At 33.9% G+C, this 72,089-nt stretch overlaps 1 protein-coding gene and 2 pseudogenes across 1 annotated transcript; 1 reads left to right on the top strand and 2 right to left on the bottom strand.

Moving 5' to 3' along the window:
• Positions 1-23,654: 23,654 nt before the first annotated feature.
• Positions 23,655-25,435, bottom strand: LOC125868398 (uncharacterized; annotated as a pseudogene).
• A 19,563-nt stretch (positions 25,436-44,998) lies between these two features.
• LOC125868397 (1-aminocyclopropane-1-carboxylate synthase 4-like) lies at positions 44,999-49,499 on the top strand. Its single transcript, XM_049549057.1, has 3 exons — positions 44,999-45,334; positions 47,910-48,070; positions 48,172-49,499. Exons 1-3 carry the CDS (start codon positions 44,999-45,001, stop codon positions 49,070-49,072), a joined length of 1,398 nt encoding a protein of 465 aa, XP_049405014.1. The 3' UTR covers positions 49,073-49,499.
• Positions 49,500-69,229: 19,730 nt separating this feature from the next.
• The window catches only part of LOC125867067 (uncharacterized), a 5,354-nt pseudogene continuing 2,494 nt past the window's right edge, over positions 69,230-72,089 (bottom strand).

Below are 72,089 nucleotides of genomic sequence, written 5' to 3'. Positions count from 1 at the left end.
CAAGTTTTAATTTAATATATTCTTTAATAATTATAAAAATAATATATCGAGTTTAGTGGGATAACCACAAATTTCGATTACATAAATTCGCGTGTGGAGAAGGGAAGAAAAACAAAGAAGAGTCGCATGATCGTAAAGGAAAATTTGAAAGGCGGCTTCAGGTAATCACTCACCACGCCTAATCCATGTATTGATTTATATCATATTTAATTAATATTACAATATGTTGGTTTGTGAAAGAACTGAGTTTCAATTTGATTGGACCGTTGATTTTACAATTGATGATCGAATAGCTTTCTGTTGAAAATTATTAAAGTATAATAGTGGGTGCCTAAATTGCATTCTTTTGGCATAATAGTGGTCATTTTAGTATGAGCATAGGTAGTGCTGCAAATTGAGTTTCGCAGCGAGTAATTGGATTCGCAAGACAGTGAGTTTCAACTTTTAAATTATTTAATTATCTTATTATAAATCAAGTTTTGATATATTGAGATAGGTAATTAAATATTATGTGTATTATATTATATGAATTACATTAAATTAAAGTTATGTTAATGGGAAGAATTAAGACTTACCCTTAGGTTTGAACTTTAGGAAATGGATTATAGAATTATGTTAGTTTTTGGGTCTGGGCTAGGCATAGAGTAATATGAGTGTCTATAGACTCGTTAGCTTACAAATTATGCATATATACTTGATAGATTGGAAACATTCAGAGCCATTGAGGAAAGGAAAAGCATTGGAGAAGTAGTTTGCTTGACTTCGGTTCTTCGGTGGAGGTAGGTTATGGTGATTGATATGCATTGAGTGATATTGCGAAGTTCTTTATGTACATGATTGTGTGGTTGTGTGGCTTGATTGTGTGGTTTGTGATTGGTCTGAAATCTTGAGACCGTGAAATTTATAATCTTGAACACTTTCTATCGAAGTGATGCCTTGAATAAAAAAAGGCGTGATGAACTATTGTTAATGAAGTGAAAAGTAGTGATAATAAATGATAAATTAACGGTATTATTGGATCGAGGTGTCATGTTCTGACACGGTATTATTGGATCGGGGTGTCACGTTCCGACAAGGTATTATTGGATCGGGGTGTCACGTTCCGACATGGTATTATTGGATCGGGGTGTCACGTTCCGACACAATATTATTGGATCGGGGTGTCACATTCCAACACGGTATTATTGGATCGAGGTGTCACGTTCCGACACAGTATTATTGGACCGAGGTGTCATGTTCCGACACGATATTATTGGATCGGGGTGTCACGTTTCGACACGGTATTATTGGATCGGGGTGTCACGTTCTGACACGGTATTATTGGATCGGAGTGTCACGTTCCGACACGGTAACATTAAGAGAAAAACATATTGAATTAACTGAATGTACTCAATTTCAAAGAACTCATTTCCCAAACGAGCGTGGTGTGGAGGCATGAGTCCTCGTGTGTGTGCTTGATTACATACTTGCTTCTTGTCACTTGTTCATGTTGTTTGTTGTTTATCACCTCCTAAGTGCTATAGTTGATTTTATACTATTACTTTATGCATATTAGTTACTATTTTGAGTCGGCCGATGATATCTACTCAATACATGTTGCCCTGTACTGAGCCCTACCTGTGCTTTTCTTTGTTTTTCTTTTGTAGAGTGCAACGAGTGTACCAATGACTTCAACTTGCCCTCAACTCTAGCCAGTCTCCAGCATATCAGGTTCCAGGGTGAGCTATTCATTCAAGCTCATGTTGGATTCTCTTGGTCATGACATGATGTCCTTAGTTTTTGGACATAAACTATTTTATTCATTTATTTTGGTGTTGTTAATACTCTTAGACTTAGTATTTGAAGATTAGATGTCCTTGATGTGATGACTTTCAGGTTTTGGGAATGACTTATAGTAGACTTTAATGGATTTGTGTTTCTTACACTAATAAGATTTAAGCTTCCGTATTATGGTTAGTATTTTGTAAATTGAATGATAAGTATAAGTTGGGGTTGAATTCATTGATTCGCCCACCTAAGAGGTAAAGTGTGGGTGCCACTCATGACTCGGTTTGGGTCGTGACATAAAGTCATAACTTCCAGAAAATAATATATTGTACGTGTAGTTAAGATACAATTTCTAAGATTTTTACGAAGGAGAAATTATCTAATTAAACTAATATTTCTATCATATTTATTAGTATAACTTACAGAAATCTCATACATTTTGACGCTAATTACAACCTATTCCGAAAGTTTCTCCAACTACAAATTTCAGATTTTTCATGCTATCGGATACATTTCTTGATTACCAGATACATTGCAAATGATACATTGCTTAATGAGAATTATATATCCTAAAGGGAATAGCGATATATCCGAGAGGGGTTAGGGATATATCCAAGGGGAGATTTTTGTAATTTTTTTTAGAATGATATAAAATTTCAGAGATTGTGATATCTTAAGTTGTGTATTTAGATAAAAAAAAAATATTTACTAATTCTCTCTCATTAGTAAAATAGTATATAATTGTTAAAAATTATAGATAAAATATAATTTATTCAAATATAAAAAGAATTAGTAAATATAATAAAAATATTTATGTAATTAAATAGTTTTTCGTTAATAAAAGGGTTTATCAACCAAAAACCTTATATTAAAAAAAAAATAAGAAGAAGAAAAAGTATCTTGTGCATGTTAGTAATTTTTGGAATATATATAATTAACATACAAAAAAGTCAAAATGTAATTATATTATTTAGTAATAAATATATCTCGTGTTTTTTCAAAGCTTATAAGAGGTGACAATGCCATAAATGAGGAGCCTAGTTGAGAGAAAAGACGGTGAGAAAATCCCTAGAGATAGAGAAAGGACATTATGAAAGTGGCTATTGCCAATTAAAAGTATAGAATTTCCACTAGCAATAGATACTAGTTTAATTCGATTGAATTATTATGCAGGTGATCATGCGATTTCATTTCATGATATGAAAATTATGGGAAAAAATCAGCGTTTGGACATGTGATTTCACATTGATTTTATATTTGGAATTTTAAATTCTCTAAAAGTCATGATTTGAGAATTTCAAATTATGATATGGTTTTTTTAAATACAAAAATTAACCCACAAGTTTATATTTTATTAAAAGTAACTCACATATAATTTATATACTAGAGGGGCATGGCCCGTGCTCAACATTTAATATTTTAAAGTAATAGTTGTTTTGCAGTCATTTGATGTAAAAAATGGGGAAGTTGTCGAAAAGAAAACATAAAGCCACTACGCTAATGTAAAAGTAGGTCGCATAAGTACTTAATTACACTGGAGAATGCCTTCTCAAGTAATATAGGCATTGCACATATCCAAAACAAAACTACACCAATAATGACTTATAAAACTGAACATAGACAATCAAGTTCCACAGAAACACTACATTGTTTCATCTCTTTACACAAAAGAAAAAAAAGCATCAAATGAAAGCAGCACCGTGGAGTCAAATTCACCTTCTACCCGCATAAATCAACTTTTGATCTAGTAACAAACCATTAAGAAACTCTTGCAAAAGCAAGTTAGGACAAACAATCAACATAAATTACAAAATCATAAAAGATCACATAGCATGTATCATACTGTTAACTTTTGTTTTCATCTTCATCTCGTAACCATTTATGTGCTATTAGTTCTTTCTCAATCATGACATAGACCTGTACAATTTCACAATGTCAAAGTAGGAGACTGACAATCTCATACAAACAAAGCACCTACACCCAAAATGACCAAACAAACTATACTACTTCAGAGTTGTAGCTCTTACTATTCGGTCCTATGACATATAAACTACACAAACATAATAAACTTTGTATGTTCTATAAAAAAACAAATTAAGCAACAAATAAAACAAAAACAAGTTAAAACAGTCTTCTCATAGTAGAAGTACACTCATGTCTAAATCTCTTAGGGCCCTTTAGAGGAGCTCAATTAACACATAAAATCAGTTAGCAGTCATTATTAATATACAAACTACAATTCGACAACTCTTTTTTCACAGAAAATCTATTATAGGGACACAAAATTTAAAGGGTGCGAAAAATAATTTGAAATGTACTTAAAGGGCTTAGAAATAGAACTCACATTTATTCTTGAATAATAATTGTCTCTTCTCCAACAGACAACATGAAAATTAAGTGACGTTGTGCAGTCAAAGTCTCATTCAGAAAAGTTGGAAATTTTACTGAGCTTATTCCTTCTTCTTCAGCACAGTAAAGCTATGCATTTTTTTCTATATCCTGGTTAGTTGGTCAACTGTAGATTTATGCATATCTTCTCATCATGAAATATTTCACATAAAAATAAATCAACTGAAGAAGGAAGATTAATGAACATTACAACCTCATCTTCAAGACAAACTCTGTATAAAGAAGGTACCACCAAGTCAAGCAGGGATATATTTTGTTTTCATAAATTAAAATCCAATCTACTGTAATGTGTCAGCCAAAAAAAATCTTGAAATGTCAACACATGGATGACACGAGCATAGTTGTTCAGTTTCTTCAACTGTGCATGTATATCTTCTTTATTCATCAACCTCATATATTCTAGGAGTGCTTCATAATAGCCTCTTCCTTGGACTTGCTCCCGTTCCTGTAGAACCTCTTCAACTCTTCATTGACATGTCGAGCTCAATTAAAATTGAGTCAACGAGACCAAGAAGTGTCATAACATATCCAACTACCACCATTGAAGGTGTTCCAATTATATTGATCGTCTCACATGTTTTTCTCTTGTGGAGTCTTCCAATTCAGCACATAATATATCAAGATCAATATTTAACATCAATATGGTAGTATTATGGGAATCTTCATTAACTTTTATTTATGATGGGTAAAATTTATGTTGCTCGGACTCTTTAAAAATGTCATCGGGTGTGTGTCGGATCCTTCAAAAGTAGTGCGTTTTTGGAGGATCCAACAAAGATGCAACAACATTTTTGGAGAGTCCAAACAACGTAGGATAAAACAATACTTTGTAATTAAGAAACATGATATGTATTTATATCTACATTCAGGTTCATAGCCACCAGCTACCTTTGAATAGGTACTTAATTACTAATACGAAGCAACACACACAAAGAGAATTCTTATAGAATCACACATCAGAATATAAAAGAACATCACACAACGGAACTGCAAATTTTACAGAATACTACAAGATGTAAAGTCAAAACTGCATAGTACATGATGGGATAATTCTTGTAGTATCCTATGAAATAGGTAAAAATATTAACATTGCATCTTAAAAGATATTTAACAATCTACGTAATTTAATACTACAGTCTTTTCAAGCTTAAGTTGTTGTTTAGCATTCTAACTCGCATCCTCGTACTGATGCCAGTTGGCTTGCATCGTCTTTTGATGCAGACACAGGTAACTAGGATCGGAATTCCAACGCATCGTTGATCCAGTGAGCAGTTCAGAGTCTGTTGGTGAGCCTCCTTGCTTTCCGGAGGATCCATTTCATTGCTTTCTAGTTTAGTTTATTAGGATGTTGTGGGGTCTGTCCCAACATCCATCTAAGTTGTTGTTAGAGGCTTCATAGACAGTCAGATGTTAATTCTTTAGTCTTATTCATTTCATTTGTATCGTTTAAGACTTGAGTTTGCCTTAATGGCCAGCTGAATGTTCCTTTATAACATTCTAGTTACTTCATAAATGTGTATGTGATGAGTTAAGTCTTCCGCTGAGTTAAGTAAGCCAGGCCAAGGGTTCGCTTGAGGCCAACAATGGTCTTCGAGTGTCAGCCACGTCCAGGGTGTAGGCTCGGGGCGTGACAATAACGATTATTCTCTTCAATATAACATTATTTTTACTTCAAATTAATTCTTAATTTACCATTTATATTCGCTAAATTCATTATTTCTGATCAAATTTATTACTAGTACTTCATTCAAATCAATGTTTAGTAATAAAAAAAATTCTATTGAGTGGACAAGACTAATCACCGTGACATTAATTACAAAAATAATTTCCTTATCTACTAACAACTTGAACACTATAACTTATGTTCAATTTTATTTTTTTATTGAATTAAGGTTTGAGCAATACATGCAGTATTTTCTAAAATAGTTTTTTGATAATGTATAATGTGATTTTATAAACTTTTGTTTATTTGGTAAGATTGTATAAACAATTGGAACAATTTTGATAGTTTTACAACTTGTGGAGTTTTTACGTTAATGAGAAAACATACAACATAAAAAGTCCAAATCGTATGTCCAAACAAAACTTCAACTCCATCTCTCCATCTCATAATTTCATATTGTATGGTCTAACGATCCTAAATCTCTTACACCATCTAGTAATCTCAAAAGGTAATCAAGCGCGATATAACCGCCATCTAGTGATAATATTGTAATATTAATTCTACCTTTATTCATTTTGTGTAATGCAAATAACACAAAGTAAAACATGTCACAAAGAGAATAATTTTTCCATTTCAAAACAAAAGAAGAGTTTCTTTAGAATGTGATGTAATGGTCTTTAATGCCATTAACATTCACAATGCGTTATAAAAATTAACTCTTGAGTCTACAATAATTCATATTGAAAATATCCTATATAAGTAGTGTCTTTTGTAAAAACTACACAGCCAACAAAATGAAGAGAAAAACCTTTTTCTCCTTTTTTTAAGATTATTCTTAGAATATTTTTTGGGCAATTGGTTTTGTGCAACCTCCAAATTTTTAGCCACGAGTGTACGTGTTTGAGAGCAACTGTGGACCTTGGGGAGCGATCAACTACAACGATATACACTGGAATCGAGCCGAAATCGCTTTCAAAACAGTAATTTGCCATGACATAGTGTTTGTAATAGGTTATTTACTACTTTATAATTTCAGTGTAATATCAATATTGTAGTATTTTTCCCAACAAATACTTGTGACCTTGTAAAATATATATTTGTAGTTAAAAAAAGCATTAAAGGTAAGTAAAATCCTATTTATACTCTAACTAAAATTATTCCGAATTCTTACTTTGTTTACTGCTAATAGTTTCATGTCAGATTTTCAACATTATAGTATGAATTACTATGAAGGTTTTGACTTATTTATTGATCATGAAAATATAATTAGTGTTCTAGAAACTTCTTGTTTATTGGCCCTTAGAATTTGAAGATCCTTTTAATTTAATCTAATTCAAAAAGCTTTATAGTTATTAATCATACAAATTGAATATATAGAGAATTTGAAGAAAAGGAACAACTTAAATCACATTATTATATCATGTAATTCTATTCGATCTTTACTGGATAATTATCAAATAACAATCGAAACATATCAAGATTATTTTAGGTGAACATTGTACACATGGTGCATATGAAGGCAAATAACATAAGTAGATGATTTAATCTTTCTAATTTGAGAGACCTAGGAAGATGGAGTCATGCATTGAGATTTTGAAGGGATTACGTGTTGGGAAAAGTACTACAATATTGATATTGGATTGAAATTGCAAAATAGTAAACAACTTATTACAAACACTGTGTCGTGGGAAGCCACTGTCTTGTAAGCGATTTTGGCTCGACTCCGGTGCAAATTGTTATGGCCGGTCACTCCCCAAGGTTCCACAGTTACTCTCAAACACGTGCACTCGTGGTTGAAACTTTGGAGGTTGCCCAAAATCAATTGCCCAAAATATATTCTAAGAATAAGATAAGAAGAAAAGAGAAAAAAGTTTTTCTCTTCTTTTTGTTTGTGTTGGTGTCTTCTCTTCTTGTTCACAAAAGGCCATGCTTATATAAGATTTGCAAAGAGGAGTTTCAAAGTGAAGAGTTAAATTTGTATAACGTTTTGTGAATGTTAATGACGTTAAAGACCATTTTACCACATTCTACAGAAACTCTCCTTTTTGTTTTGTAACGGAAGTGTTATTCTCTTTGTAACGTATTTTACAAAGAACGGAAATATTGTTCTTTGCATTGTATTATTAAAAGAGAAAACGAGTTTTAAGAGTCGCCACTTAATTTTTAACGAAAAATAAAGAAAACTTATTTTTCAAAAGATTAAAAACAAAAAATCTAATGAAAATATTAAACGGGGTTCGGGGTTCATATTAATGTTCTAGGAAGGGTTTTAAAGCACCCAGAAGATCCGCTAACATGCGGTTATCCGATAATTAACGATTTTGAGAAAATACGCATACTTGAATAAATAGAGAAAGTAAACAACTTTTGAACTCACTTTTTCTTAGGGAAAAGGGAATAAGGATGTTATTTAAGTAGAAAATACTAGATGTTTTAAAGTCAAATAAAATATACTTATTTGATTTTAACGATTATGGTTAAATCATCTTTTGGGAAATTGAATTAGGAAAAAACCTTAGAATTACCTAACAAATCAGCAATTAAACAAATACGATAACGGATAAAATAAAGAGAGAGAGGGCTTGGGCCCAAGTCTTGTTTTCTGTTTGCCTAAATCAGCACTTGGGCCTAATTTTGTTTTGGGTCTTTGGCCCATTTAAATCACTGGTACTTGTCCTAATCTAACATAAATGAATTATTTTTCTTTTGGGCCTTATGCCCAATTCTTTCACCCGTCTTAAGAACTAACAAGTGATAATAATAATTGCAAATGAAGGGCTTAGGCCCAAAAGTAACAAAATATAATTTGAAATTAAAGGGGTGGGCCTTTGGGCCCAAATCTGCCATGTATACAACATATACACGAAGTGTATATTGTTGTATAGTCGTACATCAGCTCCAACTCCATCCATCAATCTTTCGGGGGACACGTTCTTCGATTTTTACGGCTGGCTGACTCGATAAAGGTGAAATTTGAGCCTTTACGGCGCTCTCGAAATGCAAAGGAGGAGGATGAGATCGTGAGGACTCGGAGACAGATTTCACCGGTTGGAGAGCAACGAAGCAGGGGCAACAACGAGCAGGGGAGCAACAATTTCACACCAATTACGACTTCTATCACGACCCAAATTCACAAGTCGTGATGACACATATATTCCCAACCAATAGGTAAGTCAACCCAATATATTTTACCAATTTTAACTAATTAATGAGGTAAAAAGATAAACAACGAGTAAAAATCTCCAGTACTAAGTTCTTTATAAATATGAAATGCGGAAAGCTAAAATACCACCCAAGAATTGGTGTCATAAATATAAGTAAAAGAGCTTCTAAATATGATGCAAGTCTAAAACTAAATGACAAATCCAAATCTAAGGGATATCATGTCTGAATACTAAAACAACAAAATAAATAAAAGATAGAGGGAGGCGTGAGCCACGGAACAGCCAAGCAGCTCACCACAACTCCAAGATACTCCAGGCTCGGACTCAATAAGCTCCACGAGATGTGCTTGTACTCGGAATCAAATTTGCACCACCAAGAGTGCAACAAGTATAGTATGAGTACGAAACCACGTGTACCCAGTATATCTTAAAAATCGATAACGAAGAAGTAGTGACGGGAGTTCATATAAGAAAATCACAATTACCAGTCGAGTTTCATCAAATAGAGGAGATCAATATCAAGTAATTCCAAACACCAATAAAACACATAATCATTTAGAATGAATGATGTCATGAGATGCAATGCAACATGACACCATGAAATGATATGCCTCAGAATACCAAGTACTCTCTCAACTGTATATACATGATACTCCTCGGAAATACATCAAGAGTTCATGACCCATGGGAGACTCGCGAAGTCCATATACCGACATAGACTATCTCTATGTGTCTATGCAAACGATCTCAACGCACTATCATAAAATCAAACAATTTCCGCACGGACGATCTCCACGTGCCCAAATTATAATCTTAACATCTCACCATCCCCAAAACGGACGATCTCCACGTGCCCAACTTATACTGAATTTCATGTCAATGCATATGCACAATGTGATTTCTAATAAAGAGAATGATGGTGCATCTCAGTCAATCAAATATCAACATAATATATAACCACCTCAATTATCACAATTATACGGGTTCAATAAAGACACACAATCACACAAAGAGTTCAAGTCAATAATACATCAGCTAATGCCCATAAGCTTTGGCATTCTCGGATTAAAATCCACATTTTATAGTAATAAACTTTCCCTTTATAACGCCAATACTCGTACCAATGCCCGTCACGCCATTGGTATGAGACCCCCATCTTTCGCCTTACCCATTGTCTATTTCGTTTTTAATCTTTAATTAGGAAAATGTCCTTCAACGAAGTCTAAAAGTCTTAACATACCTTCAATGTCGAACACGTGCCATGAATCCTTAAGATTTTTCCTTCCTTTTTCGCAAAGCTTCAGAACGTTCCCAATCTACCAATTATGCAATATTCGTAAGTAAGCGAGTTCATAGACACTCATATTACTACACTTCTAACCTAAACCAAAAACTCATCAAATTCTATAATCAAGCTCCTAATTGTGGTGCCAACTAATATGTCACGGCTTATATTTCCAAAAAATCAAGCCTAGGGTTAAGTCTCACCCCTCCAAATATCATAAATCTACGGAATACAATACAACCCAAAACTTAATTTTCTATATCCATATATATTAAACTTCAACTATAAAGTAATAATTATTAGGAAATTTCAAAATTAAAACCAAATCATTCGCCGCCTGTAACCCTAACGAAAATAGAAGTACCCATAATTCAAATAACACTAACTTTGTTTTGCCAAGAATTAATTCCCTATAGCTAACAATTTTTTATCCCCACATCAGCAACCATCATGTGTACAGTTACACTAAATTTCAAAAATTGATTTCATTTACCTATTTTTTCCCAACCGAAAACTATACCATTGGTCAATAGTCATTAATGGTTAATTATCTACCCCATATGCCTACCCCATAAACCAAATATAATATCTAATTATTCAATACATACATAAATGACAATATTAAGTTTTACTCCCTTTGTTTAAAAAAGAATGACCTCATTTCCTTTGTAGTCTGTTTAAAAAAGAATGACCACTTTCTTTTTTTGGTACCATTTTAATTTCATCTTTCCACGTGACATGTTTAAGGCCATAAGATTAAAAGGAAATTTTGTACATTTGACATAACTTTAATTTAGGACCACAAGATTCAAAAATCTTTTTTACTTTCTTAAACTCCGTGCCAAGTCAAACCAAGTCATTCTTTGTGAAACGGAAGGAGTAGCTATTTTTTTTCTTTACCTAGAGACTTCCATTCTTGTTCTAGTAATGCGATAGTTCTCTTCGTCGTGTGTAGATAAAAGTTAAGGTGGATTGTGGTATGACAAAAAAAATATAAACCCTCAATTAATCTTAATTCATAACTTTATATGGGCCAAATTACTTGGATATTAAAATAAATTATGGACTTAGCTCATTAACTAACAACTAATTTACTTTATTTTATAAATACCCGCTAATTAAATAATCGTAGTTATCGAATAGTTCAAAATTTCCATTTAACTTTTTTACGGAAAGAGTCAAAATAGTCCTAGTTCTCAAAACGACCGACCAAGTCGTTACATCACCTACCACTTAAACAATTGTTTGTCCTCGAACGGTAAAAGAATAGAACACACCTAAACGCTCAAAAAGTTGAGGATATTTACACCTCATGTCTGACTCGGTCACCCATGTAGCCTCCTCCACCGGACGATGCTTCCATTGAACCTTTACTGAAGCAATCTCTTTCTATTTCGAATTTGCCTATCCAAAATGGTTATTGGCTTCTCCTCAAAAGTCAAATTATGATCAAGTAACACTAAATCCCATTGAATCACATGAGCACCACCCAGATGATACTTTTTCAACATCGAAATATGAAATACGGGATGAACACCCGACAAACCAGGTGGCAAAGCCAACTGATATGCCACCTCACCAATACACTCCACAATCTCTAAAGGACCAATATACCTTGGGCTCAACTTGCCCTTCTTTCCAAATCTCATCACACTCTTTATGGACGAAACCTTCAATAGAACCCGCTCTTCCATCATGAACTTCAAATCACGAACCTTCCGATCTGCATAACTCTTTTGCCTACTTTGAGCCATGAGAAGTCTATCTTGGATCAACTTAACCTTGTTCAAGGACTCCCTCAGCAGATCTGTACCCCACGGTCTAACCTCAAATGCATCAAACCAACCAATTGGAGATCGACATCTCTTACTATACAAAGCCTCAAAAGGTGTCATCTCAATGCTCGAATGGTAGCTATTATTGTAAGCAAACTCTGCTAATGGAAAGAACTGATCCCAGTGACCACCAACGTCAATCACACACGCCAGCAACAGGTCCTCAAGAACCTAAATAGTTCGTTCAGACTGACCGTCAGTCTGAGGGTGAAAGGTTGTACTAAGATCTACCCAAGTGCCCAACTTTTTCTACATAGTGATTAACGTTACAAGCATACCTCATCCAATTCTAGGTGTTCAACGATCGTAAATCAATATAAAATCCAACTAAATGAGTTGGGGTCGAATCCCACAAGGAGCGATACGTGTTTGAGAGTCAAGTGAGAAGTATGAACATGGTTAAATTAGTCATAGGAATAAAAATGATTGAATAAAAACATCATTCAAATCGAGGGGTGACACGAATGTCAAATGAGGGGTTTTAGTTTAAAAATTATCAACTACAAACAGTGGTAAACAATAGGAAATAACAATAATGAGACGGGTTCTTGGGATGTGATTCGATTATAGGCTAATATAGACAAATGGGTAATTGCAACTATTAGAGAATTGCTAGATATTAGTGAGTAAGCTAGGCTATAGAGGAGGTAAACTTTCTCTCGAACAATTTACCCCGAATAAAGTTGATTTCTCTCGAACATCAACAAGCACGCAAAATAAGAACAACCCACACCTTAGTCCATTCACTCTCTTAAGCTAAATGTGTGGGATTGGGTTTATGATTCACTCTCTCGAGCTGAACCATGTCAACCCAATACCCACTGACCATTAATAAAAAAAACTTAGTTTTAAAACTTCTTTCTCGACCAAGCCAAAAACACAAGGGTAAAACTGCATTTGCAACTACCATTCTTAAATTATACCACAATTAATGATTGAACTCACTTCTAAAGAGCATTTAAACTAACAATTAATAATACCCATAAACTAAATCAGCCCATAATCACATAATCACACCCCAAGAATTAGGGTTTTAGCTAGACATTATAAAAAGATAAAAATCGTTACCAAATTGAGTTTCCATCAACTGGGTAAGATTTATGTCGTCTTTACAATATTCCAAGTTGAAGAATCTCAAAGACCCACTTCCAATTTCTCAAAAGTGAAAAAAATTCAATTCTTCAAACCTTAGGAAAAACTAGAGAAAACTTGTCTCTCAGTTCAAAACTCTCCAATTCATTCAAAAGATAAAAATTTCATCCTAAACTAAATGTTCAAAAATGTATTTATAGTCTCCAAAAATGTACTGCGAAGAGTCACTCAGCAAAGTAAGTCGAGCTCATCGACCCACTCGGCATATCCGCCCTTTGGTCATTTTCATCGCCCTTCTGCCTTGACCTTCGACATCCTCAAGGTCTGTAACTTTGGGCGATCTAACACTGCATCGCAGAACTACTCGGCGATATGTCGACTTCTCCTTTCTCTCGCCAACTTGGTTCTTTCCTTCAGGGCTTGGCGCACTAGATCTTTAGGCGGTCAAGTAGCCATTCGGCGACTCGCCAAGTGGACTTGGCGATCACCAATCTTGCATTTCTTCGTTCTTTCAGCTCACTTTGTTCCTTTTTGTAAATTAGTGTCCTTGCTTTGTTCCTCGATCCATATACCTGGAAATCAAGGGTTTGATATCAGGTATTGGCATAAAATAAGCATTTAAGGACACTAAATCATTGTAAATAAAGCCCTACATAAGTCCAAATCTCGGACTCATCAACACACCCAACTTAAACTTTTGTTTGTCCTCAAGTAAAATTCAAGTTCAGTAGTTATAAAAGGATGTCTCAAACAGTTCTACAAAAGACTCAATCATGAATGCACATAATAAAATTCAACTTACTTATGCAAGGATCAATTTTGCACTCAAAGATTCAAGTTGTGACTCACCATCATCAAAGATTCTCAAGTTCACAGTACTTACTTCAAATGCAAGTTCAAGCTCAACAAAGATACTCAAATGACCTCACACAAGAATGATTCCATATTCACACACAATTCTATAACAATTTATAGCTCCGGAATCCCAACTTAGGCTTTTGGCCTAATTTGACTATTCAAACAAACCACACTTCATGAGGAGTATGGGTGAATGGATAAAGAGGGATTAGAATTTCATTAAGTTTCTTCTAAGAAAAGGATAAAGCTCAAAGGGTGTTCAAGCAAAGTTCACACACTCACAAGGTAGGCCACAAAAGAGGTATAATGTTAAATTGTTTCACTCTTCAAAATTGTTGCCTAAAATCATTTCAAGAGCTTGCATCACTTAGTCAACCGGATCAATGGGGAAAATTCTAGATGTCATCACACAAGGTCCATGGTAGGCTCATCACACAAGACATTGACACCAATATCAAACAAGACTCCACACTTTCGCTAATGTGCAATGTTCATCACAAGAGACTACATTTGATAACCAGCTAGTCACAACGACATGTAAAAAGTTCACATATTGTCTATGCAACTTCATTTGGCCCTCATCGTAGCTGCACATTCATTTTTGTTCGATTAAGAGACCTATTCAAGTCATCGATATTGATAATAACCGACACTCAAATTTGCACAAGAAGAGCCACAATCAAACACAACAAGAGGTGGCAAGATTTTTTAGAAGGGTCAAAAACCATTTGCATTCAAAATATGGAGCCACAAGCTCAAACAACCACAACACAATATCAAACACAAAATACCAATATATACAAAAAATATAATCCCAAGAGGTAGGTATGGAAATACCTCACCACACCACAAATAAAAAATAGTTGTCCTCAAAAGCAACAAAAACTAAAATGTCAATAAAAGTGGCAGAGAAGGAGGTAAAGAAAAGTCATGTCTACATTGTCGGGGCATTAGTGCCCGGTGCAACATTAACACTACTGGCTCCACTAGGGCCTGCCATGGACGTTTCTATCAATGATGTTTGAATCACCGACTGTACAATCGTCTCCTCCAGGTCAGGCAGATCTCCATAGATGGTCTCCTCTGGCACCTAGATTTGCTCCTCTCGGTCTCTGCCTCTGACTCATCGGCAGCCACATCATCCATCTGCACATCTCTAGTGTTAGCTGGAGGAAACTCAAAAGTAACAGGGGCTTCCATATCATCAACTGCCTCCAGAAATGAAGTGAAGTCTGTGGACTTCAAGTAGTCCATATCCTTTCTCAAACCAGCAACCTCAGCTTTTAAAGTCATCACTTCTGAAGAAACCCCCTGTCGACTCTCACAAGTCGCAACTCTCATCATAATATCATCAATAGAAGTTCGGAGGGGTGTCAGTGCAGCAAGAATGACCCTCTCAATCATCCAGGGTACCTAGCCTCCAACCGGGTAGCCCTTACATCAGCAGAATGGGCTAAGTGCCCCATCTTCAGGATCATGGCCTGAGTAATCCTGGTGGGCTGGGAAGCAGTAAAAACACAAGTAACCTGGGGGAAGTGGAAGCATGTGTACCTGAAGGCTCGGAGGCCGAAGTAGGCAAATGTGACTCTGCAGGTTTCATCTCAACATCAACCTTCGGGGATGTATCCACCGGAGCTGCTCTCCTACTATCTGCCTCTTCCCAGGTGTACTCGGCCTCTATACACCAAATATCTGTGGAGGATGTGGGAGTGACCTCAATATCCCTCTTCTCGTCACGAGGAACTCTAGCACATTGACACATCTCTGTTATCAAAACTGGGAAAGGAAAGGACGTCTGGCGCTGCTTGGCCCTCATGGTCATCTCCTGCTCAATAATCAATCCCAAGTTGAACCGCTTCTTTGCTATGATCGACCTTAGATAGGCTGCCTTTGCATGGCAGATGATAGACTCATTCTGTGAAGGCATGATGAAGTTGCTGATGAATCTGAACCAGTACATTTCATTTACATTCAAGTCCTTTTTTTCTATATGGACTCCCGCCTCAATCCACCTCAGGGTGGTATCAGAAATAAGGGGGGCGAGCCATTCCTTTAGGTCATCTAAGGAGTTAGTTATCGCCAGACCCTCATATTCATGCTCGAACCGTATAACTCTTGCAAAGACAACGTTTATATGATCGCTGCTACACCCAACTTCTTTTTCTCAGACCATTATAGACTTCACCGGTCTGAAGGTACTGGCCTTCTTCTTCCCATGAGGAACTAGATTACTGTAAGCAGACTAGAACTCAAGGACCCAAATGGGGATATATGGGCCTCGGAGCCTTGTGAAGATATCGAATCTATGTCACCGGAGTATGGCCAATAATAGAGGGTACTTGCCCTCTAAGCCCTCCAAGGACAACAACTTCTCTTCCAGAATCGTCCTCAGTCCGTCGGCTTTTAATCTGTTGAGTAGCCCGGGATAAGGACCCTAAATTAGTGGAACTGGAACCACAGTCGGTGCCAGAGATAGCACTGTATCAGCTGTAGGAGGGATGGCATCTGAAACTCTCAACGAATCTGGGCGAGACCTAGTATAGATTTCGGCTCACCGGGATTGTAGAGGCTGGTCATCATTCGACTCGGAGAATGCAGCCTGGGGGTCAAAAGACTCTCCCTAACTGCCAGAGTTGTGCTCCAAAACCTTAGATATAAGCTCTTTGAACTTGTTTTTTCCTCCTTTTTGAGGTTCCTTCCTTGTCTTTTTAGAACGGGTAGCAGCCCCCTCGTTGATGACTATGCCCCATGCTCTTTTGCGGGGCGGCATGTCTGATTGGTTCTAGCCATATCTGCAAAACACACCAAAATAAGTTAGAATGATTCAAGAAAAATTACAGAAATCATGTTACAAATAGACTCGCTGAATCACTTTGACGTGCTAGATTGGGCTTGCCGAAAGGATTGGCTAAAAAATTTCCTAGAAAATTGCCTGTCGGTGATGGGAAGGTCCTTTAGCACAGACAAACCCGCCGAAAGTTACAGTGTATTTTAGGGGTTAGGGATGCAGAAAGGGAGATCAAAGAAGACATTCAACGAGTCGCCGAGTGCACTCGGCGAACTAAAGCTTTTCGTAAAAAATTACAGCACCCAATCGCAACAATAGCATGCAAATAAAAACGATAAGGGTGGATTCGGTGAACCGCCGAGTGGTTCGGTGAGCTCGACCCAGCTCGTCAAACTGCCCAACGTGCCTACTTTCTACCCCGACTTTCAAAATCTACCCTGCATTCCCCAAAAATAAAATAAAATCGTACACTTATTCAATTAATCCTAGATACATAAGACCTATGCCACCAGAGTTCTCAGACTTCTCCTGGTTTGACCAAAATTGGTCCTTTGATGACTTTAGCCCTTAAGAATGACGTCAACTGCCCCATCATTGGGAAAATCATGTCATTTAGCACCAATTTGGGTTTCTTAGACATCACCCGACTAGATCCAGCAACAATTAAGCACAACCCACAAGATTTATGCTCAATTTTAAGGCATACAATTTGGGAAATTAAAAATTAGACATTTTAGACATGATATTGAAATTAAAATCGGCAAACAAGCACACATATACGCATTCAGAGAGGCTCAACACACATCAATAAGATTAAAACGATTGCAAATGAGTTTAATCGCTAATTACAAGTTTGGGATTCGGAAAACAAACCTTTAATGTCGAATATGAGAATTTGTAACGCTAGGCGACAATGTATCCAACTCCGAACACACAATCAATGACTAACGAGTGGTGAAAATGCAAAAATATCAAAAATATAGTGCGAGTGTGATTGTATAAAGTTTAATAGTGAGGAAATGTGAAGGAGTTTGAAATTTTAAACCTTGGCCTTTTAAAAGCAGTCCAGTTCACACCCCTTCGACGATGTTATTTTTACTCGCCGAGTGGTCACTTACCTCGCTGAGTTTTACAGGACCTCAAGTTAATGTAGGGGTCCGAATGGTGGACAAAGTCGGGTCACCGACCTGTTCGGCAATACACCAATTTATCCATGAGTCTGCCGAGTTTTACCGACTCCAACATGAGAATATATTGAGTCCAACGGTGGTTCAAGTCGGGCTCGTCGACCTCTTCGATGATTCATCGACCAGACTCTTACCTCCCTATCCTGCCTTTTTCAAACACATTCCACACTTCAACCTGCACAATCAACACATGATTATTTCAAAAATAAAAAAGAAAGCAAATAAAAAACTTGGGTTGCCTCCCAAGCAGCACCTTAATTAATGTCATAGCACGACACAAGTCCTCACTCAAACTTCATTCTTGGGGTTTGCCATAGTATCACTAGGCAACCCCCCTTGTTGTCTCGGGTTTAAATGAGATGAAATTTGACACCTTTGGGTCTCCAACCGCTTGATAGAGACGGAATGAGATGTAACTGTCGGGCTAAGGGTCGGTACATCTTCCTTCATTTCTTTCAAAATTTTATCGGACCCTTCAACCTTGTTGAGAATACGAGAGAGCATATCAGCAGACCGGTCACCCTAAGAATCTTTGGGCTTTTGATGCTCATGGGAAGGAACATACCTATCCTTTTCCTCATCTCTTTCCTTCCAAGTGGGGTTACGATCCCTCCACTCTCTATCACGGTCTCTCCAGCCTTCATCCCTATTCAAACTGTGGTTACCACCCTGTCTTGGGTAGTTTGAACGATAACTACCTCCTTGGTTGGCTAGGAATTTCACTTTCTCATTGTGCAACGCTTCAAACTTGGCCTTATCAGGATTTACACACCCAACACCCACAACATTGACACTTATAGCACCAGCTCCCATGACATTCTTGGCTAAAATGTCAAGTTGGGTCATCATTTTTGCCATGTTTTGGTCCCTCTCTTGGTCTTTCTCAAGCTGCTATTTTGTCAATTTAAGAGTGAGAAGGGAGACCTGATCTTCGCAGGTGCACCATGCCTGGTTAATTTTGGTCATACCATCCAAGAGCTGGGCTGCTATAATGTAAGGTTGTTGCATCAAACCCCCCAGAGAAAGTTGATCATCTACTCCCTTGGGCAAACCATGAGTTGGGCATTGCAGCACCAACTTCTTGAATCTCAGTCAAGTCTCATGGATTGGCTCACCCTCCAAACGCTTGAAGCTTTGGATGATGTCCCTAAGTGTCATCATCTTTGAAGGAGTGAAAAATCGCACTTGGAATGCGGTGACAGGCTCTTCCCACGAAGTGATAGAGTCTCTTGGCAATTCAGCCAACCACTTACATGTTTCTCCCATTAAGGAAAATGGGAACAACCTCAACTGGACCCACTCTTGAGATATGTTCTTAAAAGAGAACGGCTCGCAAACATCAACAAAGTTTATTATATGCTCATGGGGATCCTCATGAGCCAACCCAGCAAACAACTCTTTCAATTGCAAGAGCTGTAACATGGTGCTTGTAATGTGGAACACAGTGTTCCTTTCAGCCGAAGGCAAGCGAATGGCACCAACTCCAACCACAAGATTTGGGTTATTCACATTCGGCTCACTGACATCGTTGAGATTTCCAATGTCATCTTGGTGGCCCACTTGGCTACCATTGCTTTTGTTGACACTCATATCTTTTGTTTCAAATAGCAACACGTAAACCAAAACTGAAAATAAGTAGATTCACCTATGACTAAAAAGAAAAAAATTCAATTTTGCCAAAAAAATCTCAACCAACATCACTCCCCGACAGCGGCGCCATTTTGATTAACGTTTCAAGCACACCTCATCCAATTTTAGGTGTTCAACGATCGTAAATCAGTATAAAACCTAACTAAATGAGTTGGGTCAAATCGCACAGGGAGCGATACGCGTTTCAGAGTCAAGTGAGAAGTATGAACATGGTCAAATCAGACATAGGAATAGATATGATTGAATAAAAACATCATTCAAATCAGGGGGTGACACGACTGTCAAATGAGGGGTTTTGGTTTAAAAATTATCAACTACAAACAGTGGTAAACAACAGGAAATAACAATAATGAGACGGGTTCTTGGGATGTGATTCGATTATAGGCTAATATAGACAAATGGGTAATTGTAACTATTTGAACTATTTGAGAATAACAGGTTATTAGTGAGTAAGCTAGGCTATAGAGGAGGTAAACTTTCTCTCGAACAATTTACTCCAAATCAAGTTGATTTCTCTCAAACATCAACAAGCACGTAAAATAAGAACAACTCACACCTTAGTCAATTCACTCTCTCGAGCTGAATATGTGGGATTGGGTTTAGGATTCACTCTCTCGAGCTGAACCCATGTCAACCCAATACGCACTGACCATCAATAAAAAAACTTAGTTTTAAAACTTCTCTCTCGAGCAAACAAAAAATACAAGGGTAGAACTACATTTGCAACTACAGTTCTTAAATTAAACCACAATTAATGATTAAACTCACTTCTAAATAACATTTAAACTAACAATTAACAATACCCATAAACTAAATTAGCCCAAAATCACATAATCACACCACAAGAATTGAGGTTTTAGCTAGACATTATAAAAAGATAAAAATTGTTTCCAAACTGAGTTTCCATCAACTGGTAAGATTGATGTCGTCTTTACAATGTTCCAAGTTGAAGATCTCAAAGACCCACTTCCAAATTCTCAAAAGTGAAAAACTCCAATTCTTCAAACCTTAGGAAATACTAGAGAAAACATGTCTCTCAATTCAAAACTCTCCAATTCATTCAAAAGATAAAAATTTCATACTAAACTAAATGTTCAAAAATGTATTTATAGTCGCCAAAAATGTGCTGCGAAGAGTCACTCGGCGAAGTAAGTCGGGCTTGCTGACCCACTCGGTGATCCGCCCTTTGGTCATTTCTATCGCCATTCTGCCTTGACTTTCAGCATCCTCAAGGTCTGTAACTTTGGGCGATTTAACACTACATCGCGGAACCACTTAGTGATCCGCCGATACCTCTTTTCTCTCGCCAACTTGGTTCTTTCCTTCCGTCCTTGGCACATTGGAACTTTAGGCGGTCAAGTAGCCATTCGGTGACTCGCCGAGTGGACTTGGCGATCACCAGGCTTGCATTTCTTCGTTCTTTCATCCTGCTTTGTTCCTTTTTGCAAATTAGTGTCCTTGCTTTGTTCTTCTATCCATATACCTGGAAATCAAGGGTTTTACATCAGTTATTGGCACAAAATAAGCATTTGAGCACACTTAATCATTGTAAATAAAGCCCTAAATGATTTCAAATCTCGAACTCATCAATAGACCGCCATAAATGAGATGTAAATTGTGTGCCACGATAGGAAATAATATAAAGGAGAACCGCATGCAAACGAACTATCTCTCGAATATAGATCTTGGCTAACTTCTTTGAATTATAAGTAGTTTAAACTGGCACAAAATGTACAGACTTAGTCAATCGATCCACGATGACCCATATAACATCAAACTTACCCAAGGTACATGGCAACCCTACCACAAAGTCCATATCAATACGCTCCCTTTTCCACTCAGGTATGGGCATCCTCTGAGTTACGCCTCCAGACTTTTGGTGTTCATACTTCACTTGTTGACAATTCAAACACCGAGATACAAAATCTACTATGTCCCCCTTCATACGACACCACCAATAATGTTTCTTCAAGTCACGATACATCTTAGTAGCCTGCGGATGAATAGAGTACCTCAAACTATGGGCCTCCTTCATGATAAACTTAGTCAATTCACCGGTCTGAGGAACACAAATATGACTTTTTATCCTCAAAACTCTCTCACTATTAAGATTGCATCCTTGGCTTCTCCTTTTGACACCTTGTCTCTAATCTTACATAAATCACCATCCTCAAACTGTTGAACCCGAATCTACTCCAACAGGGATGATCTGGCCTCCATATAAGCCAACATCTTACCAGATTCTAAAATAACAAGACTCACAAAGCTATTGGCCAAGGATCGGACATCCCTAGCTAAAGGACGCTTGACATCTTGTAACAAGGCTAGACTACCCATACTTACCGCCTTTCGACTCAAGACATCTGCTACCACATTTTCCTTACCTGGATGATAAAAAATAGGCATGTCGTAATCTTTGAGCAACTCCAACCACTTCTGTTACCTCAAATTGAGATCTCTCTGTTTGAATATATACTGGAGACTACGATGACCCGTGAACACCTCATAATGCACACCATAAAGATAATGCCTCCAAATTTTCAAAGCAAACACAATAGCCGCTTACTCTAAATCATAAATAAATAGTTCTTCTCATGAACCTTCAACTGCCTCGAAGCATAAGTTATCACATTCCCCTTCTGCATCAATACGCAACCATGACCAATTCGAGAAGCATAATATACAACAAAGCCCTCTCCCTACACGGGTACGGTCAAAATCGGAGCAATTGTCAATAAAGTTTTGAGATTTTGAAAACTCACCTCACACTCATCAGACCATTGGAAACCACTTCTTTCTAGGTCAATCTAGTTAATGGGGATGTAATTGATGAGAAACCCGATAATAATATGCAAGGCCTAAGAAACTCTGAATCTCAGTAACTTAAACAAGTCTGACCCAATCTCTAACTGCCTCAATCTTCTTAAGATCCACCATAATACCCTCCTTAAACACTACATGTCCAAAGAATGCTACCGAACTAAGCCAAATTTCACACTTTAAAAACTTTGCATAAAGCTTCTTCTTCTTTAGAATCCCAAGCACAATTCTCAAATGATATTTGTGTTCCTTCTTACTACGGGAGGATATCAATATATCATCTATGAAAACAATAACAAAGGAATTCAAGTACGGTCTGAACACTCCATTCTTCAAGTCCATAAAAGTTGCTGGGGAATTAGTCAATCCGAAAGACATCACCAAAAACTTGAAATGGCCATAACATGTTCGAGAAGTTGTCTCAGGGATATCCTTCGCACTAACCTACAACTGATGATAGCCGGATCTCCAGTCAATCTTGGCAAAAACTGAAACAACCTGCAACTGATCAAATAAATCATCAATAGGAGGTATCGAGTACTAATTTGTGATGGTTACCTTGTTCAACTGCCGATAGTCAATACACATACACATCAATCCATCTTTCTTCTTCACAAATAACACTGCAGCACCCCAAGGAGATATATTCGATCTTATAAAACCCTTGGTCAACAAATCTTGCAACTGCTCCTTCAACTCTTTCAATTCAGTCGGTGTCATACGATAAGGAGGAATGGAAATAGGTTGAGTGCCTGGCTCTACGTCAATACAAAAATCAATATCACGACAAGGTGAAAGACCTGGTAAATCAGTCAGAAATACCTCTGAAAATTCACTCACCACTGGAATAGACTCAAACATAGAAGTCTCAACACTAGTACCTCGAATGTGCGCCAAGTAAGACAAACATCCTCTCTCTACCAAGTGACGAGCCTTAAGAAATGATATCACCCCTTTAAGAGGGTTACTAAGAGAACCTCTCCATTTTACTATAGGAATTCCAGGCATAGCAAATGTAACTGTCTTGGCATGACAATTTAAAATTACGTGATAAGGAGATAACCAATCCATACCAAGAATCACATCAAAATCTACCATATCTAAGATCTTTAAATCTGCATGAGTGTCATATCCCATCAAGGAACTATACATAGTCGATACACTTGATCTACCACTACAGAATCCCCAACAAGAGTAGAAACATGTATCGGTAAATCAAGAGACTCACACAATATATCCAGACTCGAAGCAAAATATGTGGACACATAAGAATAAGTAGAGCCTGAATCAAATAATACAGTAATTGGTCGATGGCAAACCAGAATAATACCTATGATAACAACATTTGAAGCCTCAGCCTCTAGCCTACCCGGAAAAGCATAACAGTGAGAACGACCTCCCTCGAATTGTGAACCTCCACGACCACCACCTCGACCAGAAGGAGAACCATTTCTACCTGAATGAGAACCACTTCTGCCACTCTGTACACCTCCCCTAGTTGGAGGCTGTACAGCCTTGAAAGTCGAAGCCTGAGAATCCTGATGTAAGCCCTCACGTCTGGTCTTAAGGCAATCTTTCAAAAAGTGTCCCATATCACCATACTCAAAACAACCCCTACGAGACGTAAACTGATGAGAGGAACGTGAATGACCTCCACGGCCTACATGTCTAAAAGATGAACCTTGTGAAGTATGCACTGAACTAGAAGAACTATGGCCAACGTAACCAACCTCAGACGTCGGTATAACAGCATGAATGGGTTTGCTAGACTGAGTGTGATAACCTTTCCCTATGTAACCTCGACTCTTAGGTGGAGCACCACCATAATCACCTGAATGACAGACCCTCTTGCCCTTATGTTGCTCAAATACCTCACGTCGAATCATCTATAACCCCTTAGCACTATCTACCACCTTCTGGAATGGAACACCAGTAACAACAACTTGAGAAACCCCAGACAAATTGAAATAATCAACCCCTTAACAAACCTTCTCACTCTTTCAGCCTCTGTGGGAAGTATTATCGAAGCATGCCTAGCCAAGGCATATAATTTACCTTCATACTCTGTGACTGACATACCATCTTGTTGCAAACCCTCGAACTCGGCCCTCTTGCGCTCCCTGTCACTGCGTGGAACAAACTTGGCTAGAAAAACTTGTGTAAACTGAGTCCATGATAGTGGAGAGGATCCAGTTGGCCTACTACTAATATAATCCCTCAACCATAGCTTGGCAGAACCAGTCATCTGAAATGCTGTGTAGTCAACTCCATGAGGCTCTACTAAACAAAGATTATGCAACCTCTCATGACAACTAACTATAAATTCATATGCATCCTCAGTTAAGTCACCAGTATAAGTCGAAGGATTCATTAGTGTGAACCTCCCAAACATTTTTTGTTCATCAACGGTCATGAAAGGCATGTTCGCCAAGTGTGATGCGTTACCTGGCAATTCCATGCTTTCTAAACGGGAAGCTACAACAGCAGCTGACTGAGTCCTGGGAGTCTGAGAATCTGGAGCAACCATCAGATCTAGAGTCTGACCTCCAACACGGGTCTGAGAGGAATTAGAGGTGACAGGCAAAGTTCCCGCCTGAGCCATCCCCTTTAGAAGTCCTAACATACGAGTCAAGGTATCTTAAAGCACTGGGGTGGCAATAATACTGGGTAGAGCTTGAGCTGGTCCATCCCCCCTTGACACGATTCTACACATCCCCAGGAATAACATCTGCATCAGGAGGTACTGTCATATCATGGGCCTGGTAGCTATTGGTACTTGTCCTTCCATGGGTGCTACAATACAGCCCCTACCCCGACCTAGACCTCGTCCCCTATCTCTACCTCAAATAGTGCTCCCAGAAGCAGGCGCAGGAATAGGCTTCTGGTCACCACTTGCAGATGTACGAGTCCTCAACATCTCAGAGAATGAGATATCAAGATTAGAATTTCAACAAGGTAAAGTGTGCACGATAAGGAATGAAAGAACAGAATTTTCCTAAATGGCCTATAGCCTCTCGAAGATAGGTATGGACATCATCATACCGATCCATAAGACTCTACTAGACATTGCTCTTGTACTCGTGAGACCGATGAACCTAGGGCTCTGATATCAAATTGTCACGACCTAAATTTACAAGTCGTGATGACACCTATGTTCCCAACCAATAGCTAAGCCAACCCAACATATTTTACCAATTTTAACTAATTATTGATATAAAAAGGTAAACAACAAGTAAAAATCTCCAATGCTAAGTTCTTTATAATTATGAAATGCAGAAAGCTAAAATACCACCCAAGAATTGATATCATAAGTATAAGAGCTTCTAAATGACAAATCCAAACATAAGGGATATCCTCTCTGAATACTAAAACAACATAATAAATAAAAGATAGAGGGAGGCGTGAGCCACGAAACAGCCAAGCAGCTCACCACAACTCCAAGATACTCCAACTCGTACTCAAAAAGCTCCACGTGATATGTTCGTACTCGAAATTGAATCTGCACCACAAAAAGTGCAACAAGTGTAGTATGAGTACGAAATCATGTGTACCCAGTATATCTCATGGACCCACAACGAAGAAGTAGTGACGAGAGTTCATATAAGAAAATCAGTTTTTTACTTTTACAAGTCTATATTACAGTTACCAGTCAAGTTTCATCAAATAGAGGAAATCAATATCAAGTACTTTCCAAACATCAATTAAACACATAATCATTAAGAATGAAGGAAGTCATGAGATGCAATACAATATGACACCATGAAATGATATGCCTCAGAATACCAAGTACTCTCTCAACCGTATATAATTGATACTTCTCGAAAATACATCGAGAGTTCATGACCCATGGGGGACTCGCGAGGTCCATATACTGACACAGACAATCTCCACATGTTTGTGCGGACGATCTCAACACACTATCATAAAATCAAATAATTTTCGCACGGACGATCTCCACGTTCCCAAATTATAATCTTAACATCTCACCATCCCAGCACGAATGATCTCCACGTGCCTAACTTATACTGAATTTCATGTCAATGCATGTGCACAATGTGATTTCAAATAAAGGGAACGATGGTGCATCTCAGTAAATCAAATATCAGCATAATACATAACCACCTCAGCTATCACAATTATACGGGCTCAATAAAGACGCACAATCACACAAAGAGTTCAAGTCAATAATACATCAGCTAATGCCCATATGCTTTGGCTTTCTCGGATTAAAATCCGCATTCTATAGTAATAAAATTTCCCTTTATAACACCGGTATTCGTACTAATGCCCGTCACACCATTGGTACGAGACCCCCATATTTCGCCCTTACCCATTGTATATTCTGTTTTTAATCTTTAACTAGGAAAATGTCCTTCAACGAAGTCTAAAAGTCTTAACATACCTTGAATGCCGAACACGTGCCACGAATCCTTAGGATTTTTCCTTCCCTTTTCGCAAAGCTTCAGAACGTTCCCAATCTACCAATTATGCAATATTTCTAAGTAAGCGAGTTCTTAGACATTCATATTACTACACTTCTAACCTAAACAAAAAACTCATCAAATTGCTATAATCAAGCTTCTAATTGTGGTGCCAACTAATATGTCACGTCTTATATTTCCTAAAAATCAATCCTAGGGTTAAGTCTCACCCCTCCAAATATCATAAATCTACGGTATACAATACAACCCAAAACTTAATTTTATATATCCATAATTAAACTTCAACTATAAAGTAATAATTATTAGAAAATTTCAAAATTAAAACCAAATCATTCGCAGCCTGTAACCTTAACAAAAATGGAAGTACCCATAATTCAAATAGCACTATTTTTGTTTTGTCAAGAATTAATTCCCTATAGCTAATAATTTTTTACCCCCACATCAGCAACCATCACGTGTAAAGTAACACTAAACTCCAAAAATTGATTTCATGATTTACCTATTTTTTTCCCAACCGAAAACTATACCATTGGTCAATAGTTATTAATGGTTAATTATTAACCTACCAGTGATTCCTTGGCAACAATTTCTACCCCATATGCCTACCCCATAAGCCAAATATAATATCTAATCATTCAATACATACATGAACGACAATATTAAGTTGTAGCTATTTTCTTTCTTTACCTGGAGACTTCCGTTCTTGTTCTAGTAATGTGGTAGTTCTCTTCGTCGTGTGCTAATAAAAGTTAAGGTGGATTGTGGTATGACAAAAAAATTATAAACCCTCAATTAATCTTAATTCATCTCTTTATATGGGCCAAATTACTTAGATATTAAAATAAATTATGGACTTATCCCATCAACTACCAACTAATTTACTTTATTTAATAAATACCCGCTAATTAAATAATCGTAGTTATCGAATAGTTCAAAATTTCCATTTAGAATTTTTTATGGGAAGAGTCAAAATAGTCCTAGTTCTCAAAATGACCTTGCGGGTCATTACAACTTCAAAACTCGAGCAATAAATTAGAATATCCGAACCGGCTTCAAACAAAGACCCTTTTAGAACTTAGAACTAGAAAATTGTATTCGAATCCTTTTAGAACTTAGAACTAGAAAATTGTATTCGAATTTCTTAAGTGTAAAAATTGATTGTTCAAGGAAAACTCCAACCCCTGCAATGGATAAGAAGGGGGGTATTTATAGGGGGAAATTATAGGGTTCAGTTTTGAGGGGGGAGGGCAGAATTCGAATAGGAATTTTGGAGCAAAATAAGAATTCTAAATTCAACTCCCAATTTCAAATTTCTTCAAGGACGAGAATAAGCCAAAAGCTTGTATGAAAATTCAGATATCCAACAAATTTTCCAAAAGGTTGGAAAGGACGTGACCGACTTTGATCGATTGGCCAGTATCCGTCGTATTGACTTCCTTTTCCTTCTCAATCTATAAACCGCATGTCTCCTCATTTACCTTCCATCCATGAATTGAGCTCCCCCCAGATCGTTCCTCAAGCTTTCTAATTCTTGGGTTCCACTCTCGAGGAAGTATTTATCCTACTCTTGCTTTTGAAGGAATTCATTATACATTTCCCAAGCTTTTTTTTTTACTTCTTCCAATTTTATCAGAGCTTCGAACTCTTTGTCCTCCAAACTGCAATAGATGTTTGGAACTGTGAAGGAAAGGCCTTGCAAATCTTTTTTCAGCCAAGCTATGTAAGTTTCGACGTACCCAACATTAAATCGATCCGCGGCAATGGTTATTTCATCCATTCACACAACTTGCTTCCATTCTCTCAACATTTCTCGAGCATTAGGGACTATATCATCCTCGTGGTCGAACTCATCGACCTGGTAATATCTATTCGGGGGTAAGGTTTGTTTTCTGCCAAACTGCCTCAGGACCTGGATGGGTGCATACGGGCGGATACCCCGAATACTTGGTAGATGAAGCACAACCGGTATGTCACCTCGCACAACGACTTCTTTTGAGATAAACCAGTCGAACATCCACCGGATATAGTCCTCTCTTAACTCGGAGAAAATCTGAGCCCATCCTACACTGGTTTTGCTGCTATTAAGGTCCCCCAGAACAACATCTCATTAAAATGGTGAAGAGCGTTGTGTTTATCAAGGGTATAGAGCTTTTGAGTCCCGTGTTCCTTCAACAAGTGGCTCATTATCCACCACTGGAAGAGGAGATTACAACCCTGAAAATAACAATGCCCTTTCTTACACTTTCCTAGAGCACGATACATGTCGATTAGGATGACAGGTGCGATAGGGTAATACTTCAATTATCTTTGGTTCACATGCTCGAGGAACAGAGTGTTTGCAAGCATAACTATCCGGGTGTTAATAGTAAGGCTCGGGACCTGGGGAACACCATAGTACCTAACAATGCAATAGTGAACGTCAGGGGTCTAGTTTCGTCTCATTATCTAAAAATTGTCTTGAACTCTTGGTTATACTTTACATAAAAGCTCGCATGCCCAAATCTGACATAGAGATCCCTGAAAGCAATGCTTGAACCTTAGACCCAGTGGACGTATCCATTTCTTAATCCGAGCCACTTTACAATGTCCTCGACAATAGGCTTGTTAGGGATTAAGATGTCATCCTATCTACTATCTCTTCTTTCTATCACTTTACCTACGATATCTATACCATTTCTTCGATTGTCGGGGTGATCTCCATTGTTTCAAATCGGAATACAATTTTATCATTGTACCAATAACCATTGAGGACTTTGATCAATTTGGGCCACTCAACCATGTCAATGAGCTCTGTTAGTGCCCCTATATACTTGTTAAGGTCCCTTCTGTGAAACTCGTTGAGGTCATAATACCATAATTTAAGAAAATCTGGGCCTTCACAACCATGTCAAACTTGCGAAATTGAGCCATACCTACAAAATAAAACTCGGTTAAGATCTCCCCAAATAGGTAACAATCAGGTTTCTACACATACATCTTTCAAATGTCAAATAACATGATATGTTGTTAGGTCGTGGACCTTGGACATGATTTTTGGCGGTTTTACTAATGGACTTCATACGCCTTGGGTATTAAGCAGTCTTAGGCTTATGCTTAATAAATGACGTTGGATGACCACTAGCCAACTATTCCTTTATCACTTCAAAATAATTTGAAAGTACTTTTCTGAACGACAACCGTGGAAAGCCACGTAACCGCCTTTTTTCCTAATGCAAACAATTTGTCGTTTGGCGGAATCGATGCCATGAATGCCACAGTTTATAATATACAATAATTAAGACAAATAAATAATTAAACACAGTCAAATAAGTTAATTTTAAGGTTAGAACTGTTATGATTCCCAGCAGAGTAGTCATGCTGTTTTATTAAAAAAGAAAATGTGTTTTAAGAGTCGTCACTTCTTTTTTAAAGAAAAATCAAGAAGACTTATTTTTCAAAAGATTAAAAACAAAAAATCTAATGAAAATATTAAACGGGGTTCGGGGTTCATATCAATGTTCTAGGAAGGATTTTAAAGTATCTAGAACATCCGCTACCATACGGTTATTCGATAATTAACTACTTGGCTAAATGATTTTAATAAAATACCCATACTTGAATAAATAGAGAAAGTAAATAACTTTTGAACTCACTTTTTCTCTAAGGGAAAGGGAATAAGAATGTTATTTAAGTAGAAAATACTATATGCATTAAAGTGAAATAAAATATACTTATTTGATTTTAACAATTATGGTTAAATCATCTTTTGGGGAATTGAATTACGGAAAAAACTTATAATTAGCTAAAAAAAATCAACAATTAAACAAATACGAAAATGGATAAAATAAAGAGAAAGAGGGTGTTGGATCCAAGTCTAGTTTTTTGTTCTCTTGGATCAACACTTAAGCCTTTGGCCCATTTAAATCACTAGTACATGTCCTAATCTAACATAAATGAATTGTTTTTCTTTTGGGTCTTAGGCCCAATTCTTCCACCTATCTTAAGAACTAACAAGGGATAATAATAATTGCAAATGAAGGGCTTAGCCCCAAAAATAACAAATACAATTTGAAAATAAAGGGGTGGGCCTTTGGGCCCAAATTTGCATGTATACAACATATACACTAAGTGTATATTGTTATACATCAACTCCAACTCCGTCCATCAATCTTTTAGGGGACTTGTTTTTCAATTTCTATGGCTGGCTAACTTGATAAAGGTGGAATTTGAGTCTTTACGGCTCTCTCAAAATGCAAAGGAGGAGGATGAGCCCGTGAGGACTCGGAGAAAGATTTTACATGTTGCAGAGCAACGAAGCAGGGGCAACAACGAGTAGGGGAGCAGCGATTCCACACCAAATACGACTTCAAAACTCGAGCAATAAATTAGAATATCCGATCCGACTTCAAACAAAGACCCTTTTAGAACTTAGAACTAGAAAATTGTATTTGAATTTCCTAAGTGTAAAAATTGGTTGTTCAAGAAAAACTCCAACCCCTACAATGCAGAAGAAGAGGGTATTTATAGGGAAAATTCTAGGATTCAGTTTTGGGGGGAAAAGGGCGGAATTCGAATAAGAATTTTGGGGTAAAATCATAATTTTAAATTCAACTCCCAATTTCAAATTTCTTCAAGGATGAAAATAAGCCAAAAGCTTGTACGAAAATCTAGATTTACAACAAATTTCCTAGAAGGTTAGGAAGGATGTGAGCGGCTTTGATCGATTGGTCATCCTTGAAGCTCGACGTGGAACAATCCCGTGCCTAGCAAGGACGAAAATGCGGCCACTTTCTGCTGGAATGTACGAGCGCAAAAAGACGCGGCAAAAAAGTTGTTGATTTGCCATGAAATTTTCCGTCTGGTCACTGAATTTGACATTGTATTCTAGCGTGAAGACTCCGCTTCTCGTTTGACGTTGTTGAAAGAAAATGTTGTTTGTCGCTTGTGAGCTGTTGTTCACGCCGTTCGATTTTGTGAACGTTGGAGAGGACGCCGTTACTTTCCATTTGGCCGTTGTTGCTGTGACATTGATGTTGAAAATGTCTGGATGGATTTCTTCTTGAACAAGGATTGGGCCGAGTCAAGTGGAAGAAGTGGGCTTGAAAATTTGGTGGGTTGCGTGGAAAATTGTTGGTGCTGGGTTGGTTGGAATTGGACTGGTTTGGGGTAAAGGAATTGGCTTAATTGGGCTGAAAATTGAAAGGGAAAATGCTCAAAAATTTGGTCCTTTAAGATGGGTTGAAGTAAGAGGTTAGGTTTGGTCAAAATTATAATAGAAATTAATTAACAATTTAGCCAAACGGATAAAAAGGGTAATCAAAAGAATTAATCTTCATAGATTCGGCTAAAATTCGAATAGGATGAATTAATATAATTAATTTATGAGCTTCTTAATCTTAACGAAATAAAATAATTAACGTAATTATAAACTAATTAATTTAAATACAAACCAAGTAACTCAAAATTGTACTTATGATTTAGACTAAACCAAATTAATAAAATACTTAGCTAAAGAAAAATAAGAATAAAAATTTTTTGGTATGATTTTCAAATATTTGTAAAATATATTAAATATATGAGTAGATATATAAAAACTAAGTACTATTTAAAGACGACCAAATCACTTTTAAAATCTTGAAAAATATTTGAATTTTATAAACTAATTATTCTAAATCATTTGATAATTGAGAAGCTCAAAAATTAATTACTATTGGGAAACGTCAAAATTAGGTGTCAACATGCATTACACAAAATGAATAAAGGTGTACTTAATTTCACAATCCCCCACTAATGCAAAGATAAAGAGTAAGAACAAAATATGGACAAAAGGAAGGAACATGCACTTAAGTGTCAATATCTTTTGATTTGAATTAGCACATAGTGAAATGAGGCAACCACTTAATATCCACAAAGTAAAGTACTCTTGAACTGAATGGATATGAATTGAGACCCCCATATCACATCATATATCCTTAAATTTTAAGTAACCTTCGCGATACAAACAGAGTGCTTTTATGGTCATGCACACATACCTTGGGTCTAATGAGTGCTCTAGAAAGACGACCTAAGTTTTTCATAAAAGGCGACCACACCCTTACACTCACATTGGTGATTCCATCAAGTCTATCTCAAATAGGCCACCTTAAGGCTATAGAATCATTAAGAACAAAATAAGCTCAACCTTATAAAACACTGTCTCACACCATAGGGATGAAAAATGTGGTGTATATTGAGGCCTAACAGGTCCACCACATTACCTCAATCAATGGGCTTTAGCCCCATCCCCCTCGACGTTTCAAGGATTATTTTCCTTGTCAAGCCCTTGGTCATAAAATTCGTCAAATTTCTTTCGAACCTTACATATTTCAAGGAAATAACACCCAGTGTCAACAACTGTTTAACCGCACCATGCTTGATGCAAATATGTATCTTTTTTCCATTATACACACTATTTTTGACAATTCCAATTGCTGCATGTGAGTCACAATGAATAGAGACTGGTGAAGCTTGTCTTCCCCACAATGACACATCCGTCAAAAGATTTCTCAGGCACTCAGCTTCTTGCCCTGCCAACTCGAGAGCAATAAATTATGATTCCATAGTAGAATGTGCTATACAAATCTGTTTGGAAGACTTTCACGAAATAACAACTGCACCCAAAGTAAACACATAGCCATTGGTGGAGCTAACTTCATCATTGTCAGTTAGCCAGTTTTCATCATTGTCAGTTAGCCAGTTTTCATCACAACATGAGAATTAACAATTGTAGATGTAGAAGCATTATTTCGCACATCACTCAGGAAAAATAGGCTCAAAAAATTTTGCACCTCTAGATTCACAAATAGAATAATCATTTAGAGACATAAATCTATATGCAATACTACTTTGAGCATAACCAATAAAGACATTATTAGAAGTCTTAGAACCAACATTTACTCGTTTAAAATTAGGTAAATCAACCTTAGCAAAACACCGCCACACTTTCAGAAATTTCAAATTAGGGGCAAACCCTTTCCACAACTCATATGAGATCTTGTCTAACTTCTTATGAGGGACTCTATTAAGAGAATAACATGCAGACAAGACTACTTCTCTCCACATATTGTCAGATAGACCAAAGCTTAAACGCATAGAATTCATCATTTCTTTAAGGGTTCTATTTTTTTGTTCGGCTACACCATTTTGATGGGGAGTATAGGGAGAGCACAAACCTCACGTATAATATCATTTTTTTTCACAAAAAGCTTCTAATGTTTTAGTACTATATTCACTGTCCCTATTAGATCTAAATCTCTTGATTTATCTGTCTAATTGGTTTTCTGCTTCTGCTTTGAATTTCAGAAACATGCTTTCAGCCTCATCTTTAGACTTAAGAAGATATACCTTAGTGTATCTAGAAAAGTCATCAACAAAAGTAATGTAATACTTTTTTCCACCTTTGCTAACTGTAATCTTAAAATCTGCTAAATCTGAATGTATTAGATCAAGTAATTTAGTATTTCGACTAATAACAGATTTGAAAGGTTTCTTGGCATACTTTGCTTCTACACACTTATGAAATTTAGAAAACTCATCAGTTTTATCATAGGAATTTATTCTATTTTTCTAAGTCTTTTAATAGAAGCAATATTAACATGACCTAGTCTACCATGCCACAAGTTAATAGACTCAATAATATAAGCAGAATTTGAAATACTTGCATTATTGACAATCTCTTGAACAATATTCAATACAAATAATCCTCCACTAAGATATCCCTTCCCAACAAAGTCTCCTCCACGTGAAATAATTATTTTATCAGCTTCAAAAATAAGTTTAAGGCCAACGTTGTTGAGAAGTGCTCCGAAAACTAAGTTTCTACAGAGGGAGGGAACTTACAAAATATTGTTTATTATATAAACTGATTTTTTTGAGCTTGTAGCTCTTTTTTATTAACATGTAAAAAAAAAGAAAAAAAGGGTCAAAAGTGAAAAAATTCCTATTTTATCGGATATGTAGTAGTTATTTCCTTCTTTTTGCTATTCATGCTCTCTTTTTTTCCATAATAAAATTTGGATAGTAATATACAAATATTAATTTGATGTACATTTCAAATTACATAAGAAAAATAGCTTTATATATATAGAGAGAACGCCTCAACTAAGTGAATCCACTGGTCTATGCTAAAAAGCACTAAGGATTCACCTAAAAAGTATGACTATCTCTACCCACGATGGCAACATGGTTTTGGAGACATTGAGTTGTTATGAACTCGTCCCCATATCGGTGCTCAATACTACTCCCAAAATACTCAGCTCAGATATTTTAAAAACAAAAACTTTTTCTGTGGTTTAAGATAATTACTCAAAAACTAGCTCAAAAGCTCTCTTGGAAATCAGTGTTTCCTCTCTTGTTTAAATGTGAAAACATTCACTCTTTGGGAATATTTAGTTACCATATATTTGAAGAAATGAACTTCATTTGTTACTCTTACTTAACTCAAAACTCAAGTCTTAAAACAAGTTTAATACATTTGCAAAAGACTTCTTGAAAAGATTCTATGAACTTTCTAGACTTGACTCTTAACTTTCCTTGAATTTGAATTTATGGATTCAAGGTTATGATTCATGTTTATGGCTGATTTCTAGGTGTTTAGAAATCATTTAGAGTAGTTAGAATCAATAGGAAGTGTTAGTACACTTTAGAAGGACTTAAAAGGCTAAACGACGAAAAACGGGTTGGGGCGGACAGACTTGACGCATTGTCGGCGCGCTGCGCCAGCCCCCAAAGTTCAGAGACCACTTTTTGGTGCACTTCTGGCACGTCGCCTCAGCCCTCCTAGAGCAACAGGGAGCGCATCGCCCCTGCCCTCCTGGCACAACGGGGGAGCGCCGCGCCAGCATTCCTCTAGGCGAATCTGATGAATTTTTCCTCTCATTTTTCTGATCTTAATTCGATTAACTGCGATTCTTTTTCTCAATATCTCTTTAGATTCAAGTACCCAATACATACACACAAGAATATAACTCAAAGCAACTCTAATAATAAACATTAAACTCTCAAGAACTCCTCAATCTCAACCTAAATTCAAGAACGAAAGCAATTCAAGGACACTCATGATTAAGAACATTCAAACTTCCAATCTTTTTAGGATGAATTCACGCTAAGATAAACATGTTTGGCACATGGGTGAACGAACCCAACATTATGAAAGTCTCACATGCCTTCTAGGATCAAATTCTTGACGAAATCCGCAATCAATTCCTCACGAAGACAACAAAATCTTGATTTTTCCTCTTCTCTTCTCTCTAAAACCCTAACGTTAATTTTCAATTGTCAGTTTAGGCATATCTCCCTTATACGAATTTGAAAATGAGAAAACTCGGTGGCATTGAAAAGATAATTTAAAGATCTTTCCTACGGTATCTTGTAGAACACCTAACTCATCCTGAGCTAGGAGTTATGGTCGTTTGAAGTTGACCCAAAACTCAAACTTACCATAACTTAAACAAATTTCCAGATTTTTCATTCTTTCCAAAAACGACTCTTTCTAATTCTAGCTCTTTCACTTAGTGAGGTGTTACAATAATATTGACATTTCTCTTTATCTGCGACATGATACATTTTTTCATCTTTTTTAAGTATATAAAATAGAATTTTTGTTTTTACATTTTGTAAGTGCAAACTATTCATATTGTATATAGTAGAACAAAATATTCGTTGTGCTGAAGCAAATGGAATAAGAGATCATATTTTGAAATAGCAATATGTTTTATTACGTTGACTTTTTTTTATGTTTTAATTTTCTCTATCTTTTGTAGGATTATTGATTTTCTATACAAATTCTGATTTCGTAAAAAGAACTTTTGAATTTCTTTATTGGGTCTTTATTATTATATTTGTTTATTATGATTTTTTAAACACTTATTAATTATTTTTAAGAATTATGAAAATTGAAACATAAAAAAGTAATAAATAATATTTAAGATTATAAGTTACAAGTGAGATGGAGAGACATGAGTTATAAATAATTTAAAATGCACAAAATTTTATTAGACATTAAATGCATTAATAATTATGTACTGATTTTATTTGTAATACAAAAGGGGTGAAAATACAAAAATGAACAAAAAAAATAATCGGTGACTGCATAAAAATTATAAATACATTGCAAACAAAAAAGAATTGCAACAAACACAGATTGTCGTATGCAAAAAAAAAACTAAAATCATTAAATTAATATTTGATTTTTTTAGCTTTGTTTACAAATATAATAAAAATGAAACTCCTGATCATCATAATTTTTTTTAAAATGGGATAATTATATTAATTATTTATAAAGGACCAAATGATTAGCATTGCCAATCTGTAACTAAATTATTTATACAAACCAAAATTTTAAAAAATATAGCAAAAGTAGTGAACTTACTAATACAAGTCAAAATAATAATAAAAAAAGTCTAACAAAAATAATCTTTGATTATGCTTTATTTTTTCCCTTCTACCATCTTCCTTTGCAAGTAGATCTATCAATATATTTTGCTTCATATGTCAAACTCTTCATCATATGCTACCAATTCAAAAAAAAATTATATGAATAAATAAATATCATATATCAATTAAAAAAGCATTATATCAAAAAAAGAAATTTATATTATATGTAATATACGTGTATATTATTTTTTTCAATAGTACTAGCAATATTAAATAAAATCATCTATTTAAATTTAACGAATATTATAATTAATCAAACTACATTATACCCCAGAAACTGATTATTAGAAAGAACAATCGCATCGTGACATCACATTGTTCATTATTATAAACATATTTTTTTATACTTGCTGCTTGGTGAATGATAATACATATATAAATTAAATATTAAGAAAGCATGTACCCAAGTACATAAAAATAGAAAGAAAGAATCGAGAATGAAATATTTCAAACCTTATTTACTTCTTCTTTGTTACATGTTAGTTAATTCACAATCAAATATAATGAAGAAGAGAAATGATAATCTTGAAATTGAATCTTGATGGAACTAAATATGAAATTATATAGGCAAAATAGAGGAAATGAAAAGAAAGACTTGAGAATGAAATATTTTTTACCTTCATGTACTTTTTTTATTACATGTTAGTTCATTTACAAATCAATATGATAAAGAAGAGAAATAATTATCTTGAATGTGAATCTTCATGAAACTAATTAAATATAAATTTATAGGCAAAATAGAGGAATATCATAAGACATCATAAACTTACAAATTTAAGTTTGAATGTTATGAACATAAAAATTATGGGAGTATGAATATTATTAAAAGTAAAAATTAAAGAGGCCTAAGTCATATGTAATAACTTCTTGTGAATAAATAATAAATTACTGAAAATATAAAAAAAAAAAAAAACATTATTATTTTTTTGATTAAAAGTGAAGCAAACAAATAAAAAAAAGAACGTGAAGAGTTTTTGTCATACATGTTCCACCATTTACAAAATATTTATTTGTACTAAATTAAGTAATTTACTTGTACAAAACAATAATTAATTTTAATTTTAAAAAAAGCCAAAAAGGAGAAAAAGGATTGCCATGTCACCTTAGTTATGTTTCCTCTTTATTATATATATAGATTAATATGATATTTGATTTACAATTTAAAAACTCACTTTCAATAATACATATATAAGTTATGAGGATACTTATATATTATTTTATGTGAGGTAAAAAATAACATAACTTATAATAATATCTACACAACTAATACATGCATTATTAATACATTTGATGCTAGCTTTTAAGTACTTTTTTTTTTGCTCTTTAGGTTAAGTACATTTGATACATTATATAGCAAACTAAAATAGCTATGAAAGCTGTTTTACACCCTAAAATTGGCTGTTTCTGAAATTTCCTTTTTCCTTTTTAATGAATCTATGGTCCATAAAACACAAAAACATCACACGCTCGGGACCATCCATTTTGGATTGGTATGACTAATTAGGTAAGTTCAATACGTAGTCACTCATCACGTTGACAGGAAAAACATAAATTTGGAGACTTGAGACTGGATTGTAAATGTCTCTAGCTTTATAATCACGCAAATATATCTAGCTTTATAAATTAATAAAAAAAAAAAAGACAAAAAACATAGATTTGATTTGGTGGAAGAATTACTGATTCCATAATAATAATAATAATAATAATAATAATAATAATGACGATGATGATGATGTTGTTAAATTAAATCTTATTTTCTAGTAATCAAATGTTTTTAAAGGAAAACATTGAGAACATATTGTAAATTTTTTTTTTAAAGAGAATGTAAGGAAATTTTAATGAAAAAATAATAATTAAATAGATGAAGTGACTTTGTAAATAAAATATTATAGTTGAGTGATTTTTGAAATAGAAATCAAAGTTGAATGACTTTAAAAGTAAAAATTGTTATAGTTGAGTGATCATTCTAGATATTAACTATGTGAACAATTTTTTACCTAGCTATTGCTTGTATTGAAACTTGAAAGCATTCGAATTGACCCTTTTACTCACTCTGAATCATATTATTTGATATTTTCTTACTTTTTTAAAAAAAAAATAATTAAAAAATAAGTAATGTTTTATGTAATAATAAAAATGTTAATTTTGTTTAAATCCACCTTTATATTGCTACTCCCTATAACCAAAGGAAGAAGAAAAATGACACACGACTCATATTAGATATCCAATCATGTATTAGGCACATGACCTTTTTCAGTGTTACATATTTAAAACCCGACAATATAGATTCGCTTAAACCCTACCTGTGTCGGCTTCTCTTTAGAAGACATCTTTTCTTCTTCCTACTCAATATAGTATTTATATTATAATTTGATTAAGTTTGGATTAAATATTCTTTTAATAAAGGCAACTTTATATTCTAAAGAATTCAAACTCAAAATCTCTAATCAAGGATGAATGATTATTTATCACTTCACCAGTGGCGTAGGCACATGTATGGACACCCTTCGTTGAAAAAAAATTCACATATACAAGTAAAATGATTCATATTTTGACACCCTTAGCATAATAGGTTGTTATAGTCTAGTGGTTTAAGATGTTTTGAATGTGTGTTTAGACATCTTTAATGAATCAATTGTTTAATTTTTAAATCCTCTTTGTGAAATTCCTGATTCTGCTACTGCACTCACCCAACCCTTATTGATATTGTCCAAGATTATATTACTTAGGCATGAGCTAGCTAAAATACTGTTGTGAGTTTGGTTAAAATCAGTACTCCTTCTAGTCGTGAATTATTAATTGAATCAGGTCACACTCCTTAAGAAAAAATATTGAAAGACATAAATTATAGATATTTTTCCTTATTACTTTTTTATTTAATTCTTTCTAAAATATTCTCATAAAAGATTTAAGATAGTTATAGTTCATTACATGGAAGATAAATATGAAAAAAAAAAATATATCAACAAGTCTCTTCAATTCTGACCAATTCACTTATTTTAAATAATAACTTTTTTTTCCAATAATTTACTTAATATCAACTAGAGGGAATAGTTTTGATTAAATGAAGAGAAAATTATTTAAATACATAACTTATTTTATTATATTCTTTAAAATTTCCAATCATTTAAAAAAAATTAAATTATTTTGGTATTATAAAAAATATTAAATTTATAAATTTTAATACGATATTTTAAGATCTTGCAAAGAGCGGGAATATAAATCAGTATTTAATAATTGATAAACATATTTTTAGGTAGAAGTAGGGATTTCTAATTAATGTGTAAAAAGTTTTGGGTTTTTGCACAAAATTTAATTTTTTTAATGTGTATTCATAGATCTTTCTTCTCTCTCAGAAAAATCCTCTCTATATTTTCTTCAAAATCAATAATAGTAAATCGAACACTAGTTTTTCAGTTGTTTGACTAAAATCTTTGCAAATAAGTATTGCAAGTTTTCACAATTCTCCTCTTTGAGCTTGAATGAAATTTGTATATTGTGATAATTTTTTGTGGTGGGTTTGGTGATGAGTTAAAAATTAGAAGTGGTATGACTTTTAATTTTGATAATGACAATGAAACTCGTGATTTTGATGTGGATGGTTTATGGTTATGAGTAAAATGATAGTGATATGGCTCCGAAGGTGAATTTAGTTAAATTTGTGATGTTTGTTATCGATTTTTTATGATGGTAATGGTTGTGGGAAGATTCCGGTGGTGAATTTGATTATGGGTGGTGAAATCTATGGTGGTGGAGAAGTAAATTTGATGATAATAACAACAATGGCAATGATTTAATAGTGGGTTTGATGGTGTATAAGGAAGAAGAAGAAATTGGGTGACATGGATTTTTTTAAAAGAAATATCTGACGTAATTATTGATGTGGCAATGACATGGTGATGACGTGGCACGAGTGTGAAATACTTTCTCATCATGTGACTGCGGGTTGTATATGCGTCAAGGTTAAAATAAATTCACTTTTCAGTAATTCAGGTGTGTAATAGGTTGTCACAATAGTACTCAGCTCCCTCCGTCCACTATTCATTGTCATACTTTCCATTTTAGAAGTCAAACTATAAAAACTTTGACTAACATTTTATGATATATTTTTTCATCATATTGATATGTAAAAAAATGCAATTTATAGTACTTTTCGTGTAGTTTTTGACTATCTAAATTTTTTGTTTAAAATATTGAATTAATGTAATCTAATTTAACTTTGAAAATAAGTCATAACATTGAAACATTCATCAATATATATTCATATCATTCAAACATTCATCATATAATACTCAAAACACTTCAATTACTAATCTAACTTCAAATTAACACTTTACTAACTAACAATCATCAAAAAATTTTAAAAAATCCTAAATTCAAAAATCTTCAATTCATAACCTAATAATAATCCTAATTCAAATCTTGAAAACCCTAACAAAAATCCTAATTCATTCACTAACTAACAATGCCCAATTCAAAATATGCCTAATTTTAAAAAAAATCCTAAATTCAAAAATCTTCAATTCTATATACCTAACTAACAATAATCAAATCAAATTAATAATTGCTTAACCACAACCCAATAAACTAAAACAATAATATACTAACTAAAAATCAACTATAATCACAAGAATTGAAAAAACCCTACAATTAAGAACTAACTTAAAATGAGGAGAGAGGCAGCGGCGGCAGCGATCGGCAAGCAGCGAGGGAAGGAGCTGGGGCGGCGTCTTGCGGCGGCGTATGGAGGTAGCGGCGACGGAATAGAGTGAAGAGAGAAGGGAGAGAATAGAGAAGAAGAGAGAGAACAAAACTAGAAATCCCGATCTGGTCAAGATATTTTAAAAGAAGCGACGGACAACATCTCTTTGTCCGTCGCTTTTTTTAAAAATAGTTGACCGATATTTTGACCAAAAAAGTGACGGACTAAGAGACGTTGTCCATCGTTTTTCTTAAATGTTTGACCAAACATTTTGACTAAAAAGCGATGGACTTTGAGATGTTGTCCGTCGCTTCTTTAAAAAATTAATTAAACAATTCATTATTAATTATATATATAGTTGGCGTAAAAATCAGCGTAAAAAAAGCGACGGACGACATCATTAAATAAAAAATTATTTTTATTAAAAAGCGACGGACAGTGTGGCTAATGGCGTCGCTTTTTGGAGCGACACCGTCTGTCGCTTTTATGTCCGTCATTTTTTAGCAGTTTTTTAGAAGTGGTATTATTCCCTCCGTCCCATTTTATATGACACTTTTCTGATTTCGAGATTTAAACAAGTCTAATTTTGACCGTAAGTTTTTTATAGATCTTTTAAACATTTTGAATTATCAATTGTTGTGACTTATAGTACTTTTTATGTAGTTTACAAATATATAAATTTTATTTTTTAAAAAAATGAAGATTTCATGCGCAAATTCCCGATCAAACTGAAACTGTTTGACTCTCGAAAAATGAAAAGTGTCATTTGGGACAAAGGGAGTGGGGTAAAAAATACTTTCCTAAAAAGATAAATAAAAATTTTATTTAAAATTTTTTTCTACTTGTGTACCGAATATAACATAATTAAAAATTTTATTTAAAAAAATCTTGCGGCGGCAAGTAAAAAATACTTTCCTAAAAAGATATGTATATATATCTAAAACAAAACGAGAAAAAAATTTTGAAGCGAAGGGTTAGGTGAAGTGCGGTAGAATTATTCTTTTTTAATATCTAAATTATTATTTGAAGGGGCTGGGGAGAGAGATTAAATAAAAATAAATAAATACTTTTATAAAAGAAATTTAAACAAAAAAATTAAAAATGCGTGGGTGGAGGATTGGTGTATTAAGAAAGTTAAGGGTGACATTGGGGATTTGTGTATTGAAATTAAATAAATACTATTAATTTGTTTAATTTTTGTTAAGGTTGAATGTTTTGTCCGCGTGAAGTGTGATGTGACAATTTTTTTTTAAATAAAAGAGAGTGTAGTACACACCATGAAGAGAATGTAATAAGAGAGAGGAGTGTGTTTCTCAAACTAATAAACGATAGTTTAGTTATGAAACTAAAAAAAATAGATGATTTAGATGTGTTTTTGACATTTATCACCGAAAATCCTTCTATTAAATCTTTCAGTAGGATCACAAATGATTTACCAATTTATTTTGCGTAAAATTATTTGATAACCAACAAAATATATCTTGAATAGATACACAAAATTTATTTTTTTTAAAATTATTATGATTTATGATATATTTTAACTTAGCTTTTAAATATGTAAATTTTATTTTTTAAAATTTCAACAATTATGCTTAAACTCACCATCAAAACTAAATTAATTAACTATCGTAATTCGAAGAATGTTATGGAGTACTTCTAAATAGCAATAGGATTAATATAGCCGGGTTGACGTTACAGTTGGGAGGTCAAAAACACTTATTTTGAAAAAAAAAAAATATTTATAAAAAATTTAAGTATTTGACAAATGAGTAAAACTACTTTTAAATGAAAGCAAAACATTTTTTTTTACTATTGAAAAGAAACTAAACATTTCTATTTCTTAAAAAAAAAAAATTAGAAAATTATATTTTCCTCTGACTTAAAAAGGGGTTTTATCGTTAAAGAGCCGACCATTTCGCTGACGTAACCAGATTAGAAGCCCACTGGTGACTGGACAAGTTGGACGGTTAATCTATTATCCATATGTACTTTAAAAATGAGTAGCCAGTAGATAATTTTTTATCCAGCTCATTTTCTTAAAATCCCCGTGCGTGTATATATATATATATATATATATATATATATATTTTAGCTGTCTCTTATCACACCAAAACACTATAATCATATTTCACTATATTATCTTAGTCTTTTAAATATATAATTTTAATTAAGTGTTATTAATTTATAATAGTAATACGATTACATATTTATATAAGAGTCTTTCAAAAATATATTACTCTAATTAAAATCGATGATTTTTTTCACTGAATCAAACAGAAACTTCAAATGCGACAAAGGCATACTTCGTACATATATACATGAAGGAATGTCAGTGCAGATAAATCATACGTAATACTTATAAATCAAACTAGGTCAAATGAAATTTTCTAAATTTCACCTTCTACATTAATTACACTATAATTATATTAATTACGATGTAATTACATTATAACAGAGAAACAAGTTATCGTTATTACTATATTATATAATTACTATTTCTAATAATTATAATAATTCTAATTACCACATAATTTTTTTAACAGGCCCTGAATAAACTGAAGAGTATCTTACGTAAATATATGTCATATCAATTTTATATTTTTGTAATTTTTTTTAATCTATATGTAAATATATCAGGTACACTTCACTAAGGAATTTAAAAAATTTAGAAAGAGAATGTTAATCGTGATGAGCTGGAGCCAACCATGATTATACTCTATTAGTTAATCATATTAAATTACAGTAGTCAAAATCGTAAAACAGTAGTTGAGTTACCGACTTCAGAGTCTAAAAATTTGACTTTTGTTTCTATAAATACTTGCATAGCAAACACTAGCTAGATATATAGATACACATTTATTTTTTGTTGTTGCTTTTAGTAAGAATGGGTTCGTTTGTGTCAAAATTGCAACCTATTAAAGTAGGTTCGGAGATCACAAGTAATGTAGTTTTGTCTAAGCTAGCTACTAACGAACAACATGGCGAAAATTCGTTATATTTTAATGGGTGGAAAGCATACGACAAGGATCCTTTCCACCCTGTGAATAACCCGAATGGTGTTATTCAATTGGGTCTCGCTGAAAATCAGCTTTCGATTGACAGGATTGAAGATTGGATTAAGAGAAATCCAAAAGCTTCCATTTGCACAGATGAAGGGATTGAATGTTTCAAGAGGATCACAAACTTCCAAGACTATCATGGCTTGCCTGAATTCACCACTGTAAGTACAACTTATGATTTTGATAAATACCTCTCATTCTCTTTCATTTCCAGGCATAACTTGTCGTATTCGCCACCTCACACAGCCACCTTTTAGATTCTCTCACGCAGGAGCGAATCTATGTGCATGGGTGGGGCTATTACCGCATCCAGTGACCTCAGTTAAAACTTTGTATAAATATGTGTATATATATTTCACTTGTCATCCATATATAATCAACACTGAATTTTTTACGTTTTGCTTGTGAGCGCGCTTCAGCTCTTCCTTCCTTTTTCTTTTTCTTTTTCATTGATGTGTGTAAGAATTCAATTTTTTTTTCTTTCTTTCTTTCTTCTTCATTTGTTATGAGTATACTTATCTATTTTATTAATTATTTTTTGGTTGACTTAATTTTTTATTATTTTTATTGACTTTCTCTTTCATTAAATATTAGTAATATTTAATTGATAAGAATGTATGTCGTGTGTTTATTCTATATCAATTATAGATTAATATTAAATTTTGAAAATCTCATTAATACTAATAATAATATAATATTTAGATGGTATATTTTGATTACTGTATTTTTTTTAAATGATGGATATTATTATGTTATAGTTTTTGAATTTAAAGGTTCTCTCAATCTTTCGAGTAAATCTAAGTGGAGGGAACTGGGTTTAAGTTATAATTTTTTTTTCTTAACTATATGATATTAGATAATTTAAATAAATTCAAATTTTTAACCTGAAAAAATCCTTGTTTTCTCATAGAGAATAAGGTCTTTTATTCCTAAACAAGAATATCCAAAAATCAAACTACTTTGACGAATATATTTAATATTAGAATATCAAAAAGAAAACATTACTGAATATCCGCCTCTGGTCTCCTCTCGCGCATTCCATTTTTACATTCCTCACTATTTTTTACACTAAAATAGTGTATGAACAATATCACACCAAATTTAGAATGACACTATTTGGTGTGACATTATTCAACAATAATAGATCACTTTTTTATTATTTTATTATTACTTTTATTATATATTATTTTTTTAAAAATAATAATAATAATATAATATTGAGGAAAGATAAAACTATTGCTTTTTAATAGGGTTGTACGTGACCAGATTGGTTCGAGTTTTTAAATATCAAACTAAATTATTTGTGTAAAATATTTAAATTTATAAACCAAACAAAAACTAATGAAATTCGGGTTTTTCAATCTCGGGATGGTTCGGGTTTTTCAAATACCAAGCCATTGTGTCAATTTTTAAAATTTTTAAAATCAAACAAAATTAATAAACCTCATATTTTTTTCAGGTTTTTGGATTTTTCCGGTAAAGTATGCATACAAACATATAATTAACTTGTGCTCCAAATATTTCTTTAGTTCAATCAAAATACAACTATCTAAGGTGTTTCTTAAGAAAATAACACAAAATATGAGATGAGTGATGACACTAAAATATTCAATAAAAAATAATAATGGAAGTATCATATAAAATAAATATTGCAAAGTCATAATGAAATGACCATAATTTAAAAATACTAAATCATGTTAAAATAAGTCTAATAAGTATTAGTTACATGATTAAACATTAAAGAAAAATTAAAATTAGATTATGTATTTTAAATGGCTAAACCAATGTAAAAACGAAAGAACAAATATTCAACATTATTTTCATTCTTAGTATTGAATTAATTTATTTTGTTAGCATAGTATTGATTTGATTTCGAATTGAACTTTATTAGAGTTACTAATATCTATGGACTATAACCTTTATTGGAACATTCAAAATTCTAAATCTCAAAAAACTTTAAAAAATATGTTAAAAGACAAAAATTATAAATTTTAGACGACGACTACTTCACTTATTATTTTAGTATTAGCCGCCTATCCCAGAATGGGATGGAATAGAAAGAACGCGAAGCGCTAGCGCTACAGGGTTGATTTTTTTGGGGGGATAGGCTTGTGAAGAAGCAAGCTTATCCCCGCCCCGACCGGCTCCCCATCTCTTCTAAACTTCCCCCGGTCTTCGGCCCGAGCTGTATGAGGCAAAAACTCGTCCCACGTACGGTTCGGAGGCCGAGCCCCACCGCAGCAGTAAGGGTGCGGCTTAGGTCAACTAACACAAAAAAGATACAGTTCCTTAGTAAATACTATCAAAGTAAATATTTTTATGTATAAAGTAAATTTTAAAAATTATATATATAATATCGGATTGGTGTGGTTTCGAGTTGACTTTTTTTTTAGTTAAAACCAAACCAATTCATGTACAGTTGGATTTTTTTTTCCAATACCAAACCATTAATCAGTTTTTTCTACAATTTGATGTTATGAATTGGAGATGCCATAAATATTGTGGTTTGAGAGTGGAGGGGGAGAGAAGAGAGAGAATTTTTTTTTATCATACTTAAATTCTTTTGCTTAATTAAAAGGACAAATTTCAAAATCATAGAGTTGTACATGATGAGCTGGACAGATCCTATAGCTTCAAAGTGATTTTGTTTCATGCTAAAATAATAGGGCCAGCGCTCAAAACATATTTATAATTATTCACCTTGACCTTATTTTATTTTTTGTTTTTTTTTTTCAGGGAATTGCAAAACATATGGAAAAAACAAGACATGGTAAGGTTAATTTTGATTCAAAACGTATAGTAATGGCTGGTGGGGCTACTGGAGCTAACGAGACTCTCATCTTTTGTTTGGCTAATCGTGGCGATGCTTTTTTAATCCCCACACCTTATTACCCAGGGTATGAATGAAGTTTAAGTTATATATATTAACCATATAATTTTTTTGTAGTTATTATATATATTGTGTAGATTACTAATTCATATTTTCAACTTAATACAGATTCAATAGGGACCTATGTTGGAGAACTGGTGTACAACTTGTACCCATTTCATGCAATAGCTCTAATAATTTCAAAATTACTCCAGAAGCTCTCAAAGCGGCATATGAAAAAGGTCAACAAGAAAAAATCAAAATTAAAGGCTTGATTTTGACCAACCCTTCTAATCCATTAGGCACTACTTTGGATAGGGACACACTGAAAAAAATCTTGATCTTCACTAACGAACATAACATCCATCTTGTTTGTGACGAAATCTATGCTGGTACCGTGTTTGATGCTCCACGATTCGTCAGCATCGCTGAAATCATTGAGGACGATGGAATTTGTGTTAATAAAAATTTGATACATATTGTGTCTAGTCTTTCCAAAGACATGGGTTTTCCAGGATTTCGAGTGGGAATTGTGTATTCCTTCAATGATGATGTCGTTAATAATGCTAGAAAAATGTCGAGCTTCGGTCTTGTTTCCACTCAAACACAAAATTTTCTAGCTTCCATGCTATGTGACGATGAATTTATCGAAGAATTTCTCACTGAAAACACCAAGAGGTTAAGGAAACGGAACGAGAAATTCACTAGCGGACTTGAAAAAATCGGAATCAGATACTTAAAAAGCAATGCTGGGGTTTTTTGTTGGGTGGATTTGAGGAGTCTATTGAAAGAGCCAACACTTGATGCTGAGGTGTTACTATGGAAATTGATCATAAACAACGCGAAGCTCAACATCTCGCCTGGATCTTCATTTAATTGCCCCGAAGCAGGGTGGTTCCGAATCTGTTTTGCGAATATCGATGATCGAACGGTTGAGATCGCCCTCAAAAGAATTCAAATATTTGTGGATGCTAATAACAATATTAATGAAAATGGAATCGTGAAGAACGCATCAGTGAAAGGGAAATGATTTACAAATATAGACTTCATGATCGAAAAGTAGTACGTATAATAAAATTAATATTATGAGCTTGAATATGTTGTCTCCTAATTTTCTGATTGCTAAGGAGACACATTTATTATATATTTTTTATATTATAAATAAAGAAGAAATTGAAGTTTTTGTTATTTTTTTTTTTGTTATAAAAACTATATGAAAAATGTTCGTACCGTGGCCTTATTATGAGTAATAATATTGTTTTTTATTTGATCTTTACAAATGCATATTTTTCCCTTGAAAAAATGACAAATAATTTCTTGTGACAATTAATTTTTCTCTATCTGCTAATTGTTGCAACTTTGTAGTACTTTCTACTTTATTTTTTACCACACTCCAATTAAAGACTAACAAAATATAATGACCAAGTAACAAATTTATCACCACTTATTAGTTACTCTCTCCATCCACCACTGTTAGATGTCTTACTGCGTTTTTTAAAAGTCAATTTGACTAATTTTCAAAGTTAAATTAGAGTACATTAGTTCGATATTTTAAACAAAAATTTTAGATATTCAAAAACTAGACGAAAAGTACTATAAATTGTTTTTTTTTTTTGCATATCAATATGATGAAAAAATATATCATAAAATATTAGTCAAAATTCTTATAGTTTGATTCAAAAAGGGAAACCATGACAATTAAAAATTGACGGAGGGAGTATTGAGACTCTTTCTTGGGGAATAAATAATTCAAAAGATAAGAGTAATGTTTAGTGGTTTTTGTGTTGGAAAAAACAGTTAAATGAATTGATGAAAAAGAATAATCATAGTTCAGGGACGACTCTAATAAATCGGTGGCCTAAAGTCAAATTTGAATGGAGGCCTTAAATTTGAATATTTTTTTTTTTGTAAAATTTATTATAGCCAATTATTTAATCTTTCTTGAGACATTGTACTCATAATTTATCAAACTTTTATTAGTTCTTTGCTCTTTTATGAAAAGTTAATATTTTCTATAAATAATACTCGATATTTTTTTAAAAATACATGTATAACAAATTATTTTTTTTAAAATGAGGCCCCTCAAATTTTGGGGCCTAAGGTGGTTGCTTTTTTTTCCAAACGTCTAGAGCCGCCACTGTCATAGTTATGTAATTATTTAAAGAAATTTAAATTTCAACCATCACAACTTCAAAATACGACCAAACATAAAACTAACCATTTCCGTCATTTTGAGTTTCACTTTCTCAAGCTCCGTCCAGTCTCCGACAACTTCTCCGATGAGTCCCTTGCCACCATCTGTGTTTCTCTCTCTCTTTCCTTCATCTTCTTTTTATATTTACATAAATAAAGGTACCTTCAAAAAAGTAGTGGTTCTACTTAACTCCCTTTTAGACAAAACCAAAAAGTAGGGTGAGTAACTTTGCCAATTGGGAGGAGAAGGTGACAAAATATTTATGTATTATTATAAATAATGAAGTCAAGTGGATGTTCATGTGGGGCTACTCACCTGTAGCAAATTTCCTTGCCCAAGTCATATATTATCGTAAAGTTGACATCAATTTTCACTTAGACACCTTAATTAGATTTTGTTTATTTTTAAATATCTTACGTAAATTTTTCTTGTGTCATTTTGACACTTTTTACAGACACGTCATAGAGAATGTGAACCACTTGTTTATTGCGCTTGAAAAGCTTTTTTAATCAATTTTTAATTATTTTTTCTTTTTCTTCTTCTCCATTTTCAGCCTCCATTTTTCAAGCTTAACTCCATCGATAGCAAATGTTTTAAAATTTTAAGAAAAGACCTATTTCAAGATTTAAATATTGAAATAGTCATGAAATTCTTTTTTGGAGGAATTTACTATTGTAATATGGAAGTGGATGTGATTTTTCCTCTTCCTTCAAGGCTTCGCTGGCCTTCAAACTTTGCTTTCACTGTAAGTGCTTTCTTATTTTTTTTTCCAGTTAAATTTAATGATTTATATTCAATTTTACTATTTTGTTATTGATTAAGAAGAATGTGAATTCATGACTTAGCTTTATTCTTCTATAATAAAAGGGTTGGTGTATGATTGAGAAGTGGGGTGGGGTAGGGCAGCGTTTCTGCAAAATAATTACTTTGGGAGAAGACAATTAGAAGGTTGCAAAATATTTTTTGTTAATTGGTTAAATGTTTTTTTAATTATGTGGGCAAAAATGCAGCATGTCATCGATTCATTGGCTACTTTTTGTTTTTCTCAAAATTCATTATTTAAGAATAATTTTAGGCACAAAAGACAAATGTCGTCATTTAATTAAACACTTTACATGTCATTCGCGAGTGCATTACACACACATTACATATTTTTGCTGATTGTAAAGAAATTGTCAAAATGATACAACAGGACCTTACATGATTACATGGAGTGTCTAAAATGAACTTTATAAATAATTCACCCGATTGTTACATGATTTTCCTGCACCTTAAAGACTCCGATTTCGTCCAAATCTTGACAAGGTTGGGAAAATCCAAAAGATATTCATTGAAAAAGACACTAACAAAAGATATTTAGTTTGTGAATCATTTACCTTGTTTCCTTGAGATTCAAGTTTGGCTTGGAGCAATTCTTCAAAGAAAAGAATTTCGTCGATTTTCCGCTGCAAAAGATAAGGTACACAATTCGTCGATTTCTTTCTATAGATCCAACAAATGACATTAAAGTCAGGTTTGAATGTTCACTATTTGAATAATGATTGAAATTCTCTGGTTGAATGAATTGAGAAATTTGAAATATGATTATAAATATATTTATCTTTGTCCATTATCGATCTGTTTTCTTTTGGTTACTCGATATTCTTTTATGAGTAGGAAAAAGAGAAAAGATTTACTGACCTGAGTATTTTTTCTTCCTTGTGGTTCTTTCATGGAATTTTGTTGAAGTTTTGTTTGTTGTTTCTCGTTTTTTTTTCATGAAAGTAACGGGAGAAGATGAGTAATATTTATAAAGAGTTATTTTATAGGTTGAAAAGGAAAAAGACTTTGAGTTGAATAAGAACTTGGAAAAGTCAACTTCTGTTTTTTTGTTAATAAATAAAAAAACTAAAATGGAAGAGAGTTTAAGGAGCAAGTCATATTCTTTTTGTTAAGGATTCAAAAAGAAAAATAAAATGGTCCCACAACTTTTTCCAATTGGAACGTGTGAACCTTTCCCTTCTTTTTTTTGGCCAAAGTCATCTACGGCCCCTTAAAGTTGTTCGCATATTTCACTTAGACACTCTAATTCAACCTTTTACCTATTGAACACTTTTACCTATACAAAAATTGTTCCTATTAGACACATTTGATAATCAACAAAAAAATGTCAAGAGTGTGTGATGCACTTGCCATGACATGGCAAACTAACTAATTAAAAGAAGCCACGTGTCTTAAAAGATGCCATGTGTCTTTTGGGCTCCAAAATAATTATAATTTAAAAAAAAACTAAAATCCTAAAGTATGTATGTTGCAGCCTCCGCCTCCGACTCCAACCTGCCCATTCCCCCCACTTCATCTTCTTCCCCTTTTTTTTAAAAAAGCTTAAATCTCCTAAAGTTTTCTACTTCTTTTTTTAATTTATTTTTATTTTTAAGCTTAGATTCGATTCATGTTTGAGTTGATTTGGCAGAAAGAAAGAGATGTGTGGTGACAGTGTTTTTCGATGAACAAATTAAAATTTGTGATTGATTGTTTGAAAGGCTAAAAAGAAAGATATTGACAACAATAGATTTGGAGAAAAATGAGGTGGTGCCAATGGTGGGAGGTGGGTTAATGGCTGGTTAAAAAGGATAAAGAAGATGATGGCCTGAAAACATAGGGAAAGAAAATGATGGTCTGCAAAAAAAAGGGGAAGAAGATGATCAGAGAAAGAAAGAAAAGGAGAAGTGTGGATATGGTGACGGCAGATTTGATTAAAAAACAAGGTGGCGTGGAGAAGAAGAATGATTGCAGCTCGAGAAAGAAGGGGAATGAACTTTAATGGTGGGACACCGGTGATTGCGGTGGTGAGAAGGTGGTTGCAATGGTGGTTGAGTCAAAGAAGAAGAAGAGATGCTAATTTAATTTTTTTTTAAAAGATAAATTTTTTAACGTTAAAATATTGGAGAAAAAACAATTCACGCGCCCCATTTGCGTGACTCACAAAAGATTTGCCATGTAGGCAAAAAATGCTTAGACGGTTCAAATCTGGGGTGGTAGAGGTGTTCAATAGGTACTAGGTGTAGTTGAGGTGTCTAAATGAATAATGAGGACAACTTTAAGGGGCCGCAGATGACTTTGGCCTTTTTTTTTTGTCCTTTTCTATAAGGATTAAGGAGGAAAAAAATGTTCCCACTATTTAAATAAAAAGAAAAAGGGAGTTTCTTTTTGTCCTTTTCTATTAAGGATTAAAAAGAAAAAATAAATTGGTCCAATTTTTTTTATAAAATACTTATACCATTTCTTTGGTATCATAAAGAACTATTGTTTTTTTTTAATGAAAAATAGACAATGGTTTCGTAGTATTTTTTTTATGTTAACAAAGTATTTATTTACTTATTTATTTACTTTAACATAAGATTTTTCAAGTGGTCAAATTAGATTGTGGTTGACTTTGAATTTTTTTTGTAAGGCCATGAGTTATCTTCTTTACTTAATGAAGAATAGTGATAACTTGTTTTGACTAGATTATAATTTTAATTATGTGTATNAAAAATAAAAAGGGAGTTTCTTTTTGTCCTTTTCTATTAAGGATTAAAAAGAAAAAATAAATTGGTCCAATTTTTTTTATAAAATACTTATACCATTTCTTTGGTATCATAAAGAACTATTGTTTTTTTAATGAAAAATAGACAATGGTTTTGTAGTATTTTTTTATGTTAACAAAGTATTTATTTACTTTAACATAAGATTTTTCAAGTGGTCAAATTAGATTGTGGTTGACTTTGAATTTTTTTTGTAAGGCCATGAGTTATCTTCTTTACTTAATGAAGAATAGTGATAACTTGTTTTGACTAGATTATAATTTTAATTATGTGTATTAAAATTGGTCTTGAAAAATTCTCTTAGTCCTTTAAATTCCTTAAACGGTTCCTTGTCTCCTACGAGAAATTTGTGACATACGTTATCGCATTAAATGGTACAAACTATATTTTCGTTTTTGTTTCCATTTCAGATATGACTGAACGGAAACATGCTCAAATTACTCCAAGTGGGAGTTCTCAAAGTTGAACAAAGGGACAAGGTAGGAGAGCAATCCGCCGTAAGACATGTTTCTGAGGGCGTGAAATCATACACATTGGTGTCCCAAGGGCGACACAAAATCTGTCAAGGAACCAAAGGGTTATTCGAAGGGAAAAAGAGAAAAATTTAGAGAATTTGAGTCATTGAAGATGTTCCCTAATATGTCAACACATGATTTTATTCACCTTTTTGAAATAAAATGAGCTGAACTGGCTGATTATAAGGAAATTTCAGATTGGACAGTCTTAACTTATTTAACATACGCTCTCCATGAACCTTGGCGTAGTAGATTGACTGATGTTTATCATGACATTTGGTTTAGGGTTTACATTTGGTGTCTTAAAGACTTGTGAGAGGATTTCAGTCTTTGAATTACTTGTAAATTTTTATTGCTTATTTGTTTTTCAAGATATGAATTATGTAGTTTGTTTTTCTCTCAAATTATGTTATTAGACTTAAAAATTCTTGTTATCAAAGTCTTCAATATATTAATTATACACAATAAGAAATTAGATTTGAATTTTGATTAAATATTTAGTTTGTAGATGATGATTGGATGCATACGTGTCTTTTCGATTTTACATTAAATATGAAATCTTTATGAGAATTAATTTGCTTGAATGTGCATGTCGCATGCATAATTGATTAAAATTCTTGCCTAATTATACAAACATGACATCAAAAAGTATCATTGCTGACTTAAACAAAGGTGAAAAACTTAACGGTGGTAATTACGACATCTGGAGTCATAAAATATGGTATGTACTGGAAGAGAATTTTTTTTTGGAAGGTATAAATCATGTTTTGAATAAACCAGAAGAGGGTAATACTGCACAACACAAAAGCGATCTTGAAGCTTACAAAGCTTGGAAAAAGGCTAACTCCACTGCACGTTAAATAATAGTTAGTTCTGTAGTTGATGACCTCATACATGAATGTGAGAAATTCCCTACTGCTCATGCTATGTGGGCATATCTGCGATGAATGTATGGGGGTACGTCTGTAACCCGCCTCCGACAGTTGACTATCAAATATGATTAGAATATCAAACAACACCTTAGGGTGATGTCAAACATAATAGCTCAACTCAAGAGTGTCGGTCATGTTCTTTCAGATGAACAATGAATTCAGGCAGTGATTCGGTCTCTTCCCAATAATTGGGAACATTTGAAGGTTAACTTAATCCATAATGATAGCATCAAAACTTTTTCCGATGTTGCACGCCATGTTGAACTGGAAGATGAGCGCCTTGGTGCTGCTAAAGCTGCTCCTAATGCCTTTGTGGCAGAGTCAAGTGGTACAAAATCTTCAGGCTTCAAGCGCAAGAAAAATTGGAAAAGACAAAGAGACTGAAGAAAGACCCTCTAAGAAAAAGAAGAAGCCAAACTCCAAGAAAGAAAAATGGTTTTCAATAAGAGAGATAAGAGTAAAATGAAGTGCTACAATTGCCAAGAATTGGGGCATTTTTCTCGTGAATGTACCAGCCCAAAAAGATAGAATTTCTAAACGTGTCTCTAAGTGCTATATATGTTTTAGCACTTCTTTACTAACTGAATCTTATCCTATGTGGATTGTAGACTCATGATCCACCGACCACGTAAGTAAAGATAGAGAGACGTTTGTGGAGTTTCGTCGAGTTTCATCTAAATCAAGGTGGATCTACGTGGAAAATAATGCTAAACTAGAAGTCAAAGGGATATGCACTTGCAAAGTAGACTTGCGTGGTGGTTGTTCTTTGATGTTGCATGACGTCATATATGCACCAAAGATTTGACGAAACTTAGTATTTATGTCTGTTCTTTTAGACGTTGGTTTTTATTTGTTTTTTAGTCGTAATGGTGTTAGAATAACTCTAGATAATATTTTATATGGTTTTGGACTTTGTTATGACCGTTTTATCGTATTAGATTGTAATCCTTCAACTTATGACTATTATGTTGACCGTTGTGTAATGACATGTTATTCAAGTAACAATGATGTTGATGCTATTACATGGCATGCACGATTAGGTCACATAAGGCAAGATCGAATGAATAGGTTGACAAAAGAAGGGCATTTAGGCTCTTTCACCAAAATTGAAATGCCAACATGTGAAAATTGACTTTCTGAAAAGATTAAACCATTTGGGAAGGCTAAGAGAGCTGACTTCCCACTTCAATTAATTCATTCTGATATTTGTGGTCCAATGTAAGGGTCTGGTGCTAAATACTTCATTACATTTTTTGATAATTTCACACGTTTTGGTTATGTCTATTTGATTTCTTATAAATTTGAAGCACTTGAGTGCTTTAAAAGATATATGAATGAAGTTGAAAATCAATTATATAAAAACATAAAAGCTTTAAGAACCGATCGAGGACGTGAATATTTATCAAAACAATTTGAAGAATTATGTACTGAAAAAGGTATTATCAGACAGTTAACTACTCCTTATACACCTCAACAAAATAGTATAGTTGAAAAAGCGAATATAACATTATTATACATGATAAGATTAATGATGACGCAGGCAAATTTGCCTATCTCTTTCTAGGGAGATGCATTATTGGTTGCGGCTTACATATTGAACAAAGTGCCTGCTAAATCAGTGTCTTCCACTCCTTATGAACTTTGAACTAGTCATAAAACAAAACTGAATGATCTACGATCGTGGGGTTGTGCAACATACATTAAAGATCGTTTTGGTGAGTTTGGTAAACTAAGTCCAAAAGGAAAGAAATGTATCTTTATAAGGTACTCTAAACGCTCCAAAGGGTATGTGTTCTTCGACGGACTGGAGGATAGAAGTATTACTGAAATTGTATCACAAGATGTCAGATTTTTGGAAAATGATTTTCCCAAAAATGGTGAAATAGATGAAGTTGAGCCTCTGTACGAAATGTTGAATTCAGAAGATCAGAAAATGTTGTCAAACATACTTGATAGTTCAATGGACCAAGAAATGATTCCTGGTCCAACTGGGAGTTATGAATTCCAAAATCCTATAGAGGGTTCTGAACTTCAAATATGTAAGAGTACAAGAAAAGGTGTACCTAAACGATCTTATGAGATTAAGGATTATGTTTTCTTGGTTTCTCCTACAGAATTGGATGAACTTAATTCTGTAATAGATGCCTTATCATGCCCTGAAAGGGATGAATGGTTAAAAGTGATGAAAGAAGAATTAGAGTCCATGAAAATCAACAAAGTCTGGGATCTAGTTGACCTTCCTAAAGAACGTAAAGTTATTAGGAATAAATGGATTCTTAAAGTTAAACGTAAATTGTATGGGTCAATAAAAATACACAAAGCATGATTGGTTGCAAAAGGTTTTACTCAAGAAGTTGGAATAGACTATGAGGAAATTTTTTCACCAGTTGTGAAGTTTACATCCGTACAATTACTTTTAGCTATTGTTGCACATTTAGATCTAGAATTACACCAAATGAATGTGAAGACCGCTTTTCTCAATGGAGAATTAAACGAGGAAATCTACATGAAACAACTAGTTGGTTTCGTTGTTAAAGGTCAAGAAAAGAAGTATGTAAATTGAAAAGATCAATTTATGGCCTAAAGCAATCTTCATGGCAATGGTATCTGAGATTTCATAAGGAGATGATGTCATTTGATTTCACCATGATCGATGAAGACCATTGTATCTATGTGAAAAAGTCCAATGGAAATTTTATAATTCTTTCTCTTTACGTAGATGATATTTTATTAGCTAGAAATAATTTGGAGTATGTAAAAACTGTCAAGTCATAGATTTCAAAATCATTTGATATGAAAGATATGGATGAAACAGACTATATATTGGGTGTTAAGATCCAAAGAGATCGTTCCAAGAAATTTTTGAGTTTATCTCAAGAAACTTATATAAAGAAAATATTGAAACGTTTTCGAATGAATAGTTGCAAATCCATGGATACTCCTGTAGCAAGGGGTGAAACTTTAAGCCTTGAAATGTGTCCAAAGACTGAAAAAGAAAAGGAAGACACACTACTAAAAAACTGCCAAAAAGAGATGGAAAAAAGCAACGGACTGCATCGCTTTTTTTGCCAAAAGCGACGAAAAAGTGACACAATCAATCTCGTCGCTTTTTGGCTCGATGCTTTTCCAAATGCGACGGACTGCGTCGCTTTTGTTTTTTTTTTTTAAATATTTATTTGAAAAATGCGACGTCGTCCATTGGTTTTTTTATTTACTTATTTTTAAAAAAGAGACGAAGTCCGTCGCTTTAATTAATTTTTAATTTTCTTAGAATCTTGAAAAGCGACGGACAATGAGACGCCGTCCGTCGCTTTTTTGGAAATAAAATTTTGAAAAGTCCAAAAAAGCGACGAACTAAAGGACCCTGTCCGTCGCTTTTCTGGATTTAAAAAAAAATAAAATTAAATAAAGCGACGGACCAAAGGACCCTGTCTGTCGCTTTTCTAAGTTTTTTTAAAAATAAAATTCAAAAAAGCGACGGACAAAACCACTCTGTCCGTCGCTTTTTCTGCAAAAAATTTTACAGCAGAAACTGGCCTACCCACTTGCAATTCAATTCAGCCCTAATCAAACACAATACATTATAAAGAAGCTACACAAAATATAAAACAACAAACTTAAATTGAAATTCAAAAATATCTAAATCACAATTTAAAGACTTATAAAGTCTTTCAAAATTCGTTTCAAAATTACAAATAGTTCATAAAGACTTTTATCAAGATTTCTAAACTTCAACCTAATAATTAGTTCATAAATTTTATAAATCAAGATTTCTAAAGTTCACAACCTAAAGTTTAAAATCCTACAATAATTCAAGATTTCTAAAGTTCACAACTTAAAGTTCCAAAATTTCACAATAATTCAAGATTTATAAAGTTCACAACCTAAAGTTCTAAAATCCTACAATAATTCAAGATTTCTAAAGTTCACAACCTAAAGCTCTAAAATCCTACAAAAATTCAAGTTCTCTAAAATTCACAACTTAAAGTTCTAAATTCTACAATAATTCAAGACTTCTAACATTTCACAACCTAAAGTTCCTACAAAAATTCAAGTTCTCTAAAGTTCTAAAATCCTCTAATAATTCAAGATTTCTAACGCTCACAACCTTATAAAGTTCTAAAATCCTACAAAAATTCAAGTTCTCTAAAGTTCACAACTTAAAGTTCTAAAATCCTACAATAATTTAAAATTTCTAAAGTTCACAAATCCTACAATAATTCAAGTTCTAAAATCCTACAATAATTCAAGTTCTCTAAAGTTTACAACTTAAAGTTCTAAAATCCTACAAAGATTCAAGTTCTCTAAAATTCACAACTTAAAGTTCTAAAATTCTATAATTATTCAAGATTTCTAATGTTTCATAACCTAAAGTTCCTACAAAAATTGAAGTTCTCTAAAGTTCACAACTTACAGTTCTAAAATCCTACAAAAATTCAAGTTCTATAAAGTTCACAACTTAAAGTTCTAAAATCCTATAATAATTCAAGATTTCTATCACTCACAACCTTTTAAAGTCTAAAATTCTACAAAAATTCAAGTTCTCTATAGTTCACAACTTTAAGTTCTAAAATCCTACAATAATTCAAGATTTCTAAAGTTCACAACCTAAAGTTCTAAAATCCTACAATAATTCAAATTCTCTAAAGTTCACAACTTAAAGTTCTAAAATCCTACAAAAATTCAAGTTCTCTAAAATTCACAACTTAAAGTTCTAATATTCTACAATAATTCAAGAGTTCTAACGTTTCACAACCTGAGGTTCTAAAATCCTACAAAAATTCAAGTTCTCTAAAGTTCACAACTTAAAGTTCTAAAATCCTACAATAATTCAAGATTTCTAAAGTTCACAACCTTATTAAAGTTCTAAAATCCTATAAAAATTCAAGTTCTACTTAAATTCAATAATTCATATCCAATTTCTAAAATTAGTTATATATAAACTTCTAATCCAATAATTATTAATTAGTTATATTCAAGTTCCAAGTTCAAGTTCAAGTTCAAGTTCTAAATTCAAGTTCATATCTAGTTATATATAAACTTCTAATCCAACAATTAGTTATATATTCAAGTTCTAATTCAAAAAAACCTCATCGATCAATATATATTCATGACATTCAAACATTCATCACGATATTGTCATGACATTCAAACATTCATCATATACATTTCAATTACTAATTTCTAACTTCAAAGTAACACTTTACTAACTAACAATATATCAATCAAATTTTTTAAAAAATCTCAATTCACAATCAAATTACATATTCTCAAGTTCAAACTAGTCCTAAAATAAAAAAAAACCCTAATTCATCCACTAATTACAATACCCAATTTAAAAATGCCCAATTTAAAAGAAAATCCTAAAATAAAAAATCTCCAATTCTCTACCTACCTAACAATAATCAAATCAAATTAACAATAACACAACCCAACCTACTAAAACAATAATATACTAACTAACAATCAACTATAATCACTAGAATTGAAAAAAACCTAAAATTAAACACCAACCTTAACAAAGAGGAGAGGCGACGGACGACGATTGGCAGTGAGTGGCAAGGGCAGCAACGGCGGCTGTGGAGGCGGCAGCCGGTGGAGGGAGATCAATAGAGAGAAGGGAGAGAATAAAAGTGAAGAGAGAAGAAGAGAGAAGAGAGAGAAATCCCGATTTGGGTCAAAGATATTTTAAGAAAAGTGACGGACAACGTCTCTTTGTCCGTCGCTTTTTAAAAAATATTTCACCAAAATTTTGACCAAAAAAGCGACGGACTAAGAGACGCTGTCCGTCATTTTTCATAAATGTTTGAACAGTCATGTTGACCAAAAAGCGACGGACTTAGAGATGTTATTCGTCGCTATTTAAAAAAAATAATTAATCAATTAATTATTAATTACATATTTATTTGATGCAAAAATCCGCAAAAAAAAGCGACGGACTAAGAGATTCCGTTCGTCGATTTTTGAAAAATAATTTTAAAAATAATTATTTTTATTAAAAAGCGACGGACAGTGTGGCAAATGGTGTCGCTTTTTGGAGCGACGTCGTCCGTTGCTTTTCTGTCAGTCGTTTTTTAGCAGTTTTTTTAGTAGTGACATGTCTCGAGCTCCTTTTTCTAGTGTTGTTGGGAGTTTGATGTATGCTATGATGTGTACTCGCCTAGACATTTGTTATGTCGTGAGTCTAGTTAGCAGGTATCAATCCAATCCTGGAAGAGATCATTGGAAAGCAATAAAGAGAATATTTTGATACCTGAAGGAAACTACAGATCATACACAGTGTTATAGTGGATCTGATTTATTCATAAGAGGTTATACAAATGATGATTGAGTTGGTGACCGGGATGATAGAAAATCAACATCCGGTTATGCTTTCTTACTAAATTATGGTGCTATTTCATGGAAAAGTGAGAAGCAAACTTGCACAACTCTTTCAACCATGGAATCTGAATTTGTGGCGCGTGCGTCTGTAGTGCAATAAGTTGTTTAGTTAAAGAGATTCTTTGAGCATTTGAGTATTGCAAAGAATTCTAAGGGTCCCATGATTCTATATTGTGATAGTCAAGTGACTATCACATACGCAAAGGATCCTAAGTATCACAACAAGACCAAACACATTGACATCAAGTATAACTTTGTGAAAGACGTAGTGACAAGTGGAGAAATAACTTTGCAATACATTCCGACACGTGAAATGATAACTGATCCTTGGACGAAGGCCATCTCTAGAGACTTGTTTGAAAAACATGTTAAGGCTCTAGGTTTACGTAGAGTATGATTATATTTCTGTATTGTAAAATGACTTGATTGTTATAATATTCTCTTCTATATAAAACTATTGAATTTATGTTCAAATGTAGTATGCATGTGATATTTTATAAGAAATAAAGTATGTCGAACAAGTCACAGGATTGGCTCTCTCACACGAGCAATCACCTTTTACGTCGAGGAACGTGAAGAGATGAGTTTCACCACCATATTATGACTTGTTTTATGAGCCACCCAAATATTTCTCTAAGAAGATGAGTTTAAGGATTACTGAAAAAGAGAAACTAGGGTTAAACATCTTGAGGTGTTTAGATCGAGGTCTGTACGATGTTGGATAATCGGAAGGATGAGACTCATACACCAGTATAAGGTGAAAACATCGTAACACCACGTGTGCCAAGCTATCAATGGGTCAAAGAAAGAATATTCCCTGCAAAGAATATTCCCTGCTTCTTCATTGTGTGAGACCCAGAAAAGTTAAATTTACTTTTCAATGAAATACCCTTTGACCTTTTGCTATTTCTTGAAGTTTCAATCGATGTTGCTACTTTAGCATGTTACTAATACGCATAAATGATTCAGCAATGCAGTGCATGTCTAGGAAAGCAGTTAATAGGAGCAGATAAATTCGAGTAGAAAGGAAAGAAAAATAAATGAATAATAAACTTATATACACAAGCTGGCTATTGCACTAACCATATTGGTATTGAGTGTGATTGTGTGTATAAAGTTAAATATGAACTCCAGTTAATATCCTTGCGAGGATGAGGGATCAAATAAGTAACTACTGAAGTAGTGAATGACGTTTGGGGTATTGTGAGTAATAGTATTCTTATATAAGTAGTGAATTCCTTCCACATGTGATTGGATTCCTATGTGAGGCATGTAAAACCTTAAGGGTAAGCTCTTGATGCTCACATGTCGCACGAACTATTTATCGTATTGATTGTGTGTCTAGTTGATGTTGTGTTGGCTTGGGTCTTGTCCACTATGTGAGAAGTGGGAGATGTAAGTTTTGGGTCATGGATCGCCCATGTGGATCGATCCGACCCGAAATGTTATCCGTAAAAAAAGGAGATAAGTCTTAATTTTAAAATAGGGGTGGGAACAGTTACTATGTAACTGCTCCAACATACACAAACCTTTATTTTTAAATCGAGAAACTTTACGCTCTGGAGACAGAAGAAGAAAAATAGAGAAAAACTAAACACTCTGAACACAAATATTTCTAAGAAAAAGACACTAACAAAAGATATTTAGTTTGTGAATCATTTACCTTGTTTCCTTGAGATTCAAGTTTGGCTTGGAGCAATTCTTCAAAGAAAAGGATTTCGTCGATTTTTCGCTGCAAAAGATAAGGTACACAATTCATCGATTTCTTTCTATAGATCCAACAATAACATCCACCTTGTTTGCGATGAAATCTATGTCGGCACCGTGTTTGTTGCTCCACGATTCTTCAGCATCGTTGAAATCATTGAGGACGATGGAATTAGTGTTAATAAAAATTTGATACATATTGTGTCTAGTCTTTCCAAAGACATGGGTTTTCTAGGATTTCGAGTGAGAATTGTGTATTCCTTCAATGATAATGTGGTTAATAATGCTAGAAAAATGTCGAGCTTCGGTCTTGTTTCCACTCAAACACAACATATTAGATCTTACGTTTGTTTTTTTAATTTAATATATTTGTTAGTTTCTATATAAGAAAAAGTGTTCTACATGATGAAAGCTTAAAATGTAAATTAACATGCTAATAAAAATAAAGGTTTTTTCTTGTCACATTTTCCAAGCTATTTGTTTTTCCATAGATTTTGGATTAGTTAAATTTTAAAAATTCATTTTAAAATAATTGTTTGGCAATGAAATTGATCAAATAATTCGATCTTCAAATAGTTTCAAGTTTACAAAACTGGTATGAAAACATCAAATTTTATATATGAGCAAGTTTATTGTTGTCCGTACTCCATAATGGTCCTTTATATATGGGGTTTGAAATATTTTAGTCATCGATAGAAATAAAGCTAGTATCCAAGTTGTCACACCCCTATTTTTTCCAAACGAAATGTTTGAACATAGAGTTTCTCCAATTAAAGTGACGTTTTGAAAAGGGATTATTTTATTTCAGAGTCGCCACTTGGAATTGAGTTTTGGTGTTCCAAGTCACCTAATTTTTACCTCTAATCAAAAGGAAGTTGACTCTAATTTTTATTGGTCTGCGAACTAGAAATCTGGATAAGAAATTCTATTGACCAAGGGGAAGGTATAAGGCACCCCTCGAGTCATGTGGTTCTAGCACAGTCGCTTCATTGACTTATATCTTGGCCTGACTTAGCTTTTGGATATAGTACTTATTAGCTATACATTTACCTATATCTCACCCTCTTTGATTTATTGTAACTGTCTTATTTAAATTTTTCTTTGAAAATCCGAGAAATCTTAGTATTGTCATTTTAGTGAGAATAGATATTTGAATTATAATAGGAGGTAAACTTCTATGGGATTTAGGATTAATTTTAGGAAAAGAAAATATTAAAGAGGTTAAGACCAATTTCTTAAAAATTTCTTTTATTTTTTATTCTATTTTTTTGCACGTTATTTTTTGTAGTTTTTATTTTATTTATTTATTTATTTTTTTTAAAACATTCTGTTTCTTCTTCTTCTTACCGTTATTTTTTTTTTGTTTTTGTCTAACAAAATGTTTCTCTTCTTTTTTGATTTAAATAATTTTTGGCTAAGTTTTGTTTCCCCCCCCTTTTTTTTTTTTGCTTTTTATCACTTTTCATCTTTTGTTTCTTCTGTTTTTGTTTTAAATGTTTATTTATTTTATTCTTACTTTCTTTTTAATGATCTATTCCTCTTCTTTTTTTTTATCTTCATTTTTCTCTGCTCACGTTTTATTTTTTAATTCTATATATTATTTTTTAATTAATTTTTTTCCCTTTAAACTAATTGAGAGAAAATTGATATACGTAGTGATATAATAATATTCCTTCACCAAATGATGATAGTGTGAAATTACTAATAAAAGAACTATCTCACGTTGATGAATTAATGACTCACTCAAATGAACTAATGTTTATCTCCTCCATTTTTAATATTTCGGATACAATAAAATTATTCTAATAATTAATTGTCTCCATAAGTATGGCAATATTATTTATTTATTAAAATCCAGAAACTCCAAATGATAACTAATACAGAATCTCTAACCAATTTACATGTAATTAAATTAAAGTTATAAACGAAGTTGTCAATTTGTACCATCAAATAAATGTACATAAACATGTTGGAATAAAACTAAGAGTAAACAACAACCATCTTTGGGTCAAATTAGTTGATCAAATTAAAGTCAGGTGTAAAAATAATTCGATGAACAAATTTAAACCGCAGCAATCCATGCAATCAACAATATGATATGCGTCATAAAATAGTGGCATATAACAATACATGTAATTTTAAGGACTCCATAACATCATAATCGAATTCAGAACAATTATTTCATTGAACTATATAAGAAATTAGAATTACCTTTTCGTAAAACTTAATTCCAACAAAAGAAACCGCTATAATCTACTGATTTCCAAAGTTAATTATAATTAACTTTAAGGAGCCACGAACTTGAATCCACGAACAAAAATCTTTCTGACTTAAAGTGTATTGCTTTTTTTTTTTTTGTGCACTCTTCTTCCGTATAACTGATGATGATTTATGATGGTGATGTATTGTGATATATATAGGTGTCCTCCCCTCTTTTCTGATACGTGGGGGTGTGGGTCTCTTTTTGGTTTTTTATTTATTTAATTTTAGTCGTGTATAGGGGTTTTGTTAGTTGCTGATAGGTTTTTGTGGGGATATAGTAGTATAGGGGTCAGTAATGGGAGTGGTGGGGTATGGGAGGTTAGATTATTTAGGTTTTTTTATTTTTATTTTTATTTTTTAGTTTCAGTTTTACTTTACTCTTAAAAGAATTATAATAACATATCAACTAATTATTTAAAATTAATAAAAATCTAAGAAAAAGTCAACTAGCTATATATATAAAATCAATTAAATAATACTAGTTTATTTATAAAAACTTAATTTCAAAAAATAATATAGATTTTTTTGTAATCTTTTATTTCTTTTTAAACAATTGAAAATAAAACTTACCTTTTAAAAAAAATTCTATTTTTGTTGTTTTCAAATCTTTTAAAATAAACTTAATAAAATAAGAGAAAAGTCAAAATATTTAATTTATATTTATAAAAATATTTCAGTTCTAAAATATGGCGTAAAATTTTAAGTTCGGTCAAAAATACGCGTCTACAGTTTGCCCCTCTTTGACTGGAAACACAAAGAGTTTTCAGACAAAGAAGTAGACAACGTGACAAGTTTTTATCGGACTCTTATTCGAAAAGAAAAATATGCGACTGAGTCCTAGTTTTGGACATCCTACATATCTCGGGTTATAAGAGAATCAGGTCACGTGTAGTTCAAGGAGATGAAATGATGAGTTGGAAGTCAAGTGAGGTCCCCTTGAGGCTCCAGTTCGCGACTCCTATCGTTACATGAATATAAAAGACGATAAATTTAATGGAAATACAACTACACGACCCTATCTATGTAGCTTCTCTTGAACCTTGACTTGAGTCTTCGCGCTTCTTCAGTTATGAGATATTGATTTTCATCTCAAATGAGTTCAAAGGTAAACGTCTTTCTCCAGGTAGGTTCCTTTTACTGGTACTTGGTTATTGACTGTTTTTTTTTTTAGAATGAGCTGCTGCTTCTTCAATGGAAATTGATCTTGAAAATTACACTATTTTCCATCCAAGATCCTGAACTGGAAATGTAGATTGACCCCATTCTATCACTAGATTCCTGAAATTAAAACAAATAAAACTAATAATACAAAATTTTGCCCCAGTTTAATATAAGAAAATTTTGTGAGAGAAATAAAAGATGGTGCTTAGCTTTAAATCGAGACTTTGAACGATTCGAGCTTTGTCACGATGTACTCTTTAGAGGGCTTATGCGTGTCTACACCAACTCCATTCTTCATGATGAACCGGTTAAATAAAATTATGTTAGTCTAGTCCTATTATCCAGAAGGGTCCTTGCTATACTACGTCCCATTATTCAAGAGGGTCCTTGCTATACTACGTCCCATTATTCAGGAGGGTCCTTGCTATACTACGCCCCATTATTCAGGAAGGTCCTTGCTATACTACGTTCCATTGTTCATGATGGTCCTTGTTATGCTACGTCCCATTGTTCAGGAGGATCCTCGCTATACTACGCCTCATTATTCAGGAGGGTCCTTGCTACACTACGTCCCATTATTCAGGAGGGTCCTTGCTATACTACGTTCCATTATTCAGGAGGGTCCTTGATATACTACGTCCCATTATTCAGGAGGGTCCTTGCTATACTATGTCCCATTATTCAAGAGGGTCCTTGCTATACTACGTCCCATTATTCAGAAGGGTCCTTGCTATACTACGTCCCATTATTCAGGAGGGTCCTTGCTACACTATGTTTCATAGACTAATAAGAAAAACAAACACTTACCCAATATGGACTATAATTCGTGTGCAATGTTGCCATTTAGCTCTTCGTAGACTAAATTGAACATCTAGGTTTTTGGATCTTTGATCTCGAAATAACTTGTGCCCCTGCTTCAACAAAGAAAATTTGTGAGTTTAAAAACGTGGTGGTTGGTTTGTGGTTCTGCCTTTTGACGAGGATTGCTCAAGTAATCATCGTGTTTTACTTTTTTCCAAACACCCAGAGCTCGTTATTGATTGATTGTATTTTCACCCAAATTTGCTCATTTTGAGGGACTTAAATCCAATATCTGCCTTTATGTCACGACACTCATTGTTTACCCTTCATCAAATCATGGACTTCTTCTTAATTCAAAACTTGCTGACAGATGATAACTCATTGGCCTGATGTTTTGCCTTGTACAAATTTAGAGTTGGTAATAAGTCTTGAAATCCTTTCTTACATTCTTGACATAAACTCGACTCAAGAACATATGAAACAAAGCGATAAAAAGTGAAAGAAAAATATATACTACATGAGAATAACAGAAAATGATTCGATGAAGACTCTCTTTTAGAAAGAGAAAGAAAGAAAAACTTATCTGAGTGTGGTAGCCGACTCTACTGATCATGACATGTAATTTGAATTGATTACCCGATTTGTCCATCCAATCTATTCATCAACCATTATTGATCATCTAATCTTGATGTGGAGTTCCAACTATTTGACGAAGTCATAACTAATTTCAAACTTTTATTTGCCTTATGATGTCCACGAGGGTTTTTGCCACTAAAACTCTTTCATTTTTATTTCTCTCAACTCACATTCACCTTATGATGCCCAGTTAGGGTTTTCACCAATAAAACTCTCTCATTTTTTTTTATTTTATTATTATTTTTTTCACAGCTCACCTTCGCCTTAGGATGCCGAGTTAGGGTTTTCACCAATAAGACTCTCTCATTTTTGTTTCTCACAACTCGCATTTGCCTTATGATGCCTAGTTAGGGTTTTCACCAATAAGACTCTCTCATTTTTGTTTCTCTCAACTCGCATTCGCCTTATGATGCCCTGTTAGGGTTTTCACCAATAAGACTCTCTCATTTTTGTTTCTCTCAACTCGCATTCGCCTAATGATGCCCAGTTAGGGTTTTCACCTATAAGACTCTCTCATGGTTTCATCATTTGTACCCTTAACATACTCACTCTTGACACTTCAAAGGTTGATCCAAAGGTCTTTATCCAACTTTTGTACAAGGTTAGAAAGAAATGATAAGATGAAGTCTCAAATACGACTTTAAATGATGGGATCGACTTTAGCTTTGGGATAGAAAGAATAAAAATAAATAAAAAATAAAAAATAAAAAATGACCTTTGCCCCAGTTTTTTACAAATATGGAATTTTGGATTTTTTTATTTGGTTAGACCGAACCCCATACTAGGGTTGCCTACGTATCTTATCGAAACAAGAATCAGGTCAAACGTAGTTCATAATGATTGATTTTTTTATTTTTTTAATTATTATTTTGGAAGAGCCAAGAAAGCAGAAGAACCAAGGAAGTAAATTAGCTCTCAACAAGGGTGACAACATATGAATTAATACTTAGACACAGAACCAAGAATTTCCATTACATCAACCTTTGAATTGTCAAGTCCAAACATAAGGGTTTCTAATACCGAAAAATCACATCATATATAATATCTCTTCACAGCATCAGCATTGATGACCATTTCTGTCATTTTGCCTTCTATATCTGCTAAGTAAAGAGCACCATTGGATAATACTTTCTTTACAATGAATGATCCTTTCCAATTTGGAGAAAATTTGCCTTTGACTTTAGCCTGGTGTGGCAGAATACGCCTCAACACTAATTGACCCTCTTCGAAATGCCTGGGACGCACCTTTTTGTTGTATGCTCGTGCCATTCTTTTCAGGTACAATTGTCCATGGCATACTGATGTCATTCTCTTCTCATCAATCAAACTTAATTGCTCCAAGCGTGTTCTGACCCACTCATCATCATCAATTCCAGCCTCTACAACAATCCGCAGGGATGAAATCTCAACCTCTGCAGGTATAACTGCCTCAGTCCCATATACCAGCGAATAGGAGGTGGCACCCACTCATATACGAACTGTAGTGCGATAACCCAACAAAGCAAAAGGCAACTTTTCATGCCATTGTCAAGAACTTTGCACCATTTTACGAAGTATCTTTTTAACATTTTTGTTGGCAGCTTCTACAGCCCCATTTGCTTTTGGGCGATAAGGAGTCGAATTTCGATGTTCAATCTAAAATTGACGGCATACCTCTTGCATTAAGTGACTGTTGAGATTTGCAGCATTATCGGTAACAATTGCCTTCGGAATACCAAATCGACAGATGATGTTGAAATGAATGAAATCCACCACGACCTTCTTGGTCACTGACTTGAAAGTTACTGTTTCCACCCACTTTGTAAAGTAATCAATGGCTACCAGGATGAACCTATGACCATTCGATGCTTTTAGTTCTATTGGTTCAATCACATCCATTCCCCACGCCACGAAAGGCCATGGAGCAGACATCGCATGCAACTCGTAGGGAGGAGAATGTATCAAATCACCGTGTATTTGACATTCATGACACTTACGAACAAATCGTATAGAATCCCGCTCCATGGTGAGCCAATAATAACCTGCTCGAAGTATCTTCTTTGCCATAACATATCCATTCATGTGAGGTCCACAAACTCCTAAGTGTACTTCAATCATGATTGTTGAAGCCTCTTTAGCATTTACACATCTTATTAGACCCAAATCAGGTGTTTTCTTGTATAATATGCCTCGGCTTAAGAAAAAACCGCTAGCTAGTCGCCGAATAGTCCTTTTTTGATTACTAGTGGCATTAGTAGGACATTCTCCGGATTGAAGATATGTTTTAATATCATGGAACCAAGGTTTACCGTCAAATCCATCCTCCACCATGTTGCAATAAGCATGCTGATCATGAATCTGTATGTACAAAGGGTCGATATGAGCTTCGTCAGGATGTTGGAGCATCGAAGATAAAGTTGCCAATGCATCAGCAATCTCATTATGAACTCTAGGAATGTGTCTAAACTTTCTTGACACAAACCGTCGACAAAGATCTTGTAAACAATGTTGATATGGTATGAGCTTTGGGTCACGAGTCTCCCATTCTCCTTGAATTTGATGGACCAGTAAGTCTGAGTCTCCTAGCACTAGCAACTCTTGGATGCCCATGTCAGCAGCTAACCTCAAACCCAAGATGCAAGCCTCATACTCTGACATATTATTGGTGCACTAGAATCTAAGTTGGGTTGTAATAGGGAAATATTCCCCCGATTCAGACATAAGAACTGCTCCTATCCCAACTCCCTTCTTGTTAGCAGCACCGTCAAAGAACAACTTCCATCCTTGATCCTTATTATGAATAACTTCATCGATACATGATACTTCTTCGTCTAGAAAGTAGGTCTTAAGTGGTTCATATTCATCATCAATAGGGTTCTCTGCCAAATGATCTGCCAAGGCTTGAGCCTTCATTGCGGTCCGCGTCACATAGATAATGTCAAACTCTGTGAGTAATATTTTCCATTTCGCAAGCCTGCCCGTAGGCATGGGCTTTTGAAAAATGTATTTTAACGGATCCATACGAGAAATGAGATAAGTAGTATAAGATGAAAGATAGTGCTTCAACATCTGTGCTACCCAAGTTAGGGCACAACACGTTCTTTCAAGAAGGGTGTACTTTAATTCATAAACGGTAAATTTCTTGCTGAGGTAATAAATGGCCCGCTCTTTCTTCCTAGTGCCATCATGCTGACCCAATACACATCCAAAAGAATTATCCAGTACTGACATATATAATATTAATGGTCTGCCCGGCTCGGGAGGAACCAACACAGGGGGATTCGATAAGTAATTCTTAATCCTTTCAAAAGCTTCTCGACATTCTTCGGTCCACTCGACTGTGGCATTCTTTTTTAACAACTTAAAAATGGGCTCGCAAGTTGTTGTGAGTTGAGCAATGAATCTACTGATGTAGTTTAACCTTCCTAAAAGGCTCATAACCTCAGTTTTATTCTTTGGAGGTGGCAGTTCCTGAATGACTTTTATTTTTGAAGGATCTAACTCGATACCTCGTCGACTGACTATAAACCCCAAAAGCTTTCCTGACGGTACTCCAAATACACATTTTGCAGGATTAAGCTTGAGATTATACCTGCGAAGTCTTTCGAAGAATCTTTTTAAGTATTGCACATGATTTGACTATTTTTTTGATTTAATGATCACATCATCCACATAGACTTCGATTTCTTTATGCATCATATCATGAAACATAGTTGTCATTGCCCTCATATAAGTTGCTCCCGCATTTTTTAACCCAAATGGCATGACTCGATAACAATATGTACCCCATGGTGTGATAAAAGACGTTTTTTCTGCGTCTTCATTATCCATAATAATCTGATGATAACCCGCATAGCAATCCACAAAAGATGCAATCTCATGTTTAGCACAATTGTCCAACAAAATATGGATG

Source organism: Solanum stenotomum, chromosome 6, assembly GCF_019186545.1.
Source record: "Solanum stenotomum isolate F172 chromosome 6, ASM1918654v1, whole genome shotgun sequence".
NCBI lineage: Eukaryota > Viridiplantae > Streptophyta > Magnoliopsida > Solanales > Solanaceae > Solanum > Solanum stenotomum.
This window is presented reverse-complemented; position numbering and strand designations above follow the sequence as displayed.

What these genes read in the sequence shown, in the direction of transcription:
- LOC125868397 (XM_049549057.1), top strand. Translation starts at nt 44,999, where the DNA reads ATGGGTTCGTTTGTGTCAAAATTGCAACCTATTAAAGTAGGTTCGGAG. An exon ending in GCTTGCCTGAATTCACCACT is followed by an intron (nt 45,335 to 47,909) that starts GTAAGTACAACT and finishes TTTTTTTTTCAG; the next exon opens with GGAATTGCAAAACATATGGA. An exon ending in CCCACACCTTATTACCCAGG is followed by an intron (nt 48,071 to 48,171) that starts GTATGAATGAAG and finishes AACTTAATACAG; the next exon opens with ATTCAATAGGGACCTATGTT.